This window comes from Strix uralensis, chromosome 2, assembly GCF_047716275.1.
Source record: "Strix uralensis isolate ZFMK-TIS-50842 chromosome 2, bStrUra1, whole genome shotgun sequence".
Classification (NCBI taxonomy): Eukaryota; Metazoa; Chordata; class Aves; order Strigiformes; family Strigidae; genus Strix; species Strix uralensis.
This window is the reverse complement of record NC_133973.1, coordinates 34,316,143-34,377,090: the sequence shown is the minus strand read 5'-3', so window position 1 is coordinate 34,377,090 and position 60,948 is coordinate 34,316,143. Positions and strand designations below refer to the sequence as shown.

The following is a 60,948-nucleotide window of genomic DNA, read 5'->3' as shown; positions in this document are numbered from 1 at the left end:
ATTCCCTGAGAGCCAGCATTGTGATACTTCAGCAGCATGGGAGAGGACAAACCATCTGGAAACCCATTTCCCAGCCAGTGGAAACCAGCACCCAACATGGGAATCTCTTAGGAAGTGTGGCAATAGGACAGCCTTGATAGCTGGGTATAGAAATCCCTCCTCTGAAAGCCAGAAGGCAGGATCTCAGTGGTTTACACTGAGCCCTGACTGATGGGATGTAACCAGTGCCTCCATCACCCAGCTTGCATCCCAGATAGCCAGATTGCTCTGGAGAACCAAGGAGCAGCAGAAGAGACAGCTTGGCTAGCAATGGACTTGAGATGATGAACCTCTGGAAGCTGCCCTAGACAACCAGAACATGCTCCTAGATGAGGCTGCTATAGCAGCTCTTCTGCTATAAAACAGGCCTTGTCAGAAAGCCGTGAATCAATCTTTGCTGCCAATGAATAATGAAATAAAAACGGAAGCCAGATGATTAAAAAAAATAGTTTGGAAGGAATGTGTGTAGGTATAGGTTACCTCCTATGATTCATACCATAACACATTGTTCAGTCAATAGATTGAGATGTTGATATTTTACTGTACATTTTCAAGTTATTTTTAAGGTGGGCTTAAGTCATACAGTTTGGATCTAAATCAGCACTTTTGACCACTAATTCATGATTATTCTGAGGTGGGAACATCCAGATCTGCTTCTGGATTTTAAAAAAGCTAAAAAAATATCAAGTTATTAATTGTCTTGGTTTTATTTTCCTGAAGAACAGAATATCAAAGGAAAGCACAATCATGCATTTTTCTTGGGTATTCCCCAAGCAGCTGTGCCAAAGTCCTCATGGGAAACAGTAATGTTGATTTCCTCAGCACTCTTGTCCACATTGACCTGTCTGTTAATTTAATGAACAGTTTCCCAGCTGTCTGTAATTCCAGTGAGTTCCCTGCACATGGCTGTATAACTCATCATTGCTGACGTTTCCAAAAAGTCAAGGTGATCCAGGGCTTGCTTTCTCCCTTGCACCCAAGTTTTCATGGATCACACACTTGAGGTCTTCTCGATTCAGAAGCTGGCTTTTGTACTTCTCACCCCAGTCCTCAACGATGTACTGATGATAGGGATCATGGGAGTGCTCTCGCCTCTTTGATTTCACAGTACTCACCAAGATCGCCACAATAATGAAGGAGAACATCCCAATCATCACCATCAAATAAAGGATAACATAGTCAAAGTTTTCAGCAGCAACCTTGGCTTGCAGTTTATCTGCCGCTTCTGTCATGTTTTTCCTCCAACCGTTCATGTAAGTGAGAAAGGTTTCCTTGAAAATATCTTCCACCGCCCAAGTGAAGTTTCGCATTTCAGCCATCCTTGCAAGGTACGGCAACTAAAGACAACATGATACTTATTTTAATCAAATATCTATATGAAGACAAAAGTTATGTTGGTTTCTCTTGTCTGCATTATGACGATTAATTAATAACACCTGCCACTTGGAAGTGCAGTACCAATTTTAGATCAGCTGAGAATCCCCATCTCTGAGTTCATGTTCAGAGACCCAAGGAGGTCTTACTCCTCACTCAGGTCACTTCTGGTCTGTGGGAAGCCAAATACATTTTGGTGAAGACCAGTGAGTGTGGGCCCCCGTGACCCATGTTACAGGGGTCAAGGCACACTGCCTTCCCTGCTGAGGCAAAAGACTGAGTGAAGCAGCATTTCGCCCAGGAGAAGACAAGGTACACATGTAGGGGCCTCTCCAGGCAGCTGCCCAGGATCTCTCAGGGAGGGATATGACCTGCCCCCTTTTCTGTTTGGTCTCAGACTTTACATCTGGTGTGAAGGCTGGTGTACCCATGCAAGAGCAAATGGGTCTATGGGAGCATAACAGCCAGACAGCTTACTCCTAAATGGTAGCCCAATAGACAGAGGAGGGACAAGGAGGCAGAGCCCCCATACCTGGATTGGTTGTTAGAGCCAGCCTCCCAAAGGGGCATGGGTGCTGAGGAGTGCTGCAAAGCCATGTCTGTCCTGCCCTTCTCCCAGCTTTCCCAAAGCTTGCCACAGTCAGACCCAGCTGCTGCTCAGAAAACCATGAATCAGGTCTCCATCCCACAGGAGACATCCCCCTCTAGCACGCTCCTGCCGCAGAGCTCACTCCCACGTGCGGGCAAGGCTGGCCCGGTTTCATATGGACATGGTGTGGGTACCCCTGCTCCAGGGCCTGTTGGGAGCTGTTATTTTCAATGGTCTTTCTCTAAGGCTGGATTTCAGTGTTGTTAGTGTTGCTAGCAGAGGGGAAAAGGGTGGGAGAGGGACCCTGCTGAGGCTCCCAGGCTGTTAATGCTTGAGCAGAGCGATAGGGAGGTGTGGGAGAGATAATGGAAAGATACCTGCTCAGCAACTGATTACTTGTCAGTCCAAATAGTCCCCTGATCCAGTCACTTTGTGCTGATCCATCTGGTCCTGCTTGAACTGAGCTAGGTCAGGGACAGAAACTATCACATACTGACTCCAGTGAAGGAGCTCTCAAGAAGCTCCGAGAAAAGCCACTGTCCTTTTCTGCCTTTTCTACATAAAGAGGAGGGTGTGACTGGATTGCAGCCTGCTAGCCTGCAAAAAGCAAAGGGTGTGGAACAGCATTTCAGTCTGATGCTCCTGTATAACATGTCTTTCAATGCTTCAGGCCAACCAAGCCCTACAACATGAGGCAAAGCTTCCAAAAGTCACTTGATCTCAGTGCAGTCTTCAAGCAATGATGAGCTTATTGCAGCCTGTGGTAAGAGGCGGTGAATTTTCATCACTAATAAGAAACTGAAGTGTCTTTTGAACTGGAGTTCAGCAATCTACATTCCTCTCGTTGTTGGACTAGCCTTGCAGTATCAGTGTGCACAGAGCAGGCACACACAGAAGGACGCAGGCACACATGCGTGTAGGTCTCTGCAATTACACACTCACACACACTCAAACATAGGGGATAAAGGTAATCTAATGAAAGTAAGCGAGCTATAAGCAAATCCAAATACAAAATGCCTTGAAACTTTTTTCTGTGTAAAATCTCTCTGCTTTCTCTTTTGATTCAGAACAGAAATTACTATGCTTTTTCAATAGGAAATAAAGAATTACCAGCAGAAACTTACCTTTCTTGTGCCCTTCTCTAACGAAATTCACAATAGCACTCAGGATTTTAAAACTTCACTGGATAATACGATGATACTCTCAAAAGGAGCAGAGATATCTTAAACTTGAAGTAGCCTCCAGCCTGCACAAGGCTATAAGCAATTGTCTGTTAAATAAGTGCCTTGTACTGCACGCTTTATGTTTATATTAAATTAAATGGTAAATCTAATCTCACCTGGAAAGTCAAATATTGGCTGATAGCTTACATCAGTCATCCTGTCAGATGCTGAGTATTACTCTTTATGGTTATTACTGCAATTTCACGTATTGTAAAAGAGCACTGCCATGCTTTCCTAGGGGTAAACATTGATGCAGCTTGATCTTTGTTGACCCAGACAGAAGAAGAGTAAAGATGAGGTCTGCAAAATAATGATAATAATAATAATAATAATACCAACAACAATAATTCCCTTGGCTGAAATGGGCATGTAGAGGCTGAGCACTGAGCAGGCAGTGCAAAAGGCCTGCCAGCCTGTCAGGCTGCTTAGCGCCCACGGTTTGCCTTTCCTTTTCTTTTACCGGGATCATGCTGGTTAGTGACCAACCCCTTGGTGAAGCCCTTGCTGCGAGAAGCAGGTCCTCATACACAGCCAGGATCAGCTTCTCTGGGCTCTGCTCTCTGTATGCCTCACTCATGATCTGGAGCAGAAAAAGACAAAAAATTACTAAAAAAAAAGCAGAGCTAATTAATGTTGATTTTATTTCTAGCAAATAGCAATTGCTGACACCTAACTGAAAGGCTCTTAGTCACACCTTAGAAAATAAGTGTGCTCAGTGAAATGAGACAACTTCGTTTTCAGTCAGCAGCAGCTCCTGGCTATGATGGGGACATCCAAGGCAGGGGGATTAGGGTGGGATTGTGGTGCAAAGTGATCCACAAGTACATGGGCTGGGACAGACTTTCTGTAAAAAATATTTTCATTTTGCAGGTTGTCCTGCTTAAGCAATTTGCAGAGAAAGCAATTTCTCAGGTAGCTCTGCTTTGAGGAAGATAAAGCAAACATGGACTACCCCTGAATCAAGAGCACACATGAGAAAAAGGGAGATACACTCTTGGTACGGAAAAGTGTTAATCCCTGAGGAAGCGCTGCTAGTGCTGTGCTGCTGACATTGTCATGGTTACAGCTATCATTTCTTCTGGATGATTTTCTGTGCATGAACACCTCCCAGCACGGGGGAGAGCTGCTGGCAGCATTTCCTCTCTGATCCCCCATTTCTCTCTGGCAGTTTCCCACGTGCCCTCGGCTCGGCCCCTTGAAGTCAAGGTAGCTGGCAAGCTGCTTCTGTTTGCTTTTACGAAACCCATAAGCTAGTGGCACCGTGGCAAGTCCAGCCCCCTGCATTGCACAGCTGGAGACACGCCCTTGTTGGTCCTGGCTGGACCAACACGCTGTTAGAGGAGCTCCCAAATGCCGGGCTGTGAGCCTGCCTCTGGAGTTAAGAGATGAGTCATAGCCATGGAGGTCCCCAAGCAGAGTAGCTGCCCTGGACTCCTGATAACCTGGTGAAAGGATTTATCCCTCCTTCAACCAACCTCTTCTACCATCTGTTCCTGGCCAGTCCTGTTTGGCCAATACTTGCAGGAGTACACTCACACACGTGCACAGGCATACCTACATATATAAAAGATGCATATGTTGTCAAGCAGACATGAAATTTAACTGCCAACTCTGTTCTCAACGAAACCAGAGTGTCCTTGAATAATCCTGTTCTGCTGTGTGTCCCCCTGAAGGTCACATTTGCTCAGGGTTTGCTTAGTCTCTATAGCAATGAGGTGATCAAGGACAGAGAGCATAGAACTGTTTAAAAAGAAGGAGGGACAGCCAAATGTCTTGGGCAGGAAAGGTGGCTGCCTTAATATTAGTCTCCCAGATGGAGACCAGTATTAAGCAAAATGCTCCTGATCTCAATGGAGAGAGGTCGGAATGGCTGGTTGAGCCTCCTGTTTCTACCCCAAGAATGGCTAGGTCATGGCAGTCAGGAAGAGTCCTTGGTGACTGGAAAAAGGGAAATGTCATGCTCATCCTTGAGAAGGGCAATGAAGGCCCAGGGAGCTGAAGGATGATCAACCACACCTCAAACCATATGACGATTAAGGGACAAATTCTTCTGGAAGCCAGTACCAGGCATGTGAAGAACAAAAGGTGAATGAAAAGAACCAGCATAGATTTACCAAAGGCAAATTGTGCCTGATCAAGCTGATTGCTTTCTATTGCAAGATGATGGGAGGCCTATTTCAGTGCATGAAGGCAAAGTGGTAGTGGTAGTTTACCTTTGCTCTAGCAAGGTTTCAGCATGGTCTCATAATATCCTTGTAGCCAGACTGGGGAGATACGAACCAGATGTGTGGACTCCAGAACTAGCTGGACCACTGTCATGGGCAAGATAGAGTAAATGACAACCCAGAGCAGATCTGGATGTTGGGCTTTATGTAAGAAACAAGGAGATTAGTGCTTTTACACACATCTGCCAGCTCCATTGAAGCAACTGACCATTCCCTGATGAGGCAGTGGTGTGGCAACATGTTCTTGCCTCCCAGGTGTTGTGGAGCAGGTGCGTCCATCCCATGACAGGGTACTGTCATCAGCAGGAGGTACACCACATGTAAATGTGCATAGTATTTATCAATTAGTATAAACAACAGTACAATTGAATGTATTTTCACATGTAGCAGCCCTGTGGTCTTGAAGGCACCATTCGAGGAAAACATTTTCTTTTTAGATGTACAATAGGCTCAGAACTGAATGATATTCGGTTGTTCATAAGCTTCACAATTGATAACCCTCTGTGACTGTGTAGTAATGTATTCATTGACTATTTTATAAATCCTTTGTTAGTCTTACTGGTGAGACAGTGAAGAAAGTAGCAGGCATACTGAAGATCGTGTGATTATACCCAGATCTCATAGGAGTGTTTATGTGGGTTCATTAGCAATTCATCTCTCCCAACATTTTGCAATATCTATTGTAAACACATAAAGGGATACTCATAAATAAACACAAACATGCGTACACCTAACATACATAGATCAGTATCTATAGGATTGGAATGGGGTGCTCAATTTTCTGTTTCCTGTAGAAGCTAAGATTAACAGAAGATTGTTATTAATAGTGGTCTTTGTTCCCCAGACATGCCCCTTCACAGGAGCTTCCAGTATCCTCGGTCACTTTTTTCCAGTCCTCAGTCAGTTGTTTCCCCATATTCTCTACGATAAACAGACAAACTTCACACTTTATTTTAAATCAGCAGCTGATATATTTACACACAGCTTTTGCCATCTTCTTTTTCCTTCCTTTTCTTTAAAGTAAGGATATTAACCATACATAATTCACAAATTATAGGGTTCATTACTTAGGATCATGAATTTTATAGGGTTAATTCTTAGAAACAAAAGAATATAACTGTTAAGTGTGATTACTGGAGAGGTAGAGTATCCTCTCATATGTACCTATGTAATTATCTTTCGGTATTCCTTCTGTTCTGGTTAAATCATAATATTGTACTATTCACTGTGCCTTTCAGACCTCAAACCTTTGTATACACAGACTTAACCCACAATCTTCTCAGCCTTTAACTACTGATATGCTATACTGCTAACTACTGATACTTAGAGTGCTGATAACATTTAATGAGTTTCCCCACTGCTTTAAACTTTTTACCTTCTTGATAGCCCTCCTAGATTCCTTCTGGTATTTACACATTTGCTTAAAAGAACATTAGTGAAATCGACAGTTCTGTCCCTGGATCTGGCTGCTGCATTTCAAGTTGGTTTCTGTCAGTCGATCACCCTGTAAAACAAAAAGACCTACCAAGGCCACTAGGTTTTTATAGTTTGGCTTTAACTGTGACTGCTCAAACCTTTCCTCTTAAGATTACATCTATTAAGTTTGAACTGTTTCTTTCTGTTGATTTTTCTTTATAATCCAATTTTTACTACATCTTGGGGCACTTGTCAACTCCCTCTGGTTTCTCACGAAAGTGTTGGTAATTAAAGATGCTACCTCTTTATTTTTTGTTTTGCACCTGTGCTTCTAGGTCTTTTAACTGTTTATTGCATTTTTGTGCATGGTCTCTGCAGTGGGTCAGCATGTATAAGCTACCACCTCTCCAGGAGCTTTGACTTCCACCTCTCAAACATTTAACTCTTCTGCCTCTGTTTGCCATTTCTCTAAGCAAATCATTATGGGCTCATTTTTTTCTGCATTCACCCCATACATGATGGATGTTACTTTCTCTCCCAGGGTAGGGGAATTAGGATTTGTACATCATTTCCTCCCAAGGGTATGGTTTTTAGCACAACTGGAAGTTTTGATGTCTTGCCCTGTACAGGTTGGGTTTTCTTCTGAAGTGAGTAAATCCTTTTACAATTGTTTATTTCTTATGTAACTGTTCTTCCATCTTTCAGGGAGCAGTGTTCAGAGGTTTCATCCTTAGCCTATTTTCTGGGGCCTTTGTCTGCTCCATGGTAAATACATTTGCTGGTTCAACGGTTGGGGTATTCTGGTTTTTTGAGAGACCCTGAGACCTAATTGTGTGTTATGCAGTTTGATCACCTATTATAACACATTGGGTATGTTTGCAAAATATTAACCCCCATCCTTTCACATAGGATCTGGCATGGGTGCCAGCCAGGAGAAACAGCTGATCTGCAGGAAGATTGTCTACTATTTAGAGGGACCTTGACAGGCTGTCCCCAAAATGTTCATAGCTGGTAAAAACGTATCTCTGTGTTAGAACAACTCCATGCCTGAAGATTGCTCCCTCATCACATCAGAGACCCCCATCAGGATGCACTGTCCTTAATACCCTGTATAAAAACAATGAAAAGAGTGCAGACAGTGGAGAGGGACACCTGGAAATGTCCTTTGTGGCTAAATAAAAATATGTTTGACAAAGCAACATTTTCCAGTCATCAAAGAAGTGAGAGGAAAAACATTCAGAAGGAAAGTGAATTTTAACCATATTTTGTTATGCAGGACAAGTGTAAGCAAGGTTGTGAAGGAAACTCGTTTGTGTCTATGTGAAAAGAGTGTATCTCATCAGGATGCATTTGACAGTGAGGGACTCCAGCCTAAGTAGTTTCTCAACCCTGAATGCTTGAAAAAAACAACCAGGCAGAACAAGTTGGGTCCCAAACTCTGTCTGTGTCTGCTGCCAGGACCACACTGCAACTGAGATACCAGCACCTGCCACCCTGCCAAGAAATGCACTGCTCCCCTCAGCGCAAGCTGCAGGGATAGAGAAATCATGGCCAGGCAGAGACTGCAGTCATTCAGCTTTGTTGCTATGGTTTTATGTGTTGCTCTTGCAAAAGCTGTAGACAATAAATAAGGGTGTTGCCTGCACATAGCATTTAAATGAAAAAGCAAACACTAATATTTCACCATGTCCGATGCTTAGCTTCTAGTGACTTGAGGAAATTCACTCCTCAGCCTCTTTGAGCCTCCTTGATTCTGAAAGCAAGACAGAAAATAAACACCTTTCCAAACAATGACCACAGGGATGGCTTTTGCTGGGGACAGATAGCTCTGAGGGACATGTTGTCCAACACACAGCGGGTAAAGGGCATCCCCATATCAGCCCTGGAGAACATGAGCTGCCGAGTGACCTCCATTCTCAGCACGGGTAGTGGGGATGGTGCCTGCATGCACCAGTGATAAACTGCACAGCAGCTGGCGGCACTGTGCCCCTCCTGTCTGCTAACCCCTGGGTAAGACTAACAAGGGCTACCTGTTGTGGCCACAGGCCCGTTAGCACCTCCACATGTGCCTGTGCACAGGCTGATTGCCTCTCAGGTGAAACCCTATCTTCACTGCGGCCCAGGCAGCCAAAGGGCTCCTGAAAGGTAGATGGGGCTGTCAGCTCCCAGCCTGACCTCTTCACACCGCCACAGCCTGAGGACAGCATCCTTCTGGCTGGGAAGATAAGATGTGACACGTCAAATGCATGTATGTGTGTCCCTCAGAAGAGAAAAGAAACCTGAAGTGGCCACACAGATTCCCTCCTAAATATGGGGTGGATTTTCACCATACTTCCAGCTGTAATTAAAATATTGTTGCCTGCAGCTAAACTGCAGTGCACCACCTGCGGTTATCTGAAGGCAAGGTCCTGCTCAAGGCCAATGTCATGAAAGGCAAAGTTAATGGTAATCATGGACAGCAGCAATTCTGTTCCTAACACATTAAGCTGCATCTGTCCTTTGGATGGGAAGCTTCAGGTCAGTTGCTTGCTGGGTTGTAGGTAGGAGCCGCAAAGCTCTGCAGGCACACACACGCACTTCCTGCATGCACAAGCACACTTGGTACCACCCAGCATCGCTGCCCTCTGCTCCTCACCCACACTCCCTAGGCCCTCATGGAGGAATACCGGCAGTAGCTCAGCCAGAGCAATTAAAGTGTTGGAGAGATGGTAGTAGAGAGTTGGATGGGAAATATAAACATCAGCCCAGAGCAGTGCACACAGGAAGGTACTGGCTGTGCCCACCTGCCCTCTGCTTCCATGGAATATCTCTGAAGACCACAGGTCATTTGCCATCAGTGGTTTGAACTAGCACCAGTGGTGGTATGGAGGTACCACTGTCTCTTATGCCCCCACCTAGCTGGGGATCTGGACACTCTGCTCTGACATTTATACACTTGACAGCTACACTCCTGGTCCTGGAAATAAAATTGCATTGTGATCCATCAGCCTCAAATGTGTATTTTTTTGTCCTGGCATTTGCTCTGATAAACACTATCTGTGTAGCTAAGACTGACTAAAGAAGTGTGTGCTGTGCACTTCAATTAACAGAGTAAGACCTTCTGAGACATTAAGGGTAGTGACTGCTGTTCTCACATAGAAATGCTTGCCCTGGGCCGACACCCAGCCCAGCTTAAGACTTAGATAGCATCTATAACTGCACTTCAATTTGACTTCCAGTGATGTCCACAGCTGAACATGATGCAGATGAATGTTTCTTCTTTCTCTGTGTGTTGACTCTTTAGGTGCCTGGGCTGCGGAAAGGAAACAGCTCTTTACACGTTCTCTCTACATCCCCACAAGGCATCCAGAGACAGACAAGACAGACCATAGGTGGTGCGAGGGGACCAAAGGTATGTGCTTTGGCCTCACACTGACCTGAAGTTTTATTTGGGATTGCACTGGGTAGCAGTTCACAGACACTGCAGCACAGATGTGCCATGGTAGCAGGCACCGTGCCACACCTGTTCTCTAGCGAAAAGCCATTTCTCACAATCACACTAATTGGACCCTGTGGTCTCCTTGAGAGTGAGCTGCAAGTATCGAGGAGTTTCTGGGGAATGGAGACTGGGAGAGGCACCCTTCCTGAAACCACATTTTATTGCAAAGTCCTGTCCTCATAAAGCAGAGGGAAGGGAGAGTAGTAGTTACAGCAACAGGCCATGGGTTTGGCAGGAGATTGTCGCACTGGCAGAGGTCACTGATTGCAACAGCTCCTCTGGGCAGGGGCGCCTCACAGCTTCTGATGGGGCTGAATGCCCACAGTAACACCAGTGGCTTCAAGTCTTGTTCCTTCTCCTTTCATATCCTAACCACAGAGGGTGGCCTGTAAGCTGGATCCAAATCCTGAGTCTCCGAGTCTTTACAAAAGCTCCTTGTTCCCTTCTTCACACAGTGCACTGCTAAGCTGTGGACCATCTTGCCACAGGACACTGTAGATGCTAGTAGATGGCAAGCATTCAAAAGTGATTAGATATTGACTCAGAGGAGAAAAATGTATCAAGAGTGTTTGAGTAAAAAGACATCACGCCCTGTCACAGCAGACTGCTGAGGATTATTCTGGGGAAGCACAACTATGTGCTTGCCCCACTTTTATGTTCTTTCTTAGGCTTCCAGGTTTGTCCATTCCCTTGATTTCTTCGCTTAACAAAACCTCCCCACCCTGTCTGGTAAAGGGGAGGGAGAGGCAGGAAAGAGGATGGTGGGAAAAGAAAAAAAGCATGTAGAAATCAACCTGTCCAGTGGACAACAGAGAAAACAAAGGGAAGGATGTAAAGGTCACCAGGATGCTCCCATCAAGCCCCCCTCCAGGTACAAGGGTGCCATGACTTGATGGAGCTTCAGATGGGACAAGGCAAATAAAAAGGGGAGGGCAGGGGAGCAGCCAGAGCCTTTCTGGGAGGCTCTGCAGGGGTCAGAAGAGAGATCACAACCTGCCACATCAGGGTGCTTGTGTACTAGGGTGTCCCTCTTGCCACAGAAGGCTAGACGGACTTGTGGCTGACCCAGGATAGACATCTTTACGTGGTTGTAGCCCACTGATGCTCCAGAGTGGGCTTCAGCCCCAAGTTTGATGGCAGCAATGTAGAGTCACAGCTGAGAGGCAGATCAGGGCAGAGGTGCAGGGGTGCTTAGGCCAGCTTTGGTACCAGCTCTCCCATGGGCTGCCCCTCTGGCACAGCCCAGACTGTAAGAGAGCTAGTTCTGCACTGCTGGCCTAAGTGAAGTCCACAGAAGACAGTGGGGAATTTGAATGGAATGGAGCGAGGAAGGCCTGAACTGGACCTGGAGTTACTGCCAATACCCACTTTCGCAGGGCTTGATGTTGTTAACTCACACATCTGCAGACTTATGAACTTGTTGCTGAAAAATGGCACGTATGAGTGAATCATCTGTTTTCATAACTCCTCAGCAAAACAAGGGGTCTGATTCACACAGGCAGGAGGGTTCAACCATTTCTCCAGGAGGGCTGCTGCGACTCCTTAGCAAGGATGCATTTCAAGACACATTTTAAAGCAGTGCTGTTTAGAAGAGAGAGGACTGAAGTCAGGGATTAAATTCTAGCACCCCTGGTCTCTGAAAAATTACAAGACACTTCTGGGCCTTTCAAGTTCTGTTGGAAGCATTTCCTTGTATTACTGAGCACTGCAGATCCTGACAGCGCATCTGTTACTTGTCCAGTGAATAGATCTACACACAGACAACTTCACCTGCTCCAAAATGACAAGCCGTGCTTTAAACCAGCTTGCAGCCATGTGTAAAAGATTCTGCCTTACCTCACGCTTGATCTTTCCCCTACCAGGCACATTTATCCAGTGATCAAGACCTGCCTCCTGCATGGCCATGAGATGCTTCTGCTCAGGACAAGCCCCCTTTTAAGGTCTGACAGGTAGCTAGGTACCACTGCCCCATTTCTTGGAGGCCATGAGAGGAAGCACTGTCAGACCAGGATGACTTCCCAGCAGGTACCCTCAGGAGTGCATGACTGGCAGAAGCTGGGAATTAAAGTGCTTGACAAATAGCATGCCTGTCTCCCCTGATCCAGAGGCTGGTGCAAACCAGTCCCTTTTGCACAGGAGCTGAATGAAAGTCTCAGGTTAAACAACTTTGTGTTTAAAACTCCACCTTTGTCCATATGCCTACATGCAAATGCATGCCTACCTACAAACATACATGTTTATATATTTTAATCCCTTCTCTTTGTAAAGGTTATATGAGTGCTTTACTAAGGAGTCAGGGAGGAGAAATGGACTGAAGACACCAAGATACAGCCTGAGGCTTGCAGAAGCTGAGCATAAGCTGGAAAGTCTGATAAGAGAGCAAGTCAGGGTGCAAATCTGTGATATTTAATGCAGAAGCAGAACAGAGCTCAACTCACTGCTTCATCCATGCCTGTGCAGATGCAGCCTTTCATGTGAGCTCAGCTTTCACCACACTTCTTCCAGGAGTGTACTGAGGCCTCTTCCCACCCAGGCCTGGTGGGCAGATGCTGCCGGTCTGCTGGAGCTGCCGCTGACCCTGGCTCTCACACTGGAGGAAGGCTGCCAGCCAGCAGTGTGCTACCTGGTAGGGCCCCCTGTTCAACACCTTGGTGTTAGTGAGCAAGCACATTGCTCGAGCATAGCAGCTGCCCCTCAGCCACACAAGCCCTTGTGGCTCTGCCTCCTGTGTTGGGAAAGAAGAGAACTGAGAGCTGCTCTTCTTGTCTTGTGGCACTTGAGCAGCTTTGTTCCTGGTGGGGTCCAGGCACCAGCAACCCCTGCAGCGTGCCTGTGCCATGTTACACTGTGCAGGTGGAAAGAGGAGAGCACCCAGCACAGGTCATGCCAGTATTAGCTGATATGAGCACATGGTCACTGTGGCTGGCTGCAACCTGCTGATGAGTTCAGTGTTTTGCAGAAATGTCAAGTTAGGCCTAGACCCGCTATATATCTTGGGTTTAATGCACTCCATCATTGTATATTAAAAAAATGTGCTGTTTATTTTTCCCAACCTGTAGACCTGGATACAGCCTAGTATAGATATTCATTGCTCATACTTGAGACTTTAATGGAGTCCTGTGATTGTGAAACCAGTTGATACTGCTTACATGGTGATAGTGAAAAGGGAAGCAAAGGCCGGGTCAGGACATTTTATTGAAATAGAAAACCAGAGCAAGCACCCTACACAACCTCATGCAATGGCATCTTCTGAGCCTAGCTCTACTGTCAGAGAAAGTTACATTACACTGGTATTAATTTTGGCAGGAAAATCTATGCTTTACACACAACAATCCATAGAGGTCATTGAGGCCAAAACATATCCTGAGGCCCCACATAACCCTGAGAGCTCTAAAAAGACAACTGATCATTTCAAGCCCACTGACAAGGAAGGAAAACAAGTGTGTCAGCACATGAGTTGGGAAATAATTGCTTATTTAACCTGCTATATGTTGCGTGAGCACAGGCACATTCCTCGTTTCCTCAGCCTTCCTTGACCTTGGGCCCATTTGCTTATATGGCTGCAATCCAGTTGCACAAACTGGCCTTGAAATCTGCCCGCGTTCAGCTCCTGCTTCAAGCAGAAAACCCTAGCCTCTGGAGCAGCAGACAGAGGCCACCCACGTGTGCACACCTTCTCCACGCCGATGTCTTTCCCGCACCTTCCCTGGTACCCGGCCTCAGCAGCATGCTGCAGCTGCTGCCTCAGGGTGCGGGGCTGGTAGCGTGCAGGGAGACCCGGCACCCCCTGGCACCAGCCTGCTCTGGATCTGGTGCTGACCCCGCTCCAAGCGGGACTGGCTCCCCCCCATCCCCCAGCTGGCACCAGCTCCCCCAGGAAGGCGCTGGGAGCAGAGGTGAGCTCCTCATGCTGATCCGCTGGGCCATGCACCTTCACCATCCCCCACCTCAGAATGGCTCCCAGGCCCGAAAGAATGTGTGATTTTAGATATACCATGCACTACATAACTCTGAATATTCCCATGGTCAAGAAGTGTAGTGACTCTGTGGATACAGCAGTGGCTTCCTCCTAGATTTCTGAAATCAGCTGTAACCTTCCCATTGACATTAATCTCAATTTAGGAAGGTAGCTATGGTGCAATTAAGTACAGCCTTGTTGGAAGTGGCTCTTATGTACATGCCTAACTTTAAGCAAATGCTTAAGTGCTGTTCTGAATAAAGATGATTTCCTGAACGAGAGCCTCCACTGAGGGATGGAGTGGATCCAGAAGAAGGTTATTCTGGGTAAACTGCCTGAGGGATTTCAACAGATAATTTTGTGCATCTATATAGCACTCTATCTGGAGAACAGGAAAGTAATCTTTTAATTGGATTCCATCCGATTAATTACCCTCCTGGATCTGCTAACATCCAGTGCTCTGGAAACAGTATTTTGGCATCTCCATCGGAGGCTCTAGTAAAAGCTACAGTAAAGAGCCATGGACTCTTTACTGGACGTTGATTCACCTTAGATTTGAAAAATACTGTGAATGTGGTGGCCAGGACCATATGCTGCAAGCACGGTGGCATGGCGTGTACATTTATCCCAGCAAAGTCATGGAAGTGTGTTTTGGTCCTGCTTTCTTTTAGTTCCAGGACTATATAATGTGTGGTTCCTCAAAGTGCCTTCTTTGAGAAGGATGAGTTTAGCATTGCTGCTGCTGCCTTTCACTGGACATTTCTGAGATGGAAGAAAGAGGATAAATTACCATTTTCATGAAAATTCAGTCACTTTTAAAATAAATCCGATTTTTTCATAGTGCCCAAGAACATCTGCAGACCTGCACGATTGGAGTACACACACCTTTTTGTGTGTATATGTGATTGTTGCAGTTCAAGTAAAAAAGTGTTCACAAAAGTTCCATCTCATGTTGGAACCTTACCCTGTATGTGCATTAACCCAGATCATTCAGAGGTCTCATGGTCTCAGTGGGGTGACCACAGTCCCCATGCTGGTATCTCCTGGGAGGGGATGAAGCTGCCCAGAGCATCATGGAAGGCACCAGAGCACAGCAGTCACTGTGCAGGCTGCTGAGGGCAGGTTTGGGCTCAATACCATGAGCTCTAGTACAAGGGGGTAGCCCCACACTCCAGTCTAACATCTTGAATCAAACTCCTGTTTTGTGCTCTTCTGCAGGGATTGCCATACCTCCTCATGCACCTGCAATGCAGAGATTTACCTTTACCATCACTCCTTCTCCATCACCAGAGCTACTGTGAGCTAAGTGTAACCCTCTAGCCCAGAAGCAGCACTGTACCTGAGCTTGGACCCTGGTACATTCAACAGCACAACAGGCCCACACAGTGATGTGTGAACTAAGGGACTAAATGTATCAGCCACCGAGGTATCTATATGATGGAGGAGAGGAGTCATAAGACACTTGGGTGCAGTGTGACTGTGCATTATCTAACTCAGTGGTGGTGATCCTCAATCTTCATTTTAAAGTACTCACTGCTATTGTAATGGCAGAAAAAACAATACAAGGTTCCTAATGCAAATTAGTTGTAATAGACACAACCAGATTTCAGCTAAAAGTTAGCAGTTTGGTCCCACAAACATTAAAGAGAATAGTCTGGAGTCAAGTGGGTGTTTATTTGTCTGTTTGTCTCCTCCTCATCTGCTCCAGATGCTTCTAGAGCTGATGAACTTCAGCTTGTCCTTGGGGAGCTGGGAATCCGTAGACGACAAGGGACAGGCTGCTTGCCTGGTTTTGTGCATATGTGTCTCCACCAAAGTTATCCTGAAAGATATCCCAAGTAAAAAACCATCACTCAACTCTCTTTTTCCTACCACTGAAGCTGTTCAGCCTGGTATTACACCTGCTAAACAAGGACCTTCTATGGGATATTTTTTAAAAGGGAAATTGTCCATTTGCTCAAAGGGCGTTTAAAGAAAAGCAGCACTGGAAATAAGGGAAGAGCAGACAGAAAGGCATAGATAGGACTATCTGAAATATGAAATCCATACAATGTAATGGACAATGTTTTGCCTTGTAAAGTATCTTTTACAGTAGTGATGCAAGAAGCTGTTTCTTTCAATGGTCATGAAAGAAAACAATTCTCAGGCAGAAGCACCATCTGCTGGTGGACACCAATTCTATTACTCCCCTTAGAAAGACTACAGTGAAACGAGCTTAAACAACCACTTCAGAGACTGTTAGAGGTGCTAAGAGGCATCTTTGAGACCTTAATCCAAATCCTAAATGTGATATTTACCCATATTTCACACCAAAACCCTCATGGCACTGTGTTACTCCAGCCCCTATCTGAGAAGTTTCACAAGCAGATATTTGCTTTGATAGAAGCAAAAGGTTTCTTATGTTTAGAAAAGGATCAGGCTTTCAGCCTGCTCTAACTAAAGTCAATATGAAAACTTTCACTGCCTCCCGAGTACCATGGTGTTTCTTCAGTGGCAGCAGGAGATGCTTCTTAGCATTGGGCTACAAAAGCTGTGTGTCTCCCCTTTGTCTCTGGAGGTCTTGGTTTTCAGCAAATGGAGATTTCTCTCTGCCCAGAAACATGGATTAAGGGCAATGTATCCTATAAACTTTCAAGAAAAGGTTAAGATACAGGACTGAACGGGTGACTACATTTCACCCAGTGGATACAGTGAATGCTTAAAAATTTCCCTGCATTTCAATCTGAAGGGAAGGTGAAAAATGCTGTGCTATATGTTATCCAGGAAATGGTTAATGAGCTTACAAAGGCACTATGTTGAGTAAGTTTCCTATGTTCCTTCATTAAAAATTTACTCCAGTGACATAATTCAGGAGCCTTGCTTGACAAGCTGATACAGAGCTGACCTTTTTGACCCTCAACTCAGGCAGAGTTCAAAATATGAATCCAGGCTTGGATTCAAAAGCTGCAGACCATTCATACATCTGTATACCTGTATAAGAAGCTGAATTTCAACAGTGCATATTCCTCCATGTTATTACATTCACGTTTGATGTGAGATCTCAGTGCTGCGTCATGACCTCACCTCTGATCCTAGCCTGCAGTGAAAAATGGAGAGGTTCCTTATAGCAAACTGATCCTCCTCTGAAAGGACACCAAATATTCAAAATCCAAATGTAATAATGTGGATGGGTTGCCTGAAGAAAAAGAGGCTTGAATTGGAGGGGTCCCCATCTCTGGGATTTGATTTTGCCAGCCCACACTCAGAATTATCATATTGTGCATAATTAAAATAAAAACAGTTTCCATAGCTCAGGGGTCACCTAGAGTAATTACATTTTCTCAGACAGGAAGTCCCAAACCTTTCCTCAAAGACAGACTTTCTCTTAAAACTGATCTGTAAAACTTATTTTTTTTCTGTTTTCTCTATTCAGTTTTACTCTTGATAAGTATTCCACTCATTGCTGAGAATTACCATAAAGCTCATACACCAATGAAGTGCTCAAGAATGGGCTGAAGAGTGATGTGTCTGTTGTGTACCCACTTATCAGGACCAAACCTGTTGGGAGAAGATTGCTCACATTTTTTACTTCAAAGGCTCCATATCAGTTTGGCACACAGCACAAAGCTGTTTGTTTGACCTACAACTCTGGCTAAACATCATGATAAATGAAAGGGAACCTGATTAGATATAAAAATATCTGGGTCACTTTTGCCAGTGAAGCAAAAGCAGATTTAATCTCTTCCAGAGACATATTTTTCCATAAATCAGGACAATGGGACATCCCTTGCTTTTTCTCTTGGAGCACATGGGACACCACAGAGGGTGCAGGTCCCATCAACTCCAACTGGCATCTAAACCAACTGGCTCTAAATACTATTTCCTATTTGAAGGGTCAGCTGAGGTCTTATTAAAGAAGCTAAATGTTTATCTTCCCTTCAGATTTCAGTGCAGTAACAAAAGTCTGGGTCAGTACCCTATGGTGATCGAAAATGGGTTCCTCCTAGTTTTTTTATATATGCAGCTGAAAACTATGAAACAAATAGGCAGGCCATGAAGAAATGGCCATGAAGAAATGGCTAAACAGGAAGAAGTGATGGTCTAACCAGTAAGTTACAGGCATTATGCTTGTTTGTCTTGTGCTGATAGATACACTTCTGTCTGGAAGTCTCAAAGGTGCTTTAACCACAACACCAGCTTGGTCTTACAGTGACCGCTCTTTTTGCTTGCATTTTTTGACAACCTCAATGTATTTTAAAGCTCAGATGTTTTTAGAAGATATTTGCTGAAAATACAGATACAGTTTTGCTCATGTAACTCTAAACAATCTGGAAGCTTCCAGACGCACTGCATGTGGTGTGAGATTTTCTTTAACAAGTTGGAACTTTGAAGGGAGCCTTATCTCACCAGGCGGGAACAGTATGAGCCATACCTTGCAGCATCCTGCAGCTGATACAAGTCTAACGAAGGGTAAGAACATTGTTTCTGAAGGACGCAGACACATACCACCCAGAGATTGAGCCTGTCTGTTGGCACAGAGCCGCCTCTAGGTATGCAGTCCCAGGAGGTGTGTGTTTGCAGGACTGCATGCAGTGCTCTATCCTAGTGTCTGTGGGCCTTTTTCTGGTAACAGGACCACCAGGGACTTGAGCAGTTCAAATGAAAACATTGATTTGCTGACTCTCTGTCAGGAAAGCAGCTGAAAGCGTAGACCTTCAAGGATACTGAGGTGTGTGATACCTATTAAAATCAGTGGGAGCTAGGAAACAAAATAGCTTTGAAAAGCTGAGTGGTTTATCTGGTCACTGAATGACTGCGATGGGACAAGAGGCTGAACTTAGGTCTCAACTGTGGCTGTCTCTGCTGACCCACTGACTCCTGATACCTTTGATGTAGAGACTGATTTATGAATCCCATCCTCCACAGAATATGGATCAAAATTCTCATTCTTATCCAAAGCCCTACCTTATACCTGGCATCCATGCTACCAGCATGATGAAAGTCTGTTTGAGAGTCCCCACAAATCTGACAGTCTCCTAGAATTGCACTTGCTCTTTTAAACAAGGATCCCTATTATTAATTCATAGATGAGCGGTATTTTTAATTGGTTATTAATATCACATTATAGGTGGCTGAAGCTCACATAATGAGTAAGGACCAAAGGCTCATCTGAACAGTCCTGGACTTTGTGGAACTGGAGATCAAATGCTGTGTCAGGAATCATTAATAATGGATTGAAACCAACTATCCCATTTAACAGGAGGAATTCAGGAGCTCAGAGCCATCTTTGCAATAGAATCTGATCCTAATTCATATCATTGTGTATCTGAGTTCTTCCTAGGTTAACCAGAACCCCAGAATAATGTTCCTGGTAAATTTTATGGCATCTTCAGCTTTAATCAGGGAAACACATAAAATGCATGTGCAGGACCAGGATCAAGATTCACAGCCTGCACAGCATCACAATGAGAACTAGGCAGAAAACAGTAATCCCCTTATGAAATCTAGTTGCCTTCCACCCCAGACTAAAACTCAAACATGTCATTGTCCTCTTGGAAAGGGAATGGAGTCTCAGGCCAGTGGGTGGGGAGGGATAAGGAAGCCCAGGGGCAGTCTGCACGGTGCCTGGGCTGCTGAGGAGTTGTGAGATGGGTCTGTCAAAAACTCATCCAAATCTAAAACTTTTGACAAGCCAGTGGACTTGTTTTGTTGCTGTTTCTTCAGCCAGTTGTCATGGTGATGGATTCAGTCCACAGAGAGGGTGCTAATGAAATACTGCTGTTGTATTCTGGAGAGCACTGAACGCTCCAGCACAGCACTCTCCCTCTGCCCCTAGCGCTGTCTGCTGCGAGAGGTTTGACAGGAGCTCCTGGGTGTGCATATGAACAAGTTCAGAGACAGACTAATCCAGAGGTTAGCCCATCGACATCAAAACCATGTCCCTCCTCAGGACTTGCTCTAATTCAGAATGCAAGATAGCAGCACCTGCAGCAGAGGAGCATACATCTGGGCTTGGCCCAGTTGAGTTAATGAATAATTATTTGCTGACACAGTAACACATGAGCATCCCTCCAGCTAGATGATAAACCGTAGGGAACAACCGAAGTTGTTGAACTTCAGGTTTCATGTATGTATTATCTAGGTATGAGTTATCTATTGAAGATGGGGCCTGAATCTGGAAGAGTCCAATGGACTGAAGAAGTTCACCTGGAAGGAAGGGCAGCTGCAGCTGTACAAGCCTGATGGGAACGCTGCAGTGCATGGAGGGGAGCAGCTTGGCTGGGAATAACTCTCCCAGTTAGGTTAATGCTCACAGAGAAATGCTTACACACGCGGGGTTACTCTGGAGGCAAACGCTGAGCCTAGGCTGGTATCATTTACGGAGCCAGGCAGAATGAGGCATGATTTACGCTGGCTGAAGCGCACTTAGCCTTTCCTCTGAATCTGGCTGAGCAGATCAAGGGCAGAGTTACCAGGATTCAAAGTGCAGAAAACTGAATCACCATTTTTTTCCTCTTCACTAGCTGATCAGCGTTGGATTTTGGCCACCCAAAAGGCTGATGCCGAGGGCCAGATAACCCTACGAGTTGGCACTTAGGTTTACTCGCCCACGGTGACAGACAGATTGGTCTTCGCTCTTGCTCTCTGCCTACACTCAGCTAAGGAGGAAGCATGCCAGAGGCTCAGCTCATCCGCACCGGGTGGCGTTTTCGGGAGCTACCACACTGTGTCCCCACAGAGCTGTACTTCCATCCCTCCACCTACCAGCAGAAACGTGTCCAAATGGTAGCTCATCTGCATGCCCATAAATATACCCCCCTCCAGCGCTGCTCTAACCCCTACTTACATGGTTAGAGCTGGCAGGAAAATGATTCTGACCTTCAATTGCGACCAGTCCACTTAGTTCAGGCCTGGTGAGGCGAGTACAGAGAGTCGTAAAAAAATAAACAAACCAACAACCAACAAAAAAAACCCCCAGCAACATGTAAAGGTCAAAATTCAAGGTCTGCTGCTCATTACTAAGAAATAAGACCAGAAACCTTCCTCGTTTGCTTAATATATTTCATGCTGAGACCTGAAACGTCACAAAAACAAAGGTAAGCACCACTAGCCCCATTTCACAGAAGGACAAGCGAGCCGATTGCCAAGCCCACACAGAGGTGCGTAGCAGACCTGAACCAAATTAGGCTCCTGTCCATCTAGGCTCACCCTGCTGGACCACACTCCCAAACCCATGCAATAAGGTGACAATGTGGGGGTTTTTTTTTCTTCTGCCCTTAAGCGTTATGTCTCCCTGGCTGAGAGACAGAAGTGAAACAGCTCCCAGCTTGCCCCAAACTGTGGCTGTTGATCCCTGTTTGGCTGGCCCTTCAGGGTGGCAGTGCGCAGCCTCCCTGACCCCCTGGGTCCACACACCTGAGGCCACCCAGCACATACAGAAGTCAGCATTTCAGAAGCACCCAGCCCTTTAGGACACCTCCATATGTGTCTGACTGGTCACGCACATGGCAACAGCACTTCTGGAACACCAGAGTTTGCCAGCATATATCCAGAAGGGCAGAGCGATGTGGGCCATGACGCCTTACCCCCTCCTCCCCCTTGTTCCTTCAAATACATCAAGTCTCTTCAAAAGCTGGGAACTGCAGGTAGGACATGGGGTCCTCTCACCTACATTTCCACAGCCAGTTCTGCCAACCACCTGCCACCCAAGGGTGGGGCTCTGGGAACACATAAGTCCTCACTAAGGTACACATAGTCCTCACTAAAAGGGGAGGAGAGGTTGAGGGGAATGGGGGAAAAATACATACAGGGCTATAATTTCACAGAGTGGAGCTGCAGCGGCCATGGGATACACAGAGATCCCTGGCCAGACTGGCGGATGAGGGAAATGCAAATCTGAGGGCAGTGCCAGGCAAAGGGGAAAAAGCTAAAGGATGCCTTCAAGACCAAGAGCAGGAGCAACCACTTGAGATGAGGAAAGATACTTCTGCCTGGAGTATGAAGACTTTCAGGAAGCCCACAGACAGGAAAGCCCTTGGATAAGAGAACGGTAACTCCTCACCCGCTAGCAGGTTGCAGCAGATTCGAAGGAAAATCACAGCTCTCATCAGAGAGGATGGCAGTGACATGTCAGCACACCCGTGTGACAGTGGGCTTCATCTTGCTATGGATGCACCACCAGCCTGCCAGTGATAGTCCCTCTTTGGCTAGGATCATCATTTCCTGGCAGCAAGCTGTCTGCCCCTAGGGGCAGACCACCAGCCCTAGCTCAGCTAGGCACCCATGCCATGTCTCCACCTACCAAGCCCTTAGCCTGGAGTTGCTGCCATGAATAGCTGACAGAGGGATCTGAGGTCTGACTTAGAGCTTGTCTAAGAAAAATGGTCAGGCCAGCATGTGGCTCATGATAATGCTCCCAGCCTTTCTCTCAGTATCGTGACCCATGTCTTCTGGGTACAGTGAATATGATTGCACATTGCCCCAGTGATCAGTGAGGAGCTTTTTTCTCTGCGTGGTGCCTCATGTGGGCTACCTTGGCCCCTTCCCTTCTGGTTAAGCAAGACCTGCAGGGTTTGTGCAGGGTGGGGGTATCTGTATGACAAGCCTGTCACTGCTATCGGTCCTCTCTGCACCTTCTCCCTCCCCGTACCAAGCCTGGACTACTATACTTGCAGATGGAGCTTCTCACTGCTATGAGCTAGTCCCCACCATAAGGGGAGCTGTAGTGGGGAGAGGGCTGACCAGCCTGCATGTCTTCCCTGGGGTTGTGCTCTCTCCGCAGAGCCAGTGGTTCCAGACATGCGATATAATGTGAGCTGGCTTTCAGGAATGACTTCTAGCCAGAAGCTTCTCTGTGTGAGGCCAGTGAAGATTGCTGGCCCCTGACCACAGGAAAAGGCTTTACACTTGTCAACCAGAAAGTATTTTTACAACACATGCCTTCCTCTGGACTCGTTGACCTGTAGCAGGGTCCTTACCTCTGTCCCTTGGTGTCTCGCCCCATGGACAAAGCATCCCTACCACGTCCTATCCCTGTCTCTAGTTGAGCAGGACCAGCTGCTCACCCCTGGGGCAGGCTGGTGAGGAAGGTGCCCCAGGTCTTGCGCTCAGCTGATCTCCCATGCAGCTGTCAGGCACCTGAAGACACATTTGTCAGGAGCTCAGGATGTGACTGAACTCCCCGTGGTCCCCCTGCAGAGGGTCACACAGCACCGATCAAGATGAAAGTGGAGATAATCACATTGTGGAGACTGGTATCTCGTGTCAACAGTTGGGAGAGTAAACATTTGGCATGGGTGGCAGGTGGAGGACTTACAGGAAGCACAGGCACAACACGCACAGTCAGCGCTTCTGATCGGGGTGTGCAAGGGCCACCTGCGGTGATCAGAGAGGCCCGGGTATAATCAAACCTTCATGATAGCCATATTTGGGGGACAATGTAGGGCAACATGCATCCTGCCTATGAGCTCAAAAAGGGGGACATGCTTTGCCATGTCTTGGACAGCGGGAACAGAAGAGTGATCCATCCAGTGTACAGCCGTGCTGACCCCCACAGTGACACTGGCCACGCTGCAGTGACCTGCTGTGCCACACGATGTGGCAGCATCACTCTCCTTACCGAGCTACATGGCAAAATCAGACAGCAGACCTGCTCTGCAATGTGGTCATGGGATCACAGGACAATTCAGGTTGGAGGGTTACCTCAGGAGGTCATCTAGTCTAGCTTTGCACCCAAGCATGGTCAGCTAAAAGGGTATGCATGGGGTAGATAAGTCGAGACTGAGGATAAGTATTAAGGTGGGCTTGATTGAAATGCTGCAGGGATTTGTGGGAGAAATGCCACAGACTATGGATTGTCATACAGGAAGACAGATAGGGTGCTCTAGTCCTTCACTGGAGCACCTCAAAGAGCAATGCAGATACAGCCAGGGATACCTACGTTTGTTCATTCACTGCTTCTGCTCTGGAATTACTGCTGGAATGACTTACCCTTACTGAAAGCATGTGGCTTCATGGCTGCAGGACCACTCCCCTCCCCAGTCTCACCAAGTACATGCCCGCTGTCAAGCCTCCTTCCAGAGTTCCTAGCTACAACTTCTTAGCACTTCCTCTGCTGCTGGAAGCCACTAATTTCTGACTAATTGCTTATGACTGTTCATTAATGCAGGCAACCTGAAAGTGTCTTGAAGCAGTAGAAGCATGATATTTAAAGTTTCAAACATTCTCCATGCATGTCTGCCTCCCCAAAATCATGAAAAAAACTGCACTTTATCTCACCTACAACTTGTAATCGCTCTTGATCCTGACAAGTCTAGCTTCCTCAGCCTCCTGTGTGGTGTCTGCTCGGGAGATCTCTGTGACTGCAGTCTGCACTTTCAACAATGATGATGATCTTTCTGGCTTTTTTGAATTGTGCATTGTGTGGACGTAGCCTCTTTACTGCTTGTAGCTCAGGCGTTGTTATTTCCTGATATGTCAGCTAAGAAGTTGCTCTTGTGGAACTATTATATTTCTTTACATCTTTTTTTTTTTTTTTTTTTTTTTCTTAATGGCTTGGCTGTTAAACTAAGACAACTTATTTATGCAGGTAATAATCCAATAACCAGATGTAGTCACACAATAATTATAGCTAGACTTCATGGAGGATTCATAAGCTACTACAGGCTAGCTCAAAGCCCTTTACACAGATCAGGTAAATGTTTTAAGCAGGAAAAATAAAAGTAATGACAGAAGAAAGATACCAGCTCTTTTAATACCACACAGTTCTCCTTGTTTAACTGGACAAACTCCTTTACACACAAACTTATATACATTCCGAGAGACTGAGTTAACACGATTAGAAATTTAACTTTGGCAATTCCAGACCCTTGGGGACAGAGCTGTTAATACAGCTCTTAATTTTGAGCTTACGTGGGAAAAAAGGGACAGGAATTAGTTGCTGGCAGTTGGGGGGACTGGTTAGTTGTGCTCTCATCCTGCAGGCTGTTGAACACAAATAGCCTCCTATAGGCACCAGGAGACATAGAGATGAGTTCAAAAAGCAGGGTCCATAACATATGACTGGGCTCTCCACTGATTGTGCCTGTCAAATTTCAACCCTCAGCAGATTTGCTGTCGCCCTTCTTAGAAATGTGGTTAGACATTTTTCTTCCCAAGCTGGAAAAAATGTAGGGTTTTTTTCCACTCTCCCATAACGTAAAAGTGACTAGACGTCTTTGCTAAAACTTCCACTCACACAGGCAAACTTAACCTCCAGGCAAACACCAACCATGGAAAACTCCATCTCCAAAGGTGAGTGTTTTGGAAAGTTAGAAGAGTGTGAAAAATAGGGGCCGTAATGGAAACTATTCCTGCAATAGTAGGCAAATGATTATATTACCATATTGGATTCCTTCTCCACAGTGTTTTGTGTTTCAAGCCAACCCTGTAACGCACAGTGCACCGAAGACAAACAAAGCCAATAATGAACTGACCAAAATTCAATGTTATTCCAAGAAACATAGTTGAGGTGAAGGAAGTTATGTGGAATGGAAGTTGAGGTTAAGTGAACACAAAGACAAAGGAATTTGTGCAGTTTGGGGTATGTGTAGTAAATATCTTTGCCTTTGCATCTGGTACAAATTGGAGATTGCCATGCAGAAAGTGCATACCCTGGGCCAAAACAGTGGTTGGTCTTAAAAATATTTCAATTGTCTTCGAAAACTAAATATTGTTTCTCTAGGATTTGTGTTTGTGTAGCTTCAAGATATTCCATAGAGAACTCTGTAGAGTGCCAATGTTAAGATAAAATTACCCTACTATCTGAGGCAGAGCTGAAAAGTTTAAGAGAATGCTCCTGTACCTCTGAGCTAAGATCCCTGATGAGGCTTATGGAGATGGTACTTCCAGAGAAAGGTGTTGGTTGAGGAGAAGTAAGTGTTCCCCATTCCACCTTTCTAAGAGACTCTCTTCCTTCTTGTTAGCCATCTGCTTGATGGCTTTTTGTTTAAACCATGCTCTCTGCAATTTGATAGTTTGCCCTTCCCTATACAATCCTTCACTGAAGGGAAGAGAAAGGATGGAGAAGAACTCCAGAGATCATAAGCAATGGCCAAAATGCGCAAATCCCTTTTAGGTGCACAGCTGAACTGAGTAACTTTTTCTTCCCTTGGGCTGAGCACTCCTGACTCTGCTGTTAGTTGTCCTTTCCAATTTTGCAATATTTTTCACTTCACAGCATGAGCTGCCTTATGATCAGTAGCTGAATAAATAATTGGAGCCAACAATTCGGGGCTCGTACTTGAAACAGCAACATGAGGAGATGGATCCTGTTAGCTTTAGTAAATACAGTATGGACACCTGCATTAAACTGGTCACCCTAGGCAAGAACGAAACAAGTGTTTTTAGGGTGTGACTCATCTGGCCTAAAGCAGATGATTGATTTAGGATAAGATGAAGTGTGCTCTGCAAGTGCTTATTTGTCTTTATTGACTATGAAGGGTATGCAGGGTGACTAGTCTTGCTGGAAATGCCTACATTGTCAATATCTGCACGTGACCAGATGGATCCTAGTGCTGCTTTCTGCTATAAGTCAGGACACTCACTGCATCTAACAGACAATGTCCTGATTGTCAATGTTACCAACCAGCATGTTACCATTACTGACTTCTGTTCGTTGTTTGAATACTGGAAAAACTTTGAAGCAAAGGAAGGCTGTGACAGTTGGGTAACATCTGCTGGTTTCTAAATGAAACTGTGGGGCATTTCAAAGTCATCATTTCTTGATGATTTCTTCAGCAAGACAAGTATCAACATAACCTGTTAAAACGACCGCACTGACTGCTGTAGGAACCTGGGCTCTGGGCTCTGAGCGAGACAGGAAAATCTGAGCCCCAGAAGGAAAAAGAGAACATGTACAGCACAAAAGCATAAAAAAGAGAGACAGGAGGAGGAAAGAAGAAATGTATGGGAGCAAATAAATCAAGAGATGCAGGAATGAGACAGAAAACCACAGAGAAATATGAAAGGACTGTCTCTGCCTGAGCCTTTCCTAGTCCCAGACATCTGGTATTTCCAGAAGGACTAACCTCACAGCCTCTATGAGCAAAATGGCAGTGTGCTTCTACAATGTAGCAGGGTCATTAGAGATCAGAGGGTTCCCCCTTTACTACTGGTCCTCACTGTCTTTATTAGGCACATGGCACATCAATGTTTTCTGAGATACAGATGATCATCTCTCCTTTTCACCCTATTCCTTACTTCTATTTTATCTGGGTTTGCAATTTTTGTCTGCATTTCATGGGTCCCAAAAGCCACCAGATTTGAAACCATCCTTACAACAGGTCCCTCTGTTCTATACAATGCTTACTTAACTCCCCAAACCCTCCCTGACAAAAGGGGAGGCTATGCTTCCTTTCTCATCATGGCAGGCAGTTTCCTTGCACCCTCACAGGTCCAGGCATGAGGCTTACAGGTGCTGTACATCCACCAGGTCTTGTTTCTCTCTGTCCCCAAGAAGTAAGGAGCCCCCCATTGCTAAGGAATTGGGTGAGGGAGGAAGTGTCTCCCTCCAGTCTGTGAATCCTAGATAGTAAAGGATGAAAATGCTTCTTTGTCTCGTTAATTTCACAGCTGTTTATTTCTAGGTCATTGCAGACCCTTACATGTCCTGGTCCCTTCATCAGCTGCTCCTTTGTTCTGCCTTTGGTTTCCACATCTCTCCATGGTGAGAGATCTAACACAGACCTCATCTGTTCACTCTCAAGACTTCAGCCCAGGCTGCAGCCCCTTGAGGTGGGTGCGCATTGGTGCAGGTGTTCAAAATGTGTGTCACCACCCCAAGGATGGGGATAATGACGTTTGGGGAAATCAGGAGAGGTTTGGGAGTCTGTGGGAAGATCTCTTTCCCTCTCTGTCATCTCACTAACTCCCCTGCTCTCTTTTCCTGGTACATCTGATTTTCTTGAGTGACCTGCACAGGAGGGACTCCACTGTGCAACGATGGCACAAGTCACTGCTGGCCTGGGTCCCATTGTAGCAGAAGGATGGGACAACTGCCCATTTCCACTCCTTCCTCCTTCAGTTCCCTGGAAACATGGGACCCTGTCCCCAGGCTGCTCCCCTTTTGACACATTTACCCTGTGTGTGCACACCCTGACATTTTCTGGGCTAATCATACTTCTCTGCACGGATTGCTCTCACTTACCAGAGCCTAGTTCAGAATGATCTTCTCCCATCCGCAGTCACTGTATATTCTTTCAGGGTTGCCGCTGCTCCCTTTGTACAGGGTGCTTGCCTTTTCAGTGGTGGAAAGACCTTTTCTCCTGGTTCCCAGAGCACAGCAGGGGGGTAATAATGGCCAGGAGCAGCTGACATTTTCTCCTCTAGTCTTCACCTGGGTTTAAGATGCATGTCTTTTCCCTTGCAAAGGCCAAGGAGATCTTGCCTCACAGTTGAGTGTGCCTGTAACAGGTCACTGTCCTTCAGGTCAGTGGACTGACTGTACAGAAGAGAAATGAGGATCAGATATTGTATATAGCTTGTCTCGCACCTTTTCCCTCTCTTGGACCCAAGCTCTGGTGTCCTGACTAGCTGCCAACTACACATTTGCATTCCCTAAGTCCCTTAAGGAACTTGGCCCCTTGTTTCCACAAGCGGACAACATCCCAAGGCCTCAGGAAAGCTGTGCTGGCTGGATGAAGAGCAGAACAGCAGAAACCATCCCATGGACAAAAGTTGTGAAGGACTGGAAGGAAAAAGGGCTGATTCAGCTTCACAGTTTGTTGGTCAAGGCCAAATTCTGCCTCTGCCTACTCACATCCATGCAAGTTTGTGGGATCCATGAAATTCGGCACAGCGCTCTGCTTCAGTGAGGCGCAGGATATAAATATCTTGGTTTAGGACTGGAAAGACAGACAGACAGATAGAGGGTTTCAACTTAGTTTCAGTGCTGCAACATGAGCTTCCCCAAGGAGCCCGTCTGAACCTAGAAGAGTTGTTGGCTACTGCACTGAAAGATAAAACAGTGAAGAACTAACATGGCTTATAATGATTTGACTGAACCCAGATGAGAATTTAAATGCTAGTTTCCTGTGAGCCCAGCTGCAGGGGACTGCTGGGATGCAGCACATCAACTTTGGCCCGTCAACACTAAAGTTCTTCTGAGGCTATCTGGCCCACATTCACTCACTGGTTAGCTCAGCCATTTCTGAGCCCAGGAAAATGCCAACCCACCTCTGCCTCCAATTCTCAGAAATGTTAGCTAAACAAGACTCAGAGAGCATTAAATTGAGAGAAAAATTAAAACAGAACAGGGCAGGGAAAGGATTTCCTTGTTGCAGGCTACAAGGCAAGAAAAGCTTGATTTTTATACATGTCTACATTTACTGTAAAAACTACATGTAACAATGTATGAGGTTTAAGATTATAATAGGAATCCTTCCAGTAGATAAGAAAAAATAAATGTAGGCCCTGCTTCTGACACAGTGACTCAGGATGCCAATTGCATGTCACTGAAGTCCAGAGAAATACTTGCACAGGTAATCATAAGGAACAGCAATGGAAATAGGCCCATCATAAGAAACTCACCATGTGAGAGCACTAGGTCCACCTAGTTCAAGTTTGCTCACTTGCAGCCACATCCACTGACGCTGTACGTGCTGATCAGAGTCTCAACTGAATCCTTCTTTATTACAACTTTACATTGTGAGTACCGACAATCACTACTGTTCTACCTCCATGGAGTTAAAATCATACTGATGCTACACCTACCATGAGCAAATGCAGATAAAATCATGGTAACCATGATATGCTAGTACCTTCTGGGGAGATTTTCAGTGCCACAACTGTCAGATAAACATTTAATTCCCTCTCATATTTTTGATAGCTATGCAGCTAAACATCTGGTTGTGCCTTTGAGAATCATCACTAACACTGCTACTACCACAAGAAGAAAAATTAAGAAGACAAATACAGGCAGACATCTTTGCACGAGCATCTTTACCTTCACACATCTACCTTGTGTTGATGGCCAGAAGAGTGTGTTGGAAATATAAAGGTCTGAGGTGCGTATGGAACGTTTAACTTCTGGAAATCACTACTGTCCTGGAGCCAAAAGTCATTATTTTCCTGCTTCATACCCACTATTTTTATTACACTTACAGTGGCTCTACAGCAGGCGCAATTTAAAATAAACTATTTCCAAGGCATGACAATGGTTGTGGCAGTTCAGTGCTGCATTTCTAATCATCTCATTTTGCCCTGCATCTACATGATTTAGAATTCTTTTGGTGCTCTATAAACGGGTCGCCATTAAGTAAGCCATAAAAATCTTTTAACCTAAGGTCAATGTTTGGCTTACAGTGACTATATTTAAATATGATTAGTGGAACTCTGCATTCTGATTAAGCAATTCCATATAAAGTAAACTCACTGTAATTTAATTTTTTTTTTTGAACTGTAGGCAGAGTATGAGATTCACATTTCTTTAGTAAAACTGAGGGGGTGGGAATGTGATTTGCTTACAAGTGTAAATATAAGATCATATGATTGAAAAATTAATAGCTTCCCTTATTCCAATTTAATCTGTTAAAATAACTTTAGAAAAGGCTCAAGGCCTGAAATATTTGACTACTATTCAGTAAACCAGCCAAATAGCTCAGCAGAGTCCCCTGTGAAAAATCCTTCACTGACTTTCTGCACAATAGCTGAATACTTAGATTTTCAACCGATACCTTTATGCTGCATTTTCTTACACATTCTTACACATTTTGAACAGCTGAGAATTTACTGGGCTTTCTCCCCTTGAAAAAAAAATATTGTGGATATTTCACTGGAGTGTTTATTGTTTACAGAGTTCAGACTCCAGGGACAACCAGTGTTTTCCATCCTAGATAAATCCACACTGAGAATTGGACAATGTCACAACTGAGTCCCATCAAATAGATCACAATAGATCATTTACATTTGGTGAGGAAAGATTTGTCTAAGGAAATCTTGAGTTAAAAAAATATAACTCTATTACATCCAGTGAAAAATATAAAGCACATTTTCCCCAAAAAAAGTAATATGTGCAAGATCCATTGAAAACTTGGCTTGAAAATCTTTGTTGTGTGGGTGCAGAACATCTAAATTATTCAGAGTGTTTGCTGGTGGGAGATGGAGTGTTATTCCACTGAGATACCAAATAAAAACTATTCCAGGTCACTCCTGAAAATTACTCCTGACTAAAAGAGCTGAAGGACAGAATTCAAAAGAGCCAGTAGTTTGAAGTTTAATTGCCTCAAGTCCTGTATGGCTCTCTGTACTCCATCACATACTGTTATCATCTAGGTAATAACAATAATGTGTCCTATTACAGAAGACTGAGTGGAGTCTTTAATGACTTCTTACGGTAGAGCGTCATGCCTCAGAAGGTCATGGGCAATGCAGTACTCCAGATTGCTTTGGGTCAGAGCTGAACACACTGAAAGTCTGTGGAGAAGCTTGTGTTGCCATTGCAAAAACATTCCTGTTTGAAGAAAGTCTCCAATATTATCCGTCAACCACATCTTCTTACCTTTAAATGCACTTCAACAAATTACCAGAAATTCCAAGCTGTTTCTCCATATTCTTTATGCATTTAAGCCCTGGAGACTATAGTAATAGCATTCAGTGTAATGGCAACAAGCCACTGTCAGAGAATGAGGATACATCCAGAGTTAGGGTAAGATCTCCTCAGTGCTATAGAAGACAGAAACACACAGAAACAAACACAAAACCTCCAGTCACCATTCAACCTCATTATTGTGATGCCTTAAGGATTCTTTAGCATCTAACAGCTAATAATCTGTGTTACCCCAGATGATATACAGCTCCTTGTGGACACAGCCATTTCTTTGACGCAGAGAAAAATGATAATGAACAGGTATTGTCAGAAAATCTTGTCTGTAATAAAAATACACACTGCAGTTAAATCTCTGATGAGGTCTTAATGCCAGTCACATTGTCATGAGGGCTACCTCCATAGTAGCAATGACAAGCTGTGTTTGTTCTGGCAGAGGGGTTCAGTTACAATCCCTTCTCTATTTGCCAGACCTCCAGATGTATTTCCTGTAAAGTAAGTAGATTTTAGTTAATGTTCAACTTGTCCAATACCAAAACTAGTAAAGGGTTGTGATTATTCACTCCAATGTGATTTCATGTTAGCCACAGATGGCAGAGCAGTGAGCTTCCCTGCTACACAGCCCAGGACACAGGTTATAAGTATAGGTTTACCTGTTCTAAGTTGATCAAAAAGGGAATTCAGGAAACCTGCAGACACAAACACAACTGCTCAAACAATGGCGGAGTCCTCAAGAATGGCAGGTTTGCCTCAGTGATTGACCTGAACCGTCCTTTCAAACACCTACTTTTCAAATGCAGAGCCTGCTTCCCCTTACAAAGCTGCCATGTCACAGTTTGCCAAGGGTAGGGCTCAAGATCCATCTCCCCATTAGATACCCACAGCTCAAGGATAGCCTTGGGCAAGTATTGCTTCCCAAGACGCTGAAAACTTTTGCTCATGACTTGCAACTACTTTTGTGATGCACACATTATTCAGAGTTCCCCTCCCAGAAGGTGTCTCTGTGGCATGAGGCAGGTGATACGCCACGAGGGCAGAGATTCGGACTACCTGTAGCTACTGACACAGTCATTAATTTCCTGCTTCAGTAGCACATATCTTCAAAATAATTTATACAGAAGCTCAAATAGATATCTGCAAGAGCTGGAGAAGGAAAATACCACCTCCTAAAACTCTGTTACACCAACCACGTTTTTACACCAAGTTGAATTCAAACAGAATAGATATGTTTTGCTGGATCTGAGCAGCTTGCTACCTCCAATGGTGTCGGAGGTTCATCTGTGGAAAGAATGTAAGAAATAGGGCATATAACACAGTTCTTCCCCTGACACACCTGCATTTCTGGCAATAAGTGATTTACCATTTGGGCTGGAGGCTGTAGCCAGTGTTTATTAGCTACAAACAAACCTATCCTACATTAATTTGTCTAATCTGTCTTCTAACCGATTTAAACCTTTGGCCTCCACAATATATTGTGATTAAGAGTTTCATGACTTAATTACACATTGAATTAAAAAGTCCTTCCTTTGGTCTGTTTTAAAACCTTTGCCTGACACTTTTATTAGCTTCTCCTTACTTATTTTATTACCAGAAATTATGAGTAATCCTTCCCTGTTCCTCATTCTTCATGATTTTATGAACCTATATTACCATTCATCTCTTTTCCAATCTATTAGTCTCTTCTCCTACAGAAACCATTCTATATTTCTCATCAGCTTTATTTCCCTCCCTTCTATCTTTTTTTCTAGCTGTGGTAACCAGAACTGCACATAATGGATTTGAACAGAGGCATAATCTATTTCAGTTTTCATTTTAGATCCTGTCTAATCATTGCTACCTGCCTGTCTCTCTTTTTAACCATCACTGAACACTGAGCTGGCTTTTCAGGGCATTATCCAGTTACTCCCAGATCAATGTTCTAAATAGCAGCAGTTCAGTTAGATCCCCACTCTCTTCATAGTTAGGGTGGGGCTTTTTCTCTGTACGTATTATCTTGCATGTGCGAATATTGTACTTCCTGTGCCATTTTATCACTTGGTCATGCAATATTGTCAGTGATTTCTGAAATTCTTTGCAGTTCATTTTAGACTGTGTAAAGCCATACATGATTTTTGTACTATTTGTGTAGGAACAGCTGTGGAATTTCACTAGCAGTCACTCCTAAGCATGATGAGCAGCACTAGTCCAGCTGACATCCCAGTGGGATCCCACTGATGAGCTCCCTCCATTTTTCTCTCTTTCCATTTTATCCAATGACTCATTTGTTTATCTATCAGCATGTGCTGAGTTGCCTTGTCAAAAGCTTTTCAGAAATCACTGTTATCCACATGGTTATTCCACCAGGTGTGGTGGCTGGTGCAGGTGACAGAGAGTACATTGCAAACATCAGTTCAACTGTATCCACTTGGTTTCCCTTTGTACGCTAGGGTCTAAGTCATCTAGTTCTGATAATTCATTACTAATCATTTCTTCATCTGATTGTTCAGCTCCTTCTGCTGATGTTTCACCTTCATGCAGTTCCTCAGGTTGTCCTCTGTAAAGATATTCTCTTACAGAGGAACTTCTGTACAATCCACTATAAAAAACACTAGCACGACAAAGTTCATTGCTGTAGCTGTGGCGAAACACCTCTCCCCATTTTTTCAGATAGTCATATACATTGGTTTTCAAAGCCCTCCTCTTGTCACTGGAACCATATAGGCAACAGCAAAAGGATTGCTGTCCCTCCAGCCACTCATTCCCCACGAGACACTCAAGCCTGTTCTTTGTCCCTGCACTAGCAGACAATCAGATGTGAAACCTTTCTCTCTTTCACTAGCTTTTCCTCAAAAGAAGTTTATTTAAGCACTGTACTTCTGTTATCATCTGCACAAGTTGTAAGGAGCACATTTTTTTCCAGGGAATCTTTTAAGAGTTTTCCAAGCCTTAGCCATGAAGAAATAGTTACCCCCTACCTGTTGGCCAAACAGCTGCTGTAATCAGATTCCTGCTCTTTTCTTTTTGGTTCCTATTCTCCTGGAGAATTGCTAGCTATTGCTGAAATTTGTATTGTGCGTGTTTTTATTAATTCATCAAATGCCAATGAACTGGTTCCTCATTCTCTTTGACCAGCTGTTTCATATAATCTGTTGTTACAATTGGCTTTAAAAATCTCCCAGGAGGAGCACAATAACTCAAATTTGTCAGATCTGCAGTAATTCATGAAAGATGGTTAGTATGTGGAAATCCACATTTCTTAAATGTAAGTATCAAGATACCAGTCCTATTGTTGAAACCAAGATGGGACTTCCAATATAACCCACTTGTCACTTACAATTCTCCCACCCCCCTTCATATCACTGTATAGCCTGAAATTTTCTGTGTTTGGTCTTAGTCCAGAGTTCAATGTATTTCCTTTTAAGAGAGAAGAAAATCTGTTCAGATTAGCACTGAACAATTCAAACAATTAAGAAAATCACTCAGATGCTCCTTATACTCAGATAACTCAAGCAATGTTTTCTTTAAAGCCTCACATTTGGCATGTGTCTAAGAGGAATGTGTGGTTTGCCTTGATAGAAGAAATATGGTAATGAATGTTCAAACATTTTTTACTTTGTAATTTGTAATTGTCCTTACTGGTTTAGCAATAAGTATATAAGTATAATGTTCAGAGAGTTTTTAGTTATGGTTATTTGACTGCAACACAGACCTTTTTGTTATCTTATTTGACTCAGGAGTTACATAAGATGTCATTTGGAAACCACTGTCTGACATTATACAATGTCAAATGCATATACCCTGAAGAGAGTCTCAACATTTTCTTTACAAAAACTGTGACTCAATGCTTTTTCTTGCAGCACCTTCTCACCTGCACAACAGTTCTGTATAAAACAGTTCAAGTTCACAGGCATAAACTCCAATGTGAAACAACAGACTTTTAAATCCATTCTGGTATTTATGGGACATGTAGTTAAATGCAATTAGAGAGGCAGCAACCAGTTCTTTCACAAAAGTTCGATTCCCTGATAGCATAAAGCAATATAGCATCAATGAACAGTTAGTTACATCAGTTTAGGCCTCATCTTTGGATTCAGCTGATCTGAATATGTTTGATATCATCCAGCACACGCAGCGTGGTAGCATGAGGGCAGTTGGGGAGATCTAAAAGCAGCCTAAGAACATCCCTACACTGCAAAGGACATACAAGCTGGCTTCAAGCACACTTCTCATCCATACTACATGGCCTACACATCCATGCCTTCCTTGGAGGAACCCTGTTTGGGCTGCCCATGGGACACCTGGCTTCGTCCATCCTTCCTGCACGCAGCCTACCGACAGAAGAATCTGGGCTCCAGCTCTGGCTGCTGAATTTGAAAGTCCTCTGCTTTAGAGAGTCTGAAGTCCCCCTGGCCACCGGTCTTCTGGCACATGCACACAAACAGGGGTGGTGGTGGGGGTCAAGCCTAGGCTTCAGAGCAGGTTCAGAGACAGAGTGTGACACAAAAGCTGATGCTGGCTCTGCAGCCTTATGGGCAATGGCAGATAAGGGCCAGGAGGGATGTCTCCAAGGTCAGGACTGGCACAAATGGTCTTAGACTGTCCACTTCACGTGGCTGAGAAGCAGCGTGTTAACAGCTGGCAATGGAAAAAAGATCAGCTGTGGGCAGAGGAGCTTCTGTCCTGCTGGCTACCCCAGAAGCAGCTCATTAAAGAAACCACCTCTCCCTTCTATGCCTACAACAGCTTTTCCAATCTGCACAGTTTCAACCCGTGCAGCAGACTGAAATGCAGAAGATGCAGAAGCGGACGTACTGTCCTTTAGCTTTGATGTCTAATCCTGTGTGTCCTAAGGAGTCAGGCTCTTCAAAGCACCCAGCTGCTGCTCTAGGGTCTCATACATAACTTCCTTGCTCAGAGAACAAGGAACATCTTTAAGCTTCATTACCAGTAGGTAACCCTGCTGACTTTAGATGCAGTGAGATCCCTGGTTTAGCTTCCTTGTGGGAATGGCTGCTGACAAATAAAACATAGCCAGTTTGCGGTTAAAGCACAGGATCTTTGCTCTATTCCTGGAATTGCAGCAGATTTCCTGTGTGGCTTTGGACAAGTCACGTAAGCCAAAGTATTCAAACCTGAGGCCAAGCCACTGGGTGCTCAGCAGCTTGAAAATCAGGTGTTTGTTTATTTGTCTAAGCATAGATTTAGGACCCTTATTTTTGGCATCCATGTTTTTAAAATCTTTGGCCTGTGTGTCTCAGATTCAACACCTATATGGCCATGTCACACAACCAGCCAAACTTCCCATCAAATTCGGGGAGAGCACTGTGTTCCCTGGATGTCAGACCAATTACCTACATATGAATTTAGGTGCCTGTCTTTAGTTTACAAGGCTGATCATGTGGGGATTAATCTCTCTGAGCCAGTAACTTCCACCTATGAATGAAGAGGACCCAGGAGCACACTTCTGTCTCTTCAGGCCTTTCAGAGGCTCAGCATGTTATATGTGGAAATGCTCTAATCCCTTATCCAAACAGAGAAATGCAAAAATGATCATTTGTACTGATGTTTATTATACCTCTGTAATTACACTTGATTTGGACAGTCATCGAATATCCCTTTTATATTCTCAGTTGGGAAAAACTCAGCACTTGCTGGGCAGAAAGGTCTAGCAGTTGTTCTTATCCTGAAAATGAACTAGATTTTTTTTTCTAAAAAAGGAACCCCAGAATTTGCCTGCTAGTTTTTTGTTCCCACTCCTCCTCAAGATATAAGCCTTCTGTCAAGATCCAATCACCAGAAAATATAATCTAAGACCTTTTTAAACAGAAAAATGCAAGGTAGAAATCCAAAACCACTAATTATTTTTCATTCCTTGTTTTAAATAACCTGTCAAAATAAACAAATACCTTATAGGCTGAGACTTGCTATGGCAGTTTTTAGTCCTGCATGAATTTTAACAGCCAACTTATAACAACAATACACCCTTATTGGTAGTGGCATGTATGCTACCATGGTAAAAATATTTTCAATGTGCAGACACTGTATGGTATTTAAATAGAAATATCCTTTTTATTTTTGCTGACAGACTCCTCAGGCAAAGCTGGCTGATTGGAGAAGCACAACTTTTATTAGCACACCCAGGGGCCGGCTGGCTGGATGCTGTGTTCAACACAGTGCTCTCACACAAGAGGGTGTTATCAGAAAGGAGAAACAGGGTATCTAATCTTAGTCTCCATTAAGACCTGCATAGTAGAGCGTAACAGAAGACACCAATGATGTATTTCATACCCCAGAAGATGGAGGACAGGGGGTTTTTTTCCAATATGCAGTAGACCTCTCGGATATGTGGCAAAAGCAGGTACAAAAGCAGGTGAAGTCTCTAAAAATACTGGTGGCAAGTAAAATTTCCTAGCAAAGTGGATTAAAAATCCAAAGGAATCTTTAAACCAAATATTGGCTTTTGTAGAACAACAAAACCAGGATAGTGTTTCCACTCAGCCATAAAAGTTACTGCGGTTGTGTAATCATGTTGAGTTGTGGCCTTAGGAGAAGTTATAAAGCAGCTGCAGCAAATTAACTTTTCAAAAGTTATTATGGATTGGATGGAATCTAGAAAATTCCCCTATGTTATTTTTTTTAATAGAACCGTAAAATGAACAACCATGGATGAGATCTTATCTCAAGCCTCTCACCCTGTGCAAGAACAAACCTGAAGACTTCAAGGGGCAATCTAAAGCCAGCAGCTCCTCTTCCCTCAAAAGAGATACCCCCCTCCCAAAAATGGTTGGACATCTTTTTTCATCTTTAAGGGACTGATCCTTATCCTACAGAATTCAGCCAAAGGAATCTCACTATAGGGGCCTGGTAGACCTTAAACAAAGTATAAATTTGTGGGGTGATCTCAAATGACTGGCTTCTTGCAAAATAGTTGGGGATCCTCACACCTGAGAAAGAGGTATGCAACACCAAAGGGAAACTCATGGGATGGTTGCCATAGCTGGCACAGGGGCAAATTCTGGATTCAGTAGGATGCTGTAAATGGGAAGTCACTGGTTCTCAGGTTAAAAGACAGTACTCGATCTCCTGGGTTCCAGCAAGCAACACCCTCTGACCTCACCTGGGAAGAATTACAGTCACTCAACTAATAGGAGGCACTTTGACTTTCTAGGAGGAGACAGCTGCCGACCTTATCCAAAATGTAATTTGGGAAAGAACAATTTTCAGACCACCTTGTGGCTGCTGAGCCCAGGGGTTAAGTAGAAGATAGAGGGTCCAGACAAAGGCAGGAAAAGAAACCAACAGTACTGTGTAAGAAGATGTGAAATAAAACAAAAGATAACATTGGCGTCATGGTCACCACAGTCACAAGTATTTGGACTAAAAAATTTGTCATGTGGGGGATGAACAGGCTTGAAAACTCCTGGACTGAGCCGTGAGAAAACCGCACAGTAATAGAAGCATGTCGGGTGGCGGGAGACAGGCGTAGGAAAAAAGAGCAGCATGGCTTGATGCTTGAAATTAAATTCATACTGCAACTGTTTTAGGACAAATGCCTTACATCTTAACCCATAAAAGCTCTTGAATTAAACCTTAAAGAAGCAAGTCATTGGAAATGCATTACCTCTAACTTTTTTCCATATTCTCGTGCCCAGTCAGTGGTCTGAAATGTACATACCTGTCATTTGACTCATCATGTATAACAAAATGTGAAGCACTGGAGCGACTCTGGGATCTGGAGTTCCAGGTTCTTGTGGCTGCACGAGGTGACAGTCCCAGAGCACTTGGGTTCATGTTGGGTCTACACACAATAGAAAGAGGTCAGTGCTTCCAATGTATGTACCCTCTGGGTATTTAGAAACAGACCTGAATTAACAATGTCTATGGTACCCTTAAGAATAGGGTACATGGCATTTCCATGTCTATTCAAAGCCAGCTAGTGTACCAAATCTGAAGGATTTGGCCCTTATAATAGTAATATGTGACACATACAATGTTTCAGACCTTCAAAGTGTTCTCTCAAGCATAAATGAATGACTTCTCATCAACACTCGTGAGATAGTTAAGTATTTACACAAATAGGGAAGCCAAGACCCCATTCAGAATATATTTATAGAGGAGTGACCTAGTTGCATTTAGGCATGTTAGACCACGTTCTTGCCTGAGGACAGTTTTCAGATGTGACACAATTTGCAAGTCACTGAACTACAGATGTAGTGTTGTGGATGGCCAGGCAGCCAAGCTCCCCCCTGATCATCTTTCCTGCATTCAGTCAGAAGGGTTGCTTCAAATACTTTCAAGTATTTAGCCAAAGCATTCTGGAAGGAGGAAGCTGGGTTTATCTACCAAAGAACTTGAAATGGAGAACACAGATGCCTTGCATACAGAAAAAAGTCTTTGCATGCAAAAAAGGTTTTGACAAAATGTGGGCTATTTTTAATAACCACAGATCAGCCTCCCTAGAGGCAAATAATGATAGAGGTGGACTGAGGGACTAACAGAAACTAGTGGCACTCTTCTTCGCAAATTAGTTTTAAAAAATGTCAGTTTTCAGGCAATCATTAGAAAGTAAAAGAGTACAAAATCCCTTCCCTCTTTGTGTTTCATAGCTCAGATCTTGTCTGTTTAACTTCTCTGGGGCAGTGGTTGTCTCTTTCACTGTCTCTTTACACTGCCTAAGGGCAAAAGCCTTAGAAAAGCCTCTGATTAGCAATGGTCAACCCCTGGCCTACAAGGCCATGGTAGCATGTGACCTACTTACAAGGGATCTGTGAAAAGTGACCGAAGAGAAGAGTTGTCACTATGCTTATGCTATGCTTCACCTCTGTTAAAAATTTTGTAGGGGTCCACTAACTGGGAGACATCAGAAAACACTGCTCTAAATGAGCTTTTAATTACATTTATCAGAATATCAGCTGACCTGTTAAAGGATACAAGCTCTCTTCACAGGCCTTGTTCCTCATAACACAAACAAAATTTCTACAGAAAAAATAGTCTCCTGGTAGACTTATGAGTTATGGATATCTAATATCTAAAGTACTAAAAAAAGCAGGAGGTGAAAAAAGATCACCTTTGTGCAACCTGAATGACTCTAACCCAAATTAGAAATTAGGGACAAATAAACCTGAAGGATGTATGGATCATGCCCACATGACAGCCCCTTTAAAGTCAGCATGTGACTATTCTGCACCTCTGCTGGAAGGAGATCCTAAAATATACCCACCACACACCTCCCCATCCCATCACTTCCAGAGTCTTCACTTGGTTGCACACATTTCCTAGTGTTTCTGGCCCAAAAACAGGGACAGAAACTAGTTCAACTGAAGGATCTGGTTTGCATTGTTTGCTCTTGATTTGTTTGGCATGCAGAGGGCAGTGTTTTCAAAAAGCCTCCCTGACACTACAACTGTTCTCTAATGAAATGTCAGTGGGAACTTTACCACTGACTTCATTGGGAACAGCTTTAGGTCAATGCTAGGCTCCTTCTGGAAAAAAATGTAGCCAAGCAAAAAACAACAAAAAGCCCTCAATCTTGTTTTCCTTAAAATGATGTCTTGTGAGTGCATTACAAAGTGATGCCAGTTCAAGGGGGGCAGGAAAGAATGTTGAGAGATGAAATGCAGAGTCTTCTCTAAATATCAAGAACAGAAAGCAGCCAGTGACTTGCCATTTTTCCAGTGTATAATCGGCAGGAAGCTGTCACAGATGTCCTACATTCTCCAAACAATGTTTCAGTTTCTCTTTCCCTTCAGAATATTTTCCGAGAGTCCCCGTCGCGAACTATCTCATTGGTCCTTTGATATTTTTCCCTGTGGCCTTCAGTTCCTTGTCTAACAACGCCCTCTTACACACATCCCCTTTCACACATCTAGGTCTCCTTTCATCTTTCTCACATTCCTTCATACTGTCACAGTTTTAATTCATGTAACTTCATTTTTGCATCTCATTAAAAGCATGTAATTGTGTTTGAGAATCTGTACTATCCTTATTGGTATGAATGATGGTTCTCATATCTATACGAGTCCAATAAGGATTAAATCTTTCCAATAAAGAGCCTTCCCCAAAGTGCACCATTTCCCAATCACTTTATTGAATGAAAATAATGATCCCACTGATAGGACCTGGATTCCCCATATTGTTCAGTTTGTACTTGCTATAGGTTCCATCCAAACCTTATTCAGAATTAGTGGAAGTTTTTGCACCACCTCCAAAGGATTTAGGATTGCATTATAGCTTGTTAAGGGATAATTTTGTTTTCTCCTACATGAACAGTCTTGTTCCCACTTACTCCTGCATATTTCTGCTAGGTGTTGTATCCTCACAAGCGGTGTTGCACAGTAACAAGAATTTTCACCCTCAAATATACCTTCCTTAAAGCCCACTTATTGTTACTGGGAAGTGCTCAGTTCCTTCAATTGTTTTCCTATCAATAAACTTTCACTCATGAATGAGTTCTCCATGCTGGTGGCACATTTTACCTTTAGAGCAGGCAAACAGAAAGGTAGTTGGACCATGCAAACTCAACTGCTGCTTAGCTTTATGCTAGCATGAATGAAAGATTTTATGGGTGCCACACTGTTCACTTCTGGCACTGAATGGCTCAGTAGCTGAGATCGTATGCAAACCAGCTGCTCTTCCAGGTGACATGTTCATTGTTCCTATAGGAACACTCTGCATCCAAACCCTATGCAAACACACTAGAGGGAACAAAGCTGGCTCATCTCCATAAAACATTCATAGGATTGGAACAGAAAGCTGATGTATTGTGTGCTATATTTTTTCCTCTGTGTCCCAGAGAAAAATATCAGAAAAGAAGGAAGATACGGGCCATTAAGTCTGCAGTGCAGCCAAGCTGTAGTCATGAACTGAGAACAGGAGCTGGTCGCCAGCTTCTTGAAGACGTGGCAGTAAATGGGAAAAATAAAAAAATAAATGGCTATGGCCTCAGTCTTCATAGCCATATCTCCATTCAGTATGAATTTGGGCTGCTCCAGTAGAATCAGTGTAGATCATTGGGGGTCTGGCTACAGGCCTCCTAAGTCCAGACTTGCTCCAGGTCATTTTAATGAATAACAGTGTACACAGGCCACCATTTTCTAGGTGACTTAAGGCTGCCCAATACCTGAATCAATCTGAAAATCCTAGCCTGAATATCTTCAGTGGCAGCAGAAAATGACTCCCTGCTTCTTATACACATTCTCTGTTTTAATAAACAGAGTTCCTACAAAAGAAACCTCTTGTGTCTCCAAAGAGAATCCATACACTCTTCTAGGGTGACTTTGTTGTTCATAAATGGTACCTTCGTGTAGCCGGAATTCTCTGCTTGTTAAAAATAGCTCCTAAGCTACATACATTAAAAAGCTGTTTTAAAGCAAGAAAACAGCTTGAAAGGAATGAATGCTTAAGCAGAACACAGTCTAAAGAATCATTCATGCCAGTTCAACAACTTTATTACCCCTCAGTCTACTTGATTGCAGACTCAGAGGAGTAGAAGATATTGATAATAGCTCATACCTTAAATTTCACCCCCAATCAAAAAGCTTCTCTCTCTGTTTTCCACTTTTCATGGAACAGCCAAGCAACTTATGTACTTGCTGAGGGCAACTGCCCACTTCTTACAGAAACCCTAAAAAGACACAGTGGTGATGCAGTCACACATAAACAATAGCTTGTTTTACAGAAGAACTGTTCGTTATATACTGTTTATAAACGAGTCCCAGATGTCTTTTCTTACACGTACATCTGCATATAGTCATCAGTTTTAGCAAGGACAGCATGGAGCATGGTAAATCAGCATCAATCAGGCTCACAGACTATCTTGGAATTTGTCATTGCAGAGGGCTATTTGTCATGGCTTTGACCAATAAAAGTAATGCTTCTGCTGTTGAAGAAGTTTAGTCCATTTTGAAGCATGCCAACTAGACTCCTGGGATCTGCAGTCTAGCTCTTCAAAGGAGGTGTTTTCAACCTGTTTACCAAAGACTAGTGATAAGGTTTCAGAAAGTGAGTGCCATAGGCTTATAATTAGTCTTTCCTTTAATGTACCCCACTCACAGAATCAACCAAAGGAACCAACAAAATGGGGGGAGAGTCGATCAAAACTGCAAGAGTAGTCTTTTAATTTCATTTTAATTTGATTGCAAGTGTAAACCATCAGCAATAATACACCAGAAGATGCTGTTTCTTAAAGAAAGGGTTGATGACCTTTAGTGGACCGGGCTGACAGGCACTGCCCTGGCATCTCCTGGTTATCTTTGCCTTGCAGAGTAATTAGTACCTCAGACATGTCCTTCTCATTCTCTTGCACCTTCCCATCAGCAGGCCAGTTTAAGCAATGGTTCTTCCAAACAGTTTGATGACCATTTAGTTGCCTAGATAATTCCACGGTCCCACATGCAGAAAGAGGACTAAATGCATAGCTGTAGCAGCTTGACTCACAGTATGGGTCCCTCTCTTTTTCAGGTGCAGTGATTGACTCACAAAGGGTCCTGATGCACCATTCCTCTGCTGAGAAATGGCTGGATTTGTACTACCATTACCCATGGGATGTTATTACTTACTGCCATACCATGTTGCCTAAGAAACTCAGTCTTCAGGTTAGTATCTCATTGTGCTAGGAACAGCAAACATCCTGACCAAACTCTGGTCCAGAGGCTTTATGGACAGTGACTGAAACAATAAAAGGATGTAGATTAGGGATGCCAGGAAGGAAGAAAATGCTGCAGAGCACAGTCATCAGCAGTCATAGCATACAGCTGTTGTCATAGTCAAGCTGCTGTCACAGAAGCCCAGGAGAAGGGAATCTGAAAGCAAATAATGAAGTAAATTTGTAGCTTTTCCTGAGAAGTTCCCTCACCAAAGAGACACTATGTAAGAGAGCAGGAAGAACTCAGATAAAAGCTCTAACATTGACGTTAGATGTTGGAAACAAAACTGGTGAGAGATGACTTATCACCAAACATGATGCCACAAGAATGAGGGAGAGAAGCATCTCTCCATCAGGACAGTGTGGACAAGTACCTTACATGTAATAGGGAATAAGACCCAGTGTCTGGGTTGAACAGAGAGGATTGGCACAGTGAGCACAATATTCCCTAGGCTACGTTCTCAATAGAAAGTTATTGGGTAGGGTGGTGGGTACAGTAAGGCCAGAAAAAGGGTGTTGTGGGGTAGAAGAGCAGGAACTGGGCTATCAGATTTTGGCCTCATTTTCTAAGGAAAGAATTCCAATATGGACATATTATCCATGTGTTAGTGTCTGTCTCTTGTCCTATTTCATAATTTTTGCATCCATTGATTGAGTTCAGCCACATCTGACAAGTGAACAGGCATCTCAAAATACAAAACTCCTACACGGTTCATGAAAATAGAGGGCAGGCAGAAGACAGAGACCTTAGAAGAGTCTTTGCCTTGACCACACCATCCATGGGCTGCGGTATGAATTCACTCTGTATTAAACATCATATGAGAGAGAAAGAAACCATATAAACGATCCCAATGACATAAGAGCCTCCATTGGATACTGCATCTTCCTGCATAACAAAGTCAGCCTCCAGATACAAATCCATTAGAAAACAGGATACATAAGTTCAAATATTCATGGAACAGGGTAGCAATGTCTGTACATTAAAGGTGGCTTACATTAAAGATGGCTTTGCTCCCATGTGCTCATATTTTCCTGAACCCATGCTCTTCTTCCACCTAGAATTTCTGCCTATTTTTAGGATATTTCAGGACATTTTCAGGACTTCCTATGTTTGTTTGTATTTCTAAACCTCTGGCAGATGCAGGAAGACCTGGGCAGTAGAGCTGACAGAGTTTTGTACGTCCCAGAGATTCCCACTATATGAGTACACCTTACCATGCAGGAATGGTGCCTGACTAGTATCTATCATTGTACAAGACACTTACTTCAGTTTTATGAGCTATATCAGAGATGCCTGAACAAGTGTTTCATATCTCTTCACACATAATAAAAGTCCCACATGTTTTGGAATTGTTGGCTTTGTTGAGCATGTGCAGAACAAGCTGTGTATCCTGTGCTTCCATGTTCTCATTCTGTCACATCCAGAAGAGCTCAAGAGAAAACATGGAAGAGCTATCTATAGCTAACAATGACATTCTGGAAGATTTTTACATAATCCAGAAATGAAAAATCATGTAGAGACTTAAGCAACAGATGAGTATAGGCAGAAGGTGATGAAGGCAGAGATGAGAGAGCAGGAGGGCTACAGGAGTTGTGATGTGAACAGTAAGAGTCTGGGTCCAGTGATGCTGAAGGCAAGGTGGAGGAGACATCAGCAAGGTGGGCAGAGAATTCGTTTGGGCAGAAGGATTCAGCCTACTGTTGGTTCTCCATTACCTCCAGTGAACATGTTTTATGCAGCATGTAAAGCAATAAGGAAAAACCAAAGGAGGGGTATGTCATATATGCCACTTTTGAAAGCCTTTTTAATAAACGGAGGTTTGAGCTGCAGGGCCTCACAGAGCCTCTGCAACACTGTGCCCGTATTTCCACCTAGCAGCAGCATTCCCAGTCATCACCAGCCAAGCAAACAAACAAACAAACAGCTGCCATGTTGTTTGCATTGTAGATGAACTCAGAAGAAAATACAGCTGCAATTAGTTGGCACGCAGCTGTTGAATTAAATCCTTTACTGCCCAGCTAGTAGAGCACTGAACTGTGGCTTAAGCTGCAGTAGCTGGATTCAAAGCAAGGGGCGCCAAAGAAGGGGTTAACCCTACACCTGTGTGCATGTTCATAATGTGTATTTTTTCCTGAACACATTATTAGCCTGTTAGCTCATTTAGAGACCGTAATGAAGTCATTATGATGCCACCAGTATATTTTGCCAGAAAGCTGGCAATCTTTAATCTGCTTCCTCTACAGCATTTCACAAAGGAAGGGAGAAACCAAAACACTGATTTCAACTAACAATGCATTTATTTGCAGAGCTGGGTCCAAGCACATGCTGAGAAGAAAATTCTTTTGTTTATTCCCCCTCCTTCTGATGGGTTTTACATAACAAGCAAGGCATAGAAGATCCCTCAATGCAGCACAAAGCCATTCCACTTTTACATGCTTTTCATTTTCTCTGCCCCTTCCTTTGACCTTCCCTTCAGCTGAGGCAACCAAAGATGGAGTTAAAAATTCTCTGAAAAAAACCCTGGCTAATGAGTTTCCCTGCATATATGCATTGCCAGTAACTGCTGTGCTGCCGAACTTGTACCTTCTTGGAGAGACAACAATATACATTTAGCAGGGATTTCTAGAAGTGTGCTAGGAAACAACGGTTGGCATGCCAACAAAGAGGACTTTCTGTGGGAGTCAGGGGAAGGTAAGGGATGTGGATGAGAACAAAGACAAAGAGGGGTTAATCCAGCCCTCTTTGGGGGTTTCACACTCACCAGTGCCCGTGAATTTACAAAGGGGAGATAAAAATTACTTTCGTCAATCCCTGCTTTTGTTCTCCAATTAAGCAAGCCCCACTGATGTTTCAAGCTCAAGTGGGTAGCATTCAAGGCAGATGACCAGAGGGGCTGAATGAGCTGTGTTTTCTCATTAGCAATGGCTGGGATGTGACTGGGTCACAATACAGGGGAAGAGCTGAGCCACATCTATCCAACCCTCCATGCATGAGGGAATATACATCTTATATAAAAAAATGAGAGGTGAGTGGGTCGGGAAGCTGAGTCTAAGGGCAGATGACTACTATTACCATTGGTCTTTTCTAAGAGCCTGATCTGAAGTCCAGCGAAGCTTCCCATTATTTTCATCACCTAAAAAGATTACCAGAGGACAGTAATTTTACTAGTACCAAGAAAATGCTGAAAAACTGCACAAGAAATCCTTCCCTGATGCAAGGAGTTAGTAAATTCAATGACTTGGTCACAGTTAATTGCCGGATGTTCTGCTCACTAACTAGTCCTCCTGAAGCTTCAGTTCAAACTCTTTTCTTCAGACAATGGTAACTTTCTGAGTTACTAGATCATATGGCACAAGGGTGGCTTCTCACAAGAGCTCTCATCAGCCACATCCAATGACTGATAACAGCACAGCAAGATTAGCAAGAAGTTTGGACACCACCCAGTATACCTGAGCCCACCATCCTGCTTCACGTGGCAAACAGCTGCAGGACAACTGATACCTTCCTGTGACTAAAGCCTGTAAACCACTAATTTGTGACCATACCCTTGTGTTAAAGCACTAGCAGCACAGCTGAATGCCAGCAGGGCTGCTTGTTTTTGGTAGATGGTGCATAGCTGCCAGCAGCATGCTGGCATGCCACAGTGATCTGAGCATCCACTCCCAGAGTAACACTGCATCGCAACCCTGAATTACCGCTCCTGCGCTCTCCTCCAGTGCATTGATGGTGCAATGGTGAGTTATTAGTGGGTCCTAAAGTGGGATAAAAATGAAGATGCATGCTCATTCTGAGGGAGCAGAAAGCACTGAGAGGCAAGGAGATCACTGTGAACAAGTGCGGATTGAAAGAGGAAGAGGCAATGACTATATCATGGGTTGCTTTTCAACAAACCGATTTATGTTTTCTGAATTTATATGTGGCACATACTGCACAGCTGGAGGACTGTGATCAGATAAGAGGAAGAAGAATAGCCTTGGACTTAAAGCACATGAGCTAAACCAGACAATGTGGCTCGTAAATGGCTTTGACCACCCAGCTCACTAGTGGGGACCTTTGGGAGGGTTACTTGAACCTGTAGCCTCCAAGATAAATGGACACTCCTGTGTGGAGGAAAGGAGAAAGCTAAGGATGGGGAAATTTTCATCCTCCATCACTAGGAACAGTCAGCACAGTGTGTGCATGTTGTTCATATGGCAAAAGTCTGGCATTTTGCCACTCCCTGTGGTCACATCTAGCCCTGAGAGGCCCTGACAGCTTGTGGGCTCCCTCCTGCTGTGACCCCAGTGCCTGAGCATACAGACTCCTTGCAGAGAGCCTGGGGACAATTAGATGGCTCTGGGAGATGGGCTTGAAAGCAAATGAACTGAGATTCAGAGGAACAGAGCTGAGTGCCTGGGCTCAAGCAGCTGAGCAGGACATAAGTAGGACATCTGGACTCCCACCCTAGATGTTTTTCATGCTTTGTGCTTTCAACATGGTCCCAGAGGCACTGACCGATACTAGAGCTATCAACATTATTCTGGAGATGCCTCAACATCCACTCTGTGCCTGACAGCAGGGAGTGCTGAACTTAGTGCTTACATGCAGGACATAAGGACTAGATCCATCCATTGCACCCTGAAGTGATGGAGATACACAGCTTTCATGGAGTTTGTGCAGAAGGAAAACCAAAACATAACCATGATTTCAACCCACAACACAAGGAGCTTTTGTGCCAATCTATCCTATGACCATACAGTCAAAATGAAGTAGCACGTTCTGGCTGTCAAGGCTGACAACCGGGCAGCTGGAAACTCTCAAGAAAACTTAGAACCTGCCAAGTCACCATTTCAAGGTGGAAAAAGAAAAGGGCCATACCCAGGGGGAAATCAAATGACAAATAATAACAAAAACTGCACGACAAATAATAACAAAAGTAACAGATGTATGGCAGCCCTTTAAAGTAGTGAAACCGAGACTTCAATTGAGGAACTTTGGCTTGGGCTGGGGAGCAGAGCTGCCCCCGACCACAGCATAGGAGAACTGCACAGCATCTTGGTTCACCTACAATGGCCAGATGGTGGTGGAGGGGTAGCTGGGAGAGGAAGTGGTGGCAAGGTGACTTTTTCACCATCAGTGCTGAATGCATAGATTTAGATGTTTGAAGATCAGGAACATCAACTTATCTGAGATAAATGCCCCACAGTTACGTCAGCCCACAGTTTTGGAGAAGTACTTGAATATTCTTCACTCCCATGCTCCCTGGCAGCACCCTCAAACATTACCTGCCATCGGTTTTAACAACAGTCAGATACCTAAATACTGAATTGATATTGTCAGCAGTCTGTCAAGAAGAGTCTAACAGTGGAGGGAAATCATTCTGAGGCCCAGGTTAATCCTGTGATGCCTAAATTAGCTTTCCACTATTAATATATATTTATTACATTAATCATTATTTCCTAGCACTGTTGATTAAGAAGCAAATTTGTACCAATTTCTTGCTAATCTTGTTAATCATGAGGAACATTATTACTAGAAACACTCTTAAATGCACTTATTTTTAATTTTTATATGCTATGTATATATCCTACAGTTTGTAAATATCCAATATGTAAATTGCACTTTAATTTTATATCTGTATATAATTCTTTAATTCAAGATCACCTGAGTCCATGACATAGCCAAATGCCTTAGTTACTGCATCATCTGCCACATTTCTAATGCTAGTATCTCCTAGGCTTGAAGCCAGGCGGATATATGTGTACACGGGTAGCAGCACAAACATACAGGAAAGAGCTATCTCTGTACCAAGACTGTGTATGTTGAAAAGATTAAACTTCAGTCTTCTTATGCTGCAAACTTGGCTAAGAAAACTCTACATTTAAAAGAAGCAAAAAATGCTGCTTGAAGAATCACTGAAATGTCAAACAGCATATGAAAGGACTCTGTTTTCATGTCATCTCCATGCCCTAACTCCTTTCACATCCCTCAGGATTATAATTTTTAAAATTGTATTAAAAAAAAAAGGCTCAGTCATCTCAAGTGTATAATTTAAATGCCAAGTTCCTGCCTGGATTCACATTTTCTAGCTCAGTTTTAAATCATTGAAAACAGATTGAATGGGGAGCCTCATTTGGCAAGCGTTGCGGTTCACCTACTAACAGAACTTCAGTGTGGTCCTCTTCTGTAGACATTTACCCATTGGCTTGATGGGGAACTACTCAGGAGAGGAAGGACCTTTCAGGCCTGCTGCGTATCCTTTTGTCTCATCCTGCTATTAAATCTCTCTGGAAATGAAACATCAGCATTCTGGAACCTGATACTGTAGAAAATTCTGTGGTCCTCTGGACCCTGTAAGTGCCAATTCATGTTTTGCTTACAGAAGCAAAGCAAATGGCTTTTTCCCCCTCAAATAACATAATAATTGCTTTCTCCTTCTTGTCCACAGGACATTAAACAGTTGGGCTTGTTTGTCATACAAAATCAAATTAAAGAGAGCATGACAAGTTAGTGTGTGTCTTCTCTAAAGAATGAGAAAGAACTGATGCTCACGTTCCTGCCAGCACCACCCACTTATCTACACTGGAAAGGCAAAATGCCATTTCCCAAGGTGAGAGCAGCTCACAGGTGCTCTCCAGTCCCAGGCCTGGAGCCATGATTTACCTTGCTGCTAAGGGGAGCTAACTGTGGCCCTGCGTTTCAAGGGTGTAAAAGTCCTCCACCAGCATTCCTGCATCTCCCTGTTCCCACATCTCTGTGTGTCCTCCCACACCACACTCCCTGAAAGCTGGATCCGCTTATAGTTTCCTGTTTGGAATTGGAAAGCAAATATCCCCCTTGGTCAGCTCCCAGCATAACCACTACCAGCTCCAAAAGTCCTTGTTAACTTCTGCTCTGTCCAAGCAGGATGTTCTTCAAACATGCAGCTGCTGATCCAGGGGGCACAGCCATATCCTGTCGAAGAGGAAAAAAACAAACACCAGTTTCATCTGCATCGATACAGGTAATCGTGATTGCAATGCCATTGCAGGCCCTCTAGGTTTTAGCACCTCCACAGCAGACTCGTACTAGCTGGGGAGGCCCCGGCACCCTGAAGAGCCATGGCTGGCTGCACACTGGAAGCCCAGCAACATCCCAGCTCTATACCCTGGTTACATGGATGCTCCATGAGGCATCTCCCAGCACACTGAGCCCCTTCCTCATCCTTCTGCCAGGAAGACTTTTATAACTGCATTGTCCTGCCCCAAATGTAGGAAAAGAGAAAGGGTAGAGGGAAACGGTGGTGAAAGAACAAAGCAGATATTATTAATATCCTTGATGATGTCTGCATCTTATTTTCCCTTTTAATTTACATCCTGGTGCTTCAGCTACAGTTGTTCTTTCCCTGATGGCACCTTGTTTGAGAGTTAAAAAAGAATACACTTTTTGTTGCTATTGGCCTGTAAGTCAGACTAGCTTGCTCTAACATTTCTACTTGTTATGTATGTACATGTGAGTTTAATAAAGTTTGTTGTCTGTTTAAGCTCTGTTGTTGTCTACTCAATTGCAGGGAAGTGGGAAGCTGTCTCTATGCCAGAAGTTTTCTTATTGAAGTCTAACAAAACAGTGAGCAATCTAGACAAACCAATAACATGGCACCCTGTGTCCCCAAACCAGCACGCACTAAGAGCTTCATTAAAACTGATCTTGAATTCAGCAAGTAAATCAACACTCACCCAGGACAATACATTAAATTAATCAGGCACAAAATACCCCATACAGATCAGCAGGCCAAAAGTTTTTAAAAAATAAGCACAACAGAAACTTTCAGTTCTTGGTCGATATCAAAGTACCATGATGTTTCACCACAAAGCAGCACATATAATTAGCAATCAATTACTCATTAGAATTGCCCCATGAAGCAAGCATGTGAGCACATATAACATCTCTGATTCCCTTTGGCTCACTGGGCTCTGGCCTTATTTCATTATAAAAGCACTTCTGGGGTATGCAAAAAGAAAAAGAGCTCGTTCAGGCCCTGGGCCTGCTTCCTTGGCTGGCGGACTGTGGTGGGTACAGCAGACCATGACCAGAAGAGTTGGTTTCCTCACACTCGTGGAGGATGAGCCCTCTCACTGTTGGCAAAACTGCCTTTTTTGCACAAACCCCAGATTTTCTGTGTGCAGCTCCAGATGCCACGTCAGAAATAGAGAGGATGACAAGGTCCTCCCTAGACTGTCCCAAACTTCCAGTGCCTGTGTCACTGAAACACAGCCCAGCTTCTCCTCATCTGTAGGTGCCTGATCTCCCCAGACCTTAGTACCATCCGTACCACCATGCAGGAGCATGGCAATGTTGCCCAGGTATGCTGGGTTTGTGTGTGGTGGGGTTTTTGGTAGTGGGGAAGGGGGCTACAGAGGAGGCTCCTGTGAGAAGCTTCTCAAAGCTCCCCCCCACTCCAAGTCAGACCCGCCTCTGGCCAAGGCCAAGTCAGTTGGCAACGGTGGCCGCACCTCTGTGATAACATTTAAGAACAGGAACCTGGGAGGAGGAGGAGGAGTGGTGAGGGAGATACCTATGCAAACACCAAGGTCAGCTGAAGAAGAGGAAAAGGAGGGGAGGGAGGTGTGCCAGAGCAGAGACCCCCCCTGCAGCCCATGGTGAGAGGGCAGGCTGTCCCCTGCAGCCCTTGGAGGTCACCGGTGGAGCAGATGCCCACCTGCAGCCTGTAAGGACCCCACACCGGAGCAGGTGGCTATGCCCAAAGAAGGCCGGGACTGTGAGGGAATTTCATGCTGGAGCAGTCAGTTGCTGGGAGGACTGCAGCCTGCGGCAGGGACCCACGCTGGAGCAGTTTGGAAAGAGCTGCAGCCTGTGGGAAGGACTCATGTTGGAGAAGTTCATGGAAGACTGGCTCCCATGAGAGGGACCCCATGGTGGAGCAGGGGAAGAGTGTGAGGAGTCCTCCTCTGAGGAGGAAGGAGCTGCAGAAACAATGGGTGACAAACTGACTGCAACCCCTATCCCCTGCCCCGCGGCACTGCTGGGTGGGAGGAGGTAGAGAAATTGGGAGCAAAGCTGAGCCCAGGAAGAAGGGAGGGGTGGGAGGAAGGTGTTTTTAAGATGTGGTGGTATTTCTCATTGTTCTACTCTGTTTGATTAGTGAAATAGTGGTGGTGGTGGTGTTCAAATTAAATTGATGTTCTTTTTTCTTCCCCAATTGAGTCTGTCTTTTTGCCTGTGACCATAATGGGTGAGACATCCCTCCCTGTCCTTGTCACAATCCCTGAGCCTTTTGTTATATTTTCTCCTCCCCATCCCTGAGAGGGAAGGAGGTGAGAGGGTGGTGCTCAGTTGACCTCTGGGCTTAAACCACTACACCAGGAAATCCTTCCCAACAAGGAAGCAGTACCTGTTGTGATTAATGTATCTATGATATTTGCAAACTTTTGAAGGGCAAATGATGGCACCACTGTGGCTTGAGAGCCCCATTCTCTGTCATTATTTCCAGTATGCCCCTTCTCCTGCTTGCTTGTTGGGCCATGACCTTCAGTCAGCAGTCATGGTCAGCCTAACACTTGATTTTCCAACACTAGATGGTCCGTATTTCTAATGTAAGATTTCCAGGACAGCCACACATTGCATACCCCACTCCTGTGGTGCCAGGAGTTTTATCAGCAAAGGGCTCCTCTAGGTGTGGAGATGCCAAAGACAGCAGCTTCCCAGAGTCCCTGCAGACAGGAATTGAGGGAAACACGTGAGGGCTGTAAAACAGACACAGATAAAATAACCTGATCACTAAAAAAAATTTTAAATAAAATAAAAAAGGGGTTAAAAAAGAAGAAGATTTGCTGGGACTCCTGAAATGTGAACCCTTATCCCCATGATGTTCAGTGACAGGATCTCTGTGGGAAAAGACTCTCACTGTGCAGTGTGCTGCCCACAATTATGGTTTGCCATGAAGCCTCATTGATATAGAGATTTAGAAATTTCCTTGCAAAGTCCACATGGTCCTAGAGAGTTAAACCAAGAGTACCTAGGAGATAATGTCTCAGAAAGGGTGAGTTTTAGCACCAGGGGGAGATTTGGATCGTTGAGCAGAGTTCTAGGTAAAGTGGACTGTATGGTCTCATTTCTGAGAAATTACAAAAAACAAGGCATCAGTAACTGGGAATTAAAACTGTAGGCATCCTTCTTAGCAAAACCTGCTGTCTTAAGAAGTGTTGCTGCTCCTTAGCATGACACATGAGCTGGGCAATGGCAGCAGGTCTCTCCTCCTTCTGAGGGCTGAGCTTGTGGGTTTGGCGTCAGTGCAGGCACCTCTGAAGGGTTCTGGGCTGGGCAGGTGACCCCCAAGGTGACAGAAAGCCTGCTCAGACCCAGGGCTGGTAATATGGGTTGAAACACAGCTGCCCAGGGAGCATTCAGGAAGAGCTCAGCCAACTGACTCATGGTCTTTTTTTATGCCACTGGCTTTCAGATAGACACCAAAAGAAAAAAAATTAATCTTGGCACCTCATTTGCTAGGAGAACAGCCTAGAAGTATTTATTATTAAAAGGAGTGATTGAGCACTGACATTCAGTGTTTCCATTTTTCAATCGTTTCTGTTTTTTTCTTCTTTTATTCCTTGTGGTCTTTGTAAAAACACCAGAATAATAGCAATTTATTAAGAACTGGCATTCACTCAAAATAGTTTCCCTTAATGTGAATGCTTTTACTGACATTGTAAAATTTATTTACAGTTTCTCTTTTTTCTTCTGTTCATTGTTTGGACGTACCATAGGACACCAATGAAAAAAAGTTATTTATGCTAAACAGATGCACTGTGAAAAGCCAGATGCAACATGGATGATAACCAGCAGCTGGGCAAGCCCTAGCAGATAAGCTGCCTTTGACTGTGGGTTTCCTTCATGCCCACAGTTGTTATAGCAGCTTTCTCTGTCACTCACTTCACTTGCAAGTACACAGAGATGCTTATGAAGGAGATCTAAGGCCCCATTGCTTCCAAAGGCTGAAGAATAAAGTGTGAATATCACCTCCAAAGTGCTTTCTCAGCCTCCTCATGCCTCCTGATGCCTTTCCCACTTGAAAAAAAAAAAAAAACAAGAAGAGTTTAAAAACCATGAAAACCCCTAATACAGTGTTTAGAAAGTTGAAGTGCTGCCTGGATTTACCTCAGACACATTCATCTCCAGAGATGGTCCCTCCAGATCAGGTGGAGGTTGTCCTGACACTGCCTAATGCTTGTAGGTAAAGCATACACATCATCATCCAGTTCTATTCAGAAACAGCAAGGCAAACACAAACGCAGCATGCTCATGGCAGGGTGTTCTGAAACTGCATCATATGGTGCCTCAGGTGGATGCAGGTCCATACTACAGTGTTTAAGATCAAGAAAGGAACAAACACATGAAACCACATAGTGCCCAGGGCTGCCAAATGCCTGCTGCCAGTGCCGTCAGTGAAGAAGTCTGTGGGAGGCACGCTAGAGGTGTGCTGTGCCAGGTTCACAATTTCTTCTCCCCTTTGACCACCTAGAGAGCCATGGCCTAGAGAGTAGGTGGTCTGAATCACGTGTCATTCTCTCAGCCAAAGACATCAAAGTAAGCAAGCAGGATACAGCTGGATACTCCTACTTTCTCCTGAATATGAGCCGTGCCTGTGGCTCTCCCGCACAATTCATTCTATTGACGTTGTTCAGTTCTCATCCTATAAAGCATTCATTTAACTCAGAGGGGAAGAAGAAGTCAATTAAAAGCAAAAAAAGTGCAACAATGAATTTTCAACATATTGTCCCAAACAGAAAGCTGGACCAGGTGCAGACTCATGATTAAGATCAATTGATGGGAAGACATCCAAAACATTCAGCTGAACTGATTGCAGACGCCTGGCTTTGAAGGCTGTATACAATGAAGCAACTCATTAATAGCTGGACTTTCACCTTCCTGGCAATAGATGAGTCATGATTTGAGATCAGTGCCTTGGATTTTAAGAATGGAAGAGAAGATCGGGATCGTTTACCCTGCAGTACACAGGCTGTACAATTTTCTTTCAGCATTAAGACTGCATGAGGCTAATACCTCTATCTACCTAGTGCTTTAGCAGCTTCTGCATGATTGGGCCAGGAGGGAACTACTGACCCAGTTTATAGCTAAGCACGTCAACCTCAGCAACAGCAATTTGCTAAGACCTGGGTATTTGTTACTTTTCTTATGTTTCTCACTTTCTTCATCTGCAGCCAAGCTCTCCAGTTCATAAATGATGTTCCATTAGAGCAATCTGATCCCTTGTTTACAGGATAGTCCACGTCTCCACGTTATGGCTAAAGCCCCAGATCAGCAAAATTATTAACCTTTTGAGAAATGCTCTCAAAAGCACAAGTAGTCTCACTCTTTTTCAGCGTGTCACTTGGTGTCACACTCAGAGCATCAACAAATAAAGAGTTCGCTACAGTATGAGGTAGTTTGAGCCTGTAGGGGAGCAGCCACAAGGACGTTTTGGCTCCTATTTTCAAAGCAGAGGGAAGCAATGGTTTCATTGCCTGATAAGCCAGGGCAAGAGAACCACCTGGCTGCAAACCTGGGCTTCCTGAAGAGCTTCACACTGTGTCAGATGGGGAAAGCAATGAGTGCACATGGTATCAGGCTTTTGAGGGAAATACTTGTCAAAACAAGAATTCTGGTGCATGCTGATATGCCTGACACGTGAGATGTGCAAGAGGGCTTTGTTGGGAACACCAGAGTAGTGTGAAAAGAGCCTGAAACTGAGAGCTGTGGAATGTTTCTATAGCCTACCTGCCAGCAAGTACCAGCCTACCCTCAGAACAGAACTGGTTTTGAATATGTGTCAGCACACTGATTGGACAGAAATGGTTGATAAATCTTATTAAGGCCAATTAAGGGGAAAAAAAAAAAATAGGACCAAACAGTTCTAGGTCCTACCTCCCCCTAGGAAAGCAAGAAGCATCCAGAGAAGCTTCCAAATAATACATTTAATTTTCACATACCTCTTCCACCCCCTCAGTGTGGGTGCACTGGAATGATTTCGCTAGCTTCAAATATTTCACTTGCAAGAAAGATCCCTGTAAAGGAAAGAAAGTGTCCAGGTGACAGTTCCAGATATTCACAGCTTCATATCTTGTCCTTCAAAAAGCTTTGGGGAGAGAAAATGCAGACCAGCCTCACAAGCTGTATCTTCTTTCCTGAGGTATTCCTTTGGCCCTTTTTCTCAATACTAGGTTTGGAAGGCATCTCTACCCCCTTGGGAGAGAAATTAAAACCATAGGCTTTCCTAGAATAACCACATTTATACAAGCTTCCCTTCCCTAGAGGAGAAGGAGAGGGACTCAAAACCTCGAAGATTGTTTTAGAACTTTTATGGTGCTTAGCCAGAAATTTCAAAAAGAGTTCATGTGGCCATAAATCAGCTGAACTGGTCAATGTGTAGAGACAACTAACCAAAAGACTCACCCAATGCTAGATGATTCACATTTCTGAGAAAGCCATGAAACAAAAGATTTCGACCTAAAAAGCAATGGGTTCCTTAACTTTTCTTAGAGTCATAACACACTGCATGAACTTTCATGATTACAAGGACCAACATAACTGAATTAATGAAGAAGGAGATTCAGACATTCCTTTCAGTGCTGGCAAAATGATGAGTACACACCAGGTGACCAAAACCTCAACATCCTACACAGCCATAAAATTGTGGCATAAATATTCTCACAAACACTTCTGTCCTGCTGAAACACAACAACTAGCATCTTTTTGTCTGGTATATCTCCTACTCACATCGATTTTTATGTCAGGAGACTGTACATTTGTCTCCTTTGAAATTGAGTTCCTTTTCTCATGTATACAGAGGCCATTTTTCCGGAGGAACTAATGATTCTGCCTAAAACTTACATTTTAAATGCAGTTGACTTTTAGAGTGAGCAAAGCCCTTCTGAAAAATCAGTAGTCTTGAACATATTCGCTCAAGATTAATACACAATGAGGTTTTTTGGAATAGAGAAGGTATCTTATCCCATATGGTTTTAGGAATAAATATAAATTCCAGCAGCAAGTAGTAGGGACATTCAAACTCTTTGAAGATTCCTATATTCTGACTGGATTCTTCACTGTTTGTAGATATGCTGTGAATTGGGAAGAGAGGCCTCTCACACCATATTCCAAATGTTTTTTGCTGCCCTTAGCTGATACAAAAGAGGCAGGAGAGACAAGGATAGTCCTTTGTGTTATCCTTGACTCTTCTGTCCTGGGTTAGAGTACCTAGTGCTTTATTTGAAACTCTTTTTGATGAAAATACCCTTATGCTCGCATCTTCATTGAGCGGGGTGGCAGACTCAAGTTTCCAGACAATGTTTAGAAATAGATCACTTATAATGCCAGTGGCCTAAAGACTACAACAGCTTTTATTGCAGTGTTAACTAGGAAGTATGGGTGTTGGTAAATGTCCTGGGCAGTTCTCCCTTAAGGAAGTGACTGCACTACCTAAATCAACAAAGATGCTGTCCTCAAAGCATCCACAACAGGATTTATCATGGCCACAGTGACTGCTAAGATCTGGAGAGCTCACAGGTAAGTGGAAACCCATAACATATAGATACACTCCTCTTGTCCCCACAGCTCAACATCACATCTCAGTGGTGTAACTCACAAAGTCCTGTGACTGGAGATGTTCATGGAGTTTGCAAGGCACCTTCTGTTCTGTGGCCGCATTGCAGAGTAAATTGTGTTAACAAAGGATGCCCACTAAACAGGGCACAGTTCACACCCACACCATATGACACATGACCATAAGGTGTGTGAATGTCACTCAGGGATAATGGCTGGAGAATTACATCATTCTGAGGTGCTCCTTCTCCTAGTAGATCCACACGTGGATTGTCCTGGTTCAGGGCAACTGAAATGTCTTCAAAGATGATATTATTGGTGCTTCATGGGTTCTATCCATCCTACAAGACAACCAGCTGAAGACCCCAGCCTGTGAAAGCTGCATCCTCCATTGGGTCATCAAAGCCCATGTGAGGCAACATTCCAAACACAACACTTTATTTTTGGCTTTTGGGTTGTATCACTACATATCACCTTGGTTTATGGACAGATAAACTGATTAATTCATAGACTGACTGAAAGAAGACTGACCAGCTACGGGCTTCATGCAGTGGTAATGCAGGACTTTGTGAGATAGATAACCTGAATGCCTCTACTTGGCTTAAACATCCTGTTCAACCTCTGGTTACTATGCTTAGGGAGACAGCAATGTACATGTATAGGTGAAGCAGCAAGGATTTTTGCAAAGCCATGCAGCAAAAGCTGGAGCTTCACAGATCAGCTTCAGCAGAGCTATGTTGATTTATAGGAGATGGCCCACATGTATCTGATGCAATCTACTGTCCAGGAAAAGAGATCATATGAGGTGGTTGCTCAAGATAGCAGAGCACTGGGAGTCATTGACCCAACAGGGCCCTTGCAGTTTAATATTCAAAAATTCCTTGAAGCTTCACATAGGACCTGGGGCAAAACACTTAAACTTTGCAAAGAAGGTTCATGCTTAGGTGGTTGCTGTAACAGATAGACACTTTGGAGCACTTTTAAATGTTGCCCTCCACCGTGAAGCTAACCAGTTTATAAGGATCAACAAGTCAGGGCAAGCATCTCCCTCTCCATGAACAATGCGGTTAGGTCTGCATTACAAGGTTTCACCAGTGCTTTTTAACTACTGGGTGCTTTTCTAAATTGAAGACCAGGCACACTGGTCAGCAAAATGAAAAGACAGAGCCCCAGGCAGTATTCAGTTCATAACTACCTGCCAATTTGTTTTGCAATTGCACTGTTATTTAAAAATGTCAGTGTTGAATTAAAAAAAGTTTCAGCTGGGTATGGAACTTGGCAGCTCCACAGCAGATCTGCCAGGGTGCTCTATCTGCCAGCCCATAAAACGTTTTGCGATCAAGCGTGCCAACCTAAATTAACTGGATTTGAGGTCAAGCAGCATTCACAGATGAATGCTCTGCAGACACTCTGAGAAGGACTGGCAGCAATACCCCCTTTACCTGTAAAGCATATTGGAAATAAATAAACAAACAAACAAACAAACAAAAAAGGAAAAATCCACTCACTGTTCTCGTGCTCTTTTTTATGAGATTGAGCAATATTTATCTGAAAGCTGTAAAACCACAAGTACTTGGCATCTGCCCTCTTTGATCGCAGCACAGTTTAATGTAAGGCAGGGGCATCATTTAGCTGCTTTTAGCAAAGTTAAAATTGGCCCTTTGAATCATTACGTTTTTCTTTAAAACCCGTCTGTACATGGATGTGCTGAGCCACTATTTTATATATAAATAAATAAAAAGAATATATATATATACACACACATCCTCATGTTTTCTTCCTTACCTCATCAACATTGAGGAGAGTCAATTGAAATCAGTAGACCAACCACTGGCAAAAATGACTGAAAAGTTGTCAGCTTATGACATGACCACAGATACAGCCTT

The 60,948-nt window shown here is 44.0% G+C and overlaps 1 protein-coding gene and 1 long non-coding RNA gene across 3 annotated transcripts in view; both read right to left on the bottom strand.

The window, feature by feature from the left end:
* Positions 1–900: 900 nt before the first annotated feature.
* On the bottom strand, positions 901–28,568 carry KCNE2 (potassium voltage-gated channel subfamily E regulatory subunit 2). 2 transcript variants are annotated; one of them, XM_074860895.1, is made up of 2 exons: positions 28,467–28,568; positions 901–1,376 (listed from the first exon to the last, which is right to left on the bottom strand). In XM_074860895.1, exon 2 carries the CDS (start codon positions 1,356–1,358, stop codon positions 981–983), a length of 378 nt encoding a protein of 125 aa, XP_074716996.1. In that variant the 5' UTR covers positions 1,359–1,376; positions 28,467–28,568; the 3' UTR covers positions 901–980. The 2 variants fall into 2 exon arrangements, with proteins under 2 accessions (XP_074716996.1, XP_074716997.1); XM_074860896.1 differs by lacking the exon at positions 28,467–28,568 and adding an exon at positions 3,127–3,198.
* Positions 28,569–57,468: 28,900 nt separating this feature from the next.
* The window catches only part of LOC141940118 (uncharacterized), a 12,631-nt gene continuing 9,151 nt past the window's right edge, over positions 57,469–60,948 (bottom strand). Inside the window, exon 4 of the long non-coding RNA XR_012627886.1 lies at positions 57,469–57,525. This is a non-coding gene — a long non-coding RNA (uncharacterized LOC141940118). The remainder of the gene's footprint in view (positions 57,526–60,948) is intronic.

Excerpts from the sequence above, each read along its gene's own strand:
- KCNE2 (XM_074860895.1), bottom strand. The coding sequence starts at position 1,358 with ATGGCTGAAATGCGAAACTTCACTTGGGCGGTGGAAGATATTTTCAAG.